The sequence below is a fragment of the Rhinatrema bivittatum genome, chromosome 12 (genome assembly GCF_901001135.1).
Source record: "Rhinatrema bivittatum chromosome 12, aRhiBiv1.1, whole genome shotgun sequence".
NCBI lineage: Eukaryota > Metazoa > Chordata > Amphibia > Gymnophiona > Rhinatrematidae > Rhinatrema > Rhinatrema bivittatum.
Genome location: NC_042626.1, coordinates 15980659 through 16047472, shown reverse-complemented (window position 1 = coordinate 16047472; position 66814 = coordinate 15980659). Strand labels below are relative to the sequence as shown.

Genomic DNA, 66814 nt, shown 5'->3' with positions numbered 1-66814 from the left:
AAGCACCGGAAATTAAAACTGCTGGTTTCTCCAAAAATCGGTAGCCGAAGCAGGCCCGGAGGGCTGGTTTATTGTCTCTGGGGATGCATGGAGGTGAGCGGGGTTGGTGGGGACAGAACCCTGAAACTCCAGAGGCAATAGCTTCCAGTTTTCAAGTTCTTTCTATGGTTTCTTTGTGACTGCCATGTTACTGAGAGACCCCCCTCACCAACCCAACCCTGAAGGAACAGATCCTGCGAGAAGGGAATGGGGATTGCATCGTATTCCCTCCCAGTCCTTGATGGTCGACAGTGGCCTTTTTGAGTTGCTGAAATTCCTGTTTGACATCTGGAACCATTGGAATGTCTTCCAGCTCAATAGAGTGGTGTTGCCTTGTAGATTGTCAATAGCTCTGTTGGATCAGGACAAATCTCGGCTCCATGTACGGTTGTAGCTTCCATTGGATTTATACAAGTCACTTCCAGACTCTGGTCCTTTCGTTCAGTCCTCTCTCTGGCACATTGTGCCACCATCATCTGCACTTTATACTTTTTTTGTACTTAGGATTTCAGAAAGCAAATGTGGATGTAGGTTTTTAACTCACTTCTGTTAACTCTTAGATGCCCAGGGTTGGACTGGCAAAATCCATTTGACCTGATTGTTTGGTAAGAGATGAGAACCTGCAGTCTCCAGTGGCTTAATATGTTCTCATAGTCAGGGACGGTGTCTCTATGGGACTCTCTGCTGTTTACCCTTACTTTTCAGCTGACTCGCTTTGAGCCCTAGGGACTGCCTCATTGTCATCCCCCCCCCCCCCCCTCTCCCCTTTTAATCTGTCACTGCTCGTGATGTTACCCTGGTCAGGTAATTTTGGTTGCTTCATCCTGCCTCTTCTGTCTGGTACCAGCACTTTGCCTGCCATGACTGAAAAGGGATGGGTAGCTGGGTGATCACAGGGCAAAGCCGTTTTGTGAGGAGGCCAGACAGCAGAGCCACTTTGACAGCTCGACCTTTTTTACATTTTTTTTAATCGGTGCCTGTAGAGCCTTTTCCCCATCTCTCCCATGAGTCTCTCAGCTTCGCTGTAGGATACTGTATCAATCACTTTCGATTGTGGTATACCACAGGCTGCTGGAGGTAGAGCGTGAGTGGCATAGAGCAGTCACATTGACCAGATGATGCCATGAACACTGAGATGGCCCTAATAGGATTTTATCTGGGAGTTTCCTTAAGTTTACAAAAACCGCACAGGGCTACAGAACCTGTCACCTCTAGGACGGGATGGGGAGCAGGGTGTACAGAGTCTGTTACCCATTAATCATGGGTTCAAACTTTGCCCCAACTCTTAGGGAATGGATCATCACCATCAGTAACCCTAAAATTAGCAGCCCCTTTAATGATGTTGACACTGAGAATGCTCCGTCTTCCTCTTGCACCCACCCTGATGCCAACTCTATGCATGTGACTCGAAATTCCTGTCCTATAAAGACGTCTTCTGGGGCTGATCTCCAAGGGTCCGGTCCGTTTTTTAAGATGTGGGACTCCAAAGCTTCCATGTATTGAAACTTGGAAATCTGCTCACGTTTCCGAAAGAGCGGGCAAGGCAAGGCTGCTGAGGATGCAGCCAGTTGGGCACGCAGAGGGCTTCCCATAGCCACAATGAATATGCAGGTAATTAATTTGCCTACAGTGGGTCTCCCGTGTATGCCAGCCTATCTCATGCATATTCACTGTGGCTATTCCGCACTGGCTGTGCCATCACCAGGACAGGCACCACTTTTAATGTACTCTTTACTCTGCTGTTCTCCCCAGTCCCTGCTCTAATTATTAATCCCTTAAATATCATGCACTCTAGCTCATTTAAGCTCTATTTTATTTCTATTATATAATTTTCAGGGTGTGGGTTTTTTGTTTTGATTTAAGAAGGTGCCAACTCAGCTCGCCCCTGCTAATTATTGGCTCGCTGAAATCCAGTTTAGACAGGCTGTGGCAAGCAGCTTGGCTGCTAGAACTCCTGTTTCCTATGTTTGCAGCTCCAACAGGAGACTGAAAAACAAGAAATTCCCTGTAGTGCTCAAGGAGTCTGTTTTGCAGGGCAGGCACATGTAGATCCCCGTCAGGATCCTCTTGGACCCCTGGTGTGGATAGGGCATCAAACAACAACCACCCAGGCAGGGGAATCCCAGAAGCCGCCTACCCATCCTGTCTCTCTGACTGAGCCTCCTTTATGGCAGAGGTGTGAACCCACTTTCTGACCTTTGTAAATTAAGAGCATCGGGGGTGGGACTCTGCATGTGAAAACCTGACAAACTGAGCAGCAGCGGCAGAGAAGGAGCTCCTTAAAGTGAAGGGTGTGGGTGCAATTATTAGAGGGGCACACCTTTTATTGCAAAGATGAAGAAGGGAAAGCAGGTACGAAATAAAATCCATTAGAACCTAGAAAGAAGATGCAGAAGCTTAGTCAAAGAGGTTTGACGCCTTGTAGGCCTCAGCTTGCTCTGAGCCTCTACCCAAGCCGGCACGCCGTAATATCTGTCGTGCACAGCATCTGAATTTTCATGAAGGCTCCTCACCCAGTTAAAAATGTTGTTAGCAGTCATTATTTTTAATGGTTTTGATTGTAAATATTTCTAACCTTATCATAATAAGGCACGGAGCGGCAGTTGCCACCCTTAAGAGAAATATGGATGCAACCCGCACGGCATGGCAGGTACTACCATAAGAAGCTTGCTGGGCAGACTGTGGATGGACCGTTTGGTCCTTTTCTGCCATCATTATTATGGCACTGTGTACGTTGCACAAGTTGTGAGTGTAGCTAGGTACCAGGTGCGAACTGACAGTGACCTGGCCCCAGCAATAAGGGTCATTGGCACCTAATCACCCATCCAAGGCTAGCGAGAGTTCTGTGGGTCCTTGGGCACTGCCCTATTGCGTGGATGGTCAGTCCGCCCCTGCTAGGTACTGTTGATATGAGTGTGCATCAGATAAAGTTGCGTACATTGCATATCTAGTACATGCAACTTTATCTCCTGCGTATGCATGGTGGATATTCTGAAAACCTGAGCAGCTGTGGGGGAGACCGGGACAGCCTGGGGAAGCCCTGGTAAAAGGACATCTGCAGAAGCCCGAAAGAGCCCCATTGCCAGTAAATCAAATCTTTTGCCGAGGGCAAGTGCTTCTGGGATTTCTCACGCTACTCTCGCATCCTTTCAGCTACCTGACTAAAGCTTAAATTGCTGGTTGTGTTACATTTATTTTTCTTTTTTTTTTTGGTTATTATGAAAGAAATTGTCTTTGTAAGCCCCAGGCAAAATCCTCAGGCCCTACCCTCTTCCGCTGTGATTGGTTTCCAGTGTTTGAAAGCTCCGTCTACTTAACCACACCCATCACTATAAATTCAAAGTTTAACTGGTGCAGTGCCCAACTCTCTGGCAGGAATCCGTACACTCAGCCTAGGAGTTTGCACTTCACCAAATCATTTACTCCAAAAATTATAAATAGGAGATGGAAGAGGGACATAAGAGCCAGCAGTATAAGGCAAGGAAGAGGGGAAGCTTGTCCTGCGCTGTGGTGGGACTGTGTGTCTGTCATTAACAAAGGCCTTTTTAGCTAACTTCTTGTTTTGAATCCCCAGATGTCTCTTTTGTGCATCAGCACTTTATTTTCTGGTGAGTGCAATTGCCTAAACCGGAAGTGTGTGTATCTCTGAGTAGGGGAGGCCTCTGCTGTGGGCTGCATGAACCACACCCAGGGTTGGTAGCCCTGTGCTGCTGCTGCCGAGTGACAGAAAGCTGTGCGCCACCACGCCCGGGCCCCAGAGGTGCTGGGACGGGGTGGGTGGAGGCACGACTCACCACCAGTAATTATAGAGGGACTAGCCACTCCGACAGTGTCCTGTGCACTCCTTGTCATGCCTCATCCTCCCACTGCCCCTTTCACCTCAGCTGCAGGGGCCTGGCTCCCTGTGGAGCTGAGTCAGTGGCAGAGCTGAGAGCTCCCTGGGGACATGGCGAGGTGTTTTTATGGGACTCACAAATCTGTTCCCAGGCTGGGTGTATAGAGTAACTAACCGCCTGCTGCAGAGGCAAGCTGGGAACCTGGATAAGACGCAAACTTTAATCTCCCAGCTTCCTTGTCATCAGTTCTGCCCTGTGGGATGTGACTAATCAGCCTGCTTTCAAGAACCTGTCTTCTATCAAAAGAGAATGTTTTCCTTTCTGACTCCTTGTGTTTTAGGTGCTTCAGCAGCCTGAGATTATGCAGATTGGCTAGTTTAGACTTGCAACAGACATGCTACAATCTCACCCTCCCAACATACACACACACAGCTCTGCCAGTGCACCTGAATCCTGCTCTGCAGCATCCCCTGTTATTCTCATACTGAAACTCCCATGCACAGCTCTGCCAATGCTCTGCAGCACTGCACCCTGTTCCTATACCCAGGAGTCCCCCAGTACACACACACACACACACCTTTACCAGTGCACCTGAATCCTGCTCTGCAGCATCCCCTGCTATTCTCATACTGAAACTCCCATGCACAGCTCTGCCAATGCTCTGCAGCACTGCACCCTGTTCCTATACCCAGGAGTCCCCCAGTACACACACACACACACACCTTTACCAGTGCACCTGAATCCTGCTCTGCAGCATCCCCTGCTATTCTCATACTGAAACTCCCATGCACAGCTCTGCCAATGCTCTGCAGCACTGCACCCTGTTCCTATACCCAGGATTCCCCCAGTACACACACACACACACACCTTTACCAGTGCACCTGAATCCTGCTCTGCAGCATCCCCTGCTATTCTCATACTGAAACTCCCATGCACAGCTCTGCCAATGCTCTGCAGCACTGCACCCTGTTCCTATACCCAGGAGTCCCCCAGTACACACACACACACACACACACACACACACACCTTTACCAGTGCACCTGAATCCTGCTCTGCAGCATCCCCTGCTATTCTCATACTGAAACTCCCATGCACAGCTCTGCCAATGCTCTGCAGCACTGCACCCTGTTCCTATACCCAGGAGTCCCCCAGTACACACACACACACATATACCAGTGCACCTGAATCCTGCTCTGCAGCTGTCCATGCTATTCTAATACCAAGGCCCCCCCCCCAACACACTCACAGACACAGCTCTGTCGGTGCACCTCAGTCCTGCTCTGCAGTACCCTCTGCTATTCCAGTACTGAAACTCTGCCAAACTATGGTTATCTTTGTGTTACTACACAGGCTTGCTGCTCTTGTGCACCCTTTTTAATTATGCCTTCTGATTACTTTTATGACTGCTGATAAAAGGGCTTTAAGAACACTTTGCAGAAGATGAGTGAGAAGTCACATGGGCTATTGTGAAAAAACCTCCCCCACCAGGTTCCTGTGGCTCTTCTAGGAAAGAATCCAGCAGGTGGCAACCCCATAATGCAACTTCAGAGGAAGGGGGTGAAGGTCTAGGTAAGGGTGCAATCATCATGCCCTGTATTCTATCGAGTTCTTCTTCTGCCACCTAGTGATGAGTTACAGCACTGCAGCAACAGGTAAGACCTGAAAAGTTACACAAACAGGCCGAGACAGTAAAGCGCGCTCAGCTGCTCGCACTGTTTAACACACGGCTGGAAATGCATTTTGGACACGCGTCCCAACCCCTTATACCTTAAGGGGTTTAGCACGTCCAAACCCACACCCCCCGAAACTAATAGCGCTCATCGTATGCAAATGCATGTTGATGAAGCTTTTAGCTATTCGCCCCAAATACAAATAAAAATACATGTGTGCCCGATCCGCACATTTGTGCGCTCAGAAATTAACGCCGTCCCAGAGCAGGCGTTAATTTCTGTACGGAACAGCAGAAAATACTGATTTTTTTTCTGTACATCCTCCAGCTTACTATCATGGAGATAGTATGTCAGAGGAACCAAAAGGTTAAAAAAAAAAAAAGTCAGATTAGGAAAAGGGACGCTCGTAGAACTGAGCGTCCGTTTTCCTAACCCACTGACCACCACCTCTCCTGCTGAGGGAGGAGGGGGGCACGTAGTTGTCCCTAGCGCCCGTGACCCCTCATTTAAATATTGTATCGCGTACCCAGGAGAGGTGGCTGGGCGCGCATTAGGCAAGCGGGCGCTCAACACCGAGCGCCCGTTTCCTAGCGAGACTCTCTCGGCCTGATACTTAGGCACCTTTCATTTCTTTCCACTGATTTCCTCCCATTTTTGTTTGTTGTAATAGAAACTGATACATTCTCAGGAAAAATAAGATAAAAACTGAAAACGCAGGTCCGTACTCATGCTAAAGGTCCCCATTTAGCGAGCTTTTGTTCGAAATGCAAGGTTCCTGCCTGCAGTTCTGTGTCGTCTGCATGCTCCATGAATGCAGGGAAATCGCAGCGGCTGCAGGCCGCTTTTTCAGTGCTTGGCAGTGACAAGCAGTCTCCGAGCGGCCAGGACTCTCGGGCTTTCCGAAAACAGGTTAAGGCTTGTTTGTGTGGGGGAAGCTTTTAACTTGCTTTAATTTTCACTTTTGATTGTTTTAAAAATGTTTTGTTTTTTTTAATGTCGTTTTTAAATTATGGCTGTTTGTTGTGAGCCGCCCAGGACAAGTGTCTGGTAATGGTCAGGTCAAATAAATAAATAAATAAATAAAGAAAGAAAGAAAGAAAGTGTGGGAGGCGAGGCCCTATAAAGTGATTGTGGCACTTAAGTCCCCGCTTGCTGGGGCCACTGTAATAAGCTGAGCGTTAAAACTGCGCACTCAAATCCGGCCCACAATTTCTTCATGCACAAGCTGAATTTTTTTTGTAACTCCTGTCGCAATAAGCTAATGGTATGCTAGCATTTCAGCAGTTAAAAAACCCTCACAGATCAGAAAATGTGTGAAGAAATGCTTAGCGCACTTGAAAGCATGGTTTATGCACAGAAAATGCGGTTTATGTGCCCAAATCATGTTTCCTGTGCATAAAACATGATTTCTGTGAACAAAATTTGTTTTCAGTGTAAAAGACATTTTTTGTGCAATAAATCATATTTTACATGTGGAAAACCTGCTCTGTATACAAAAAACCCCCTGACTAGAGGTCCCTGCACCAGAACTCCAGCTTACACTATCAGCCCCGGAACCCTTACTCCACCTCAAACTAAGAGTTAAGTTTCCAGCACTAAGAAAACATGAGGTACGCAGGAGGGGGGAGGGGGAGGGCCAATAGTTAATGCCTTGAATGAATGAATTTATCAATCGCCTCACACTAAAAAGACCGAACCGATGTGTGGGATAAAACATACATAAAATAATAATTTACATAAAAAATTAAATGACAAACATAAAAACATTGTTCTAACAAATACAATACAGGAGTATTGAAACAGTTAAATTATTATGGAATCATCCATATCAAATGCCTGGTCATCTAGCGAGGCTGTGGCGGGTTAGGAAAACCGACAAGTTTCCCTAACCTGACTGCCGTCAAGATTTTGGTTTTCCCATGCTGCTTCCTGTGGTTCCTTCTCCTTAGTATCGTGACTTCCAAAACGCGCATCCAATCACGGGCCAACCTGTGCTCTGGCTGAGCGCACGATATTGCATCGGCCCCGTTGTTGTACACACAGGGCTCCTTGCCGCGCTGGTAGTAAGGTTTGTGCACAAAACTTCTGCGCACAGCTATGGATAAAACTATGCATTTTGCAGAGCCCCCCCCCCCTTATTACGTGGGCCCCTCTGCATGCCGCTGCTAATGAAGGGGCAGAGAGTGGGTATGGGCTGGGGGGAGGAGGGGTGTGCACTCCCATGGATTGATGGCATGTGACTGCACAGTGAGTTCCAGCTCACACCTCATTAGTGAAATCTAACTGTGCTCACTCAGCATGGAGAACATGGAATGGTAGGCGAAAGGTGGGGTTTTTTTTTTTTTCCCTGTAGCTGTTGTCATCAGATGGTGGAGCTAACTTCAACCGACAATGACTGGGATCAGATAGAAACAGAACACACCCTGAGCTTCAGCTTTCATTCCCACTCTGCAGTATCAATAAACGGTCAGTTTTGCTCAGTAAATTGGGACGATATGAGCTGGCAGAGCAGAGAAGTAGCCCAGAGCAGCAGATTGCAAACCGGGGAAGCCACGGTTCAAATCCTATTGACGCACCTGCGTCCTTAGGTACAAGCTTAGGGGCTTATTCTCTAAGCAAATTTTCTCGTAGAAAGAGAATGGGAAAAAGCCTTAGTAGATCTGGTCCTTCAATAGTAAACAGTCTAAGGATAGGGAAGCACCTGAATGTGATCTGCTTTGGGTTACAAAAGGCAAAATATAAATTTGAATTAAAAAAAAAAAGCCACATAGGCCTGCCACGGTCTCAATATGGCACAGTGGCTTTTCTCACTAGAGGGGGGGTCACCTTATGCTAAATTCTTGTGGAGTCTTGTGGCTGATGTATTAGGAAACCGGAGACCATGTTTACCCTCCCATTTTCAGCCCCTTCCTCGCCCTCCCATAATGGATACCCGGGCTGGCTGGGAAGAGAGATGCGTGGTCTGGGATTATTTAACCTTCCAACCCCGTTCTAACTCTCTCCCTGAGGGCTGGGCGCATCCCTCACTGCCCCCCTCCCCTCGCCCGAGCCCTGCCGGCGCCACCGGACAGGAGACCTGAAAAATAACTCTGCCGTGCCGCGGCCTGCAGCCCATCACAGCGGCGCGGCGGCAAACCGCTCGGCAGCACCCGAAAATAAGAGGCCCCCGCCAGCATCGAATGCTAACACCAGAGGCTCCGCGCAGAGCCAATGGAGGCTGCATGTAAATCCCCCCCCCCCCGACAGGCCCCCAAGCCCCTACAGTTATCGAGGGGACACCCCCCATTCCCCCAATCCACATACTTTGGACAAATAGGTTACAAATCACTAATCTCATTTCCCAGGAATTTAGCAGCAAAATCAAGCCCGGGAAAAATCCTCAGATTCAGACCCTGTGGGCTACGACTACAACCAGCGCTATATTCATTTATTACTACAACACTGCTCCCTTACTTCTGTGCAGATGGAACACTTTGGTGGCAGATAAATAAAAAGGTAAAAATTGCAAACTCTTTTATTTGAATTTTTTTTTTCTGCCTGCTTTCAGGAGATGTACATGGAAGAGAAGAAGATTCAAAGTAATTCTGTGCGCGCTGACTACAGAGCCAGCTCTTGGGATCCGGGGGCCTGTACTGGTCCGCTTGATCCGTTTCCGTGCCTGCACTAGAGAAGTTTAGTCATAGGTGAGTGAGGCTGGGCACCCCTGAGCTTGCTTTACGAGTGGCACAGGAATATGGGGGGACTCTCGTGTGAGCCCTGGGAGCCCCAGGAGCCTGATGGGGACGGTCTCCGGCCTTCTTTCTTCGCCGTGGGCCGCGCTCAGTGATGATTTACTTCCACCGACCTCCGACCTTGCCCTTCCCACTATGGGCAGCCTTGGCACTGAAAGAAAGGACAGACAGGTAGGTATTCAAAGGGATTTCTGGACTTGCACTCAGGGCTGCAGGGGGTATCAAGGTCACTTGTACCAGAGACAGACTCATAGAGAGAGGACCCCTGGCCCGTGTACTTGTTGTCTAGGGGAATCTCTGCCATGGTTTCTAGCCATGCTTGCTGCTGATAAGGGGTCACAGGAGGCTTCAGGATTTGCAAATTGCTCAGATCAGCAGGAACTGGCTGAGCTGGTCCTGATTTTGCACTCCCATTGCTTGGAAAAATTGGAAATCCATAGATGCAAAGTCTGCAGGATCCCTGGGCTTCTGCATTTCACTGAAATACCTCTCAGTCTCTCCCTCCTACCAAGAGCATCGCCCTCCTAACCGCATCATTCGTCTCCACGGCCTTCAGTGGCATCGCCCTTATAAGCGTCAGAAACTTCCTGGCACGGCTCTTCAAAGTTACCAAGCTCACTCACCGGTGACTCAGTAGGCGGCGAAGTACAGACTGGGGAGATTCACCAGGAAACTCTCTGACTTCCATTTACCCTCTCCTGAGGACACCTCATCCACCAAGCTGGGAGCACTGCTCCCGTCCATGCCTCTAAAGTCATGCAAGAAGTGGTGCAGTGTCCATGAAAAGCCGAAGCTGCAGGCATCCTGCTGGCTGGTCAGGATGGGGTGGTGACCCTGCCTGTGGCTGGTGATGGAGGCACTCCTCCATACAGAGAAGACCGGAGTCAGATATACACTTATCGGCCACAGCCAGTGAATGTGTCACAGCAAAGACCACATCTAGGAAAACAGGTTAAACCCCTCAGACATGCCCCTCACCGAGCCACTGAAACAGGCAGGCCTAATGGCAGCAGCGACCTAGAGTTTTCTAACTGAGGTGCTCTGTGCGATCACCACAGGTCTCTTGAACTGGCAGAATGCCATCCTAAATTTTCAGGAGCTCCTGAGCTCTGCCTTACCATTGTTCCTCTTATTACAAAATGAAGCAACGACTTAGGACAAGAGATTCTCACCTTTTGCTGGAACCATGGGAGAGATGGGAGGAAAAAAACAGACACAGGGGAAACAAATTAATTTTCATCAATATCACAAGATGCCCACAAGCAGTTCACTGCTGTTTTGCATTTTGCAGCTTTGGGTGCCTTTGCGACTGTGATTTTAGGATTAGAATACAAATATTCTGTGCACCGTCTGAGAAAAGTGCGGCTGAACCTGGCAAGCAGATTAGACCCAACAGGACCGAGTGGAGTTAGATCAGTGATGGTTCTGGGGCCTGCGGGGGAGGTTCTGATCTGGCCAGCGGCGGCGGGGATGGCTCTCAATCCACGGCACTCAGAGCACGGCCTTCCACCTGGAAGCTACATCCGCAGGCCAGAAGCAAGGTTGCCCTCAGGGCAGTTGTCCAGATCCCCAGCACCAGGAAGGGCACCCTTGGTGTCGCCGAGTGGTCACAGAGCCAGAGCTTCAGGGCACCTGGCACTGGTTGGGCCCATTCCTTCCTTTCAGCTCTGGGCCCCAGGGTGTCTATCTCTGGCCCTGCTTGGCCTCTCACACCTCAGCTCCTCAGGCTGGAAGTCCAGCGTGCTCTTCCCCTCCCCTCCCCTAGAGTCCAACGATCTGCTCACCCCTGAGCTACACAATCAGCTTTGAGATTTTGGGGGTCACAGCAAATTGATTACTTGTCTTTCTACCTGTATTTCTTTTTATCTTTTTCTGAAGTTAGAGTTTTATAAAGGAAGCTGTGACCCACCCCTTAGGGGCAGCTGATAGATTTGGCAATGATTCTTCATGGACTGGTACTTCTGGATTTGGTGAAGCAGAGACAATATGGAAAATATTTACTGAGGAAAGGACCGAGGGAATTGGAAGAAACAGATCTGAATTCCACAATAAAATGCTGTTACCGTGCTGTATTTTATAACACAGAGGAATTTCAATGGAAAAGTGCAAGGCTGGACTGAGCTGGGGACTCTGTGCCCGGCTACGTAGGGGACCTGGGTTCCAGCCACGGCCAGGGCTTTGCTCCCCGGGACAGCCGCTCTGGAAAGGGCGTCTCAGCCCTCGCTCAATACTGACACCTAGTGGCCAGACTTAGGGTCCACAGCGGATGCGACCCCTGGCCGTGACGGAGCCCTCCCCACCGGGTCACTGCGAATGAAGGCTCACGGCGCCCAAAAAAGAAGCCAGGCTCGGAGGAAACTGCAGGGCCACAAAAAAAAAACCACAAGTGCAATAAATGCAAATTTTATGAAACTATCTGAAGGTGACAGGGGGACATTTCAATATCATGAAATGAACAGCGGGCTAATGGCAAGAAATTTGCATTTCTGCGTGAGGGCTCGTTTCCAGTAAAGCTGTGCAAATTATCCAACAACACTTTAGTGCGGCGGGAAGGGTGCAAACATGGCAGTGCCCTCTGCCCAGCTCCTTTCCCTCCCTCTCAGATGCCCTTCATGACATGTTTTGTGTTTCAGTGCAGTAAATAACAAAGGGACTTGATCTAACTGAGTAATGCGACATTGCCTGCTGGGTGAGGCCTGGATGCGCGGGTGCCGACTTTCACAGCGGGGCGTGCGCAGAGCCACAAGAAGGCCACAGCAAAGGGCGACTCCATGCTCCATGCCAACAGGGACAGGCAGATCCGGGCTTGGTTTTACTCCACTGCACGCAAGGAGATGTAATTCTGATTTCCCTAACAAAACCCAGAGACTACGTTTCCCTACATGCAGTGGAATAAAACCAGGACCGGATGAGACTGTCCCTTTTTTGGCCTGGAGCTGTGTGGTCCCGTGTTCAAAGGAGGTTGATGAGTCAAAAAATGTAGTATTAGGAAGTAAGGGAGGGGTTCAAGCCCCAAAACTGAGAGCTCTGGAATCCCCTCTCCCCCCCCCAACACCAAGAATTAAGGGTGGGGGTTAGTAGGTGAGATGTTAGGAGCTTCAGGAGAGCAGGAAGGAGGCAGGAGCAGGACCCCTCAGACACTTGGGCTTCCATTCTGCCAAATTCAGGGAGGCGCACGATATTATGTACAGGTTTCTCTCTCCACAGGAGAGGAGAAATTCACGCTGGCCTGAATTTTTTGTTTTCCTCCCACAGACTGACTGTCCTCAGTTTGGCCTTTTGCATACGTCAAGAATTGTGCAGAATGGAGGTCAAGGAGCATACAGAACCCTAACCGTGCGCACCTCCAAAAGGGAAGGAAGTGAAGGTCTCAGATCAGGAGTTCTCAGCTCTAGTCCACAGCCAGTTTGGGTTTCAGGACAGAGCCAGGTTGCTGTATGCAAATATATCATGCATATTTATTATGGCTACCCTGAAAACCAGATTGGGTGGAGCATGAGGACTGGGCTGACCAGGAAAAAGGGCCGTGACCAAAGGCAGCCTGAATACTTACAGCTTCTGGTGATCACTGACTCGGTTTCGGAGAACATTGATCTGGAAGGAAAGCACAAAGCAATATAAATAAGGTTGAGTAGTACCACATTATTATGGCCTAAACAGTGACCCGGCGCACTGGTGGTGCTGCAGGTTTTCGTGATCCCATGCGGCTTGTGTTCGTACAACATAGTGCACCGTTTTGTAACGTGTGCATGTGACATGCATAGGACACGCTTCTAAAGACCTTTTGCCACTGGCTGAAGCAAACGAAGTCGGCCAGGGAAACAGGAGCTCCCCAGTGTACGGTTAGGCTCCGGTGACACCATGGGACTGGAGTTTCCTTGACTTGTCCGGATACAGAATATTCCAAGGTTTCTTTTATAGTTCTTAAGCATGGAAATCAGATTATTTCAGCTCACATTTCCAAATCTGTTTTTCAGGGAGAATAAGTCCATGCCCAGAGAGCTTACAATGGAAGTGGGTGTGTGAGGCAACAGAGATAAAGTGACTTATGTACCTGTTTTTTCCAGGTTGGAAACCTATTGCTGTAGCCATTAGGCCACCCCTACAGCAAGATCATAGGCCCTGCTCAGTCTCAATTCTATGGCTCTTTTGTTCGTGTCCCCGTTTTCTTGAATTCTTAATACCAATTTTTTTTTCCCTTCACCTCCACCGAGAGGGTGGATCATGCGCCCAGCGCCCCTTATAGGAAGGAAAGTTTCCTTACGTTGCGCCCTTCACCCTTGTATCGTGAACCTTTGCTCTAGAACTCCTCCCAGTGAATTTGGACTGCAGAGAATGTGCTGCGTGCACCATGGCATTAACGACATCATACCTGTATATTGTTTAATCGTTACTAATTTATCTCTCTCTTCCTCCTCATCCCAGTTTTACTACCCTTGTTAAATGTAACTGCACCTTCGGGCACCACTGTTCCAGTTTGATGTATTTACTGCACTCCTGTTCTATGTAAACCAGCAAGATATGTTCTCATGATTGCCGGTATATAAAAACCTTAAATAAAATAAATAAATAAATAAATACCGGGGAATGGACATTTAAAACAAGGCTAGCAGTGCTGGCAGGCAGGGATGTGCTTTTCTTGGAAACTAGAGTTCCTGTTTCATTTCTTTTCATTTTGAAAACAACAAAAAAACAAAATTCGGTTTCCTTTTTGTTGTTTGTTTCAATAATAGCTCCTTGCTCGAGTTGCTGGTGCCATTTTGAAAAATAGCGGTAGTGGGATAGCGGTTACTGGGGATCATTCCTACTCCAAATGGGAAGGTGTGTGTGTGTGTGTGTGTGTGGGGGGGGGGGGGGGGGGTCAGAGGGCTAGGGGAGAGGTGGAGACAGGGCCAGTGCATGGGTATTAGACGCCCTAGGCAAACCTTCTGCCTTGTTCCTGTCCCCTTCCCCCCACCCCACCCCAGCTCCGTCCCCAACCTTGTTCACGCAGACAGTGCCCCTCTCTTACACACTCTTAGGTTCCTTGTCTCATTCACACACGCACCCTTCCACAGGCTCCCTCTCTCTCACTAACACACATTGCTCTTTCGTTCACGCACAATCCCTCTCACTCACACACACAGGCCCTGCTCGTGGCCCGCCAAGACTCTGCTTCTCTTGGCCGCGAGCAGGATGGGTGATGCTCATGGCCCGCGGAGACTCTACTCCTCTCAGCTGTGAGATGGGCTCTCTGCTGCCCCCTAATGGTTGGCGCCCTAGGCGACCGCCTAGTTTGCCTATTGGGAAGCACCAGCCCTGGCTGGAGAGGGACCTGGGAATTAAAAAAATAATAATTTAATTGGCAGGAGGAGGGCGTGGAACTCCCAACCCAATGAAACCAGCAACCTCCCCCCCCCCCCCAAAAAAAACAAACAAACCCCAACAAACGTGCATTACCTGCCCCTAATGACAAGTGTGGGATTGAAGGACCCTGGACTCCAAATATTTCAGCTATCAGGACAAAACCTGGGTCACAAGCCGGCTGTGCCCAGTCTCACGTTAGGAAAGTCCAGACTTTGCTGATGGAAGACGTTCCTTTTACCCTCCGGCTTTCAGATGCCACTGAGCTTCTGGGACTGCAGAAATTTGGAAGTTTGCTCGCTTGGCTGCCCTTGAAATCTGAGGAGGTGAATGATGGGCTCTGAGGGCGACTGCAGTCCTGTGATGGTTGTCCTATGAGACCAGGACCCCACTCCCCCCCCCCCCCCCCCTCCCGGACTATATATTACCCTATTTGCCCTTACTTTCAGCCAGCTTTGGCTCTACCGGGTATTACGTTGAAATTGGTCAAAAGAATATTAGGAAACAGGGTATGACTCTTTGTGTCCTGGGGTGGTTGAACTCCATTGCTTTCCGGGATTTATATTCCAGTCTAGCCCTACCGAAATGACTAATCCGTCTCTTGCACAGGCGAGGTACTTTCAGCCATCCACTCTTTGCCAAGCTCACGGATTCACTGAAGCACGAAACCTCACACACACACGCAATGCAGCAAATCATCTCATCTAGTACTGAGGGTCAGAATTTGGTGGGAGTTAGAAACATCGAGCGAGAAGATGCATTAATGGATCAACACAATGTAGAACGCAGAAAGGCGTGTGATGGCATGCACGTGGACTGCACACCGGATGCCACGCTGTGTGGTAAGACCGGGCCGCCAGACCCCTGCTCTCTTTCCCCCATCCCACCTGATGCAACAATCCTGGACATCGCGGTGAACCTCATTTGGTTTCTGTAAACTCGACCCCGTGAACTGAACCCTAACAGGCCACAGTGATGCTCGATAGTCTGACTGACAACAAACAAACTGCTGCTGAGAAGAGCCTGCTGGCAGAGGGAGCAGCAGTCAAACCCACGACAGAGGTGAAAAGTGCCTGGCAGAGACATACAGCACAGGGGTAAAGGCTTGCAAACCAGTTGTGGAGGGCAGTAACTGGAGCAGGGAGGGAAGGAAGCAGTGGGATTTGTTTGCTCATCCACTCAAAGCGCCAGAAAACCAGAGAGAAGGAAGAGTGAATCTGGGCAGCCAGGATGGGCGAGTTGCTCTTTATCTGCCGCCATTTACCGTGTCACTGTGTGGTACTTCCTGGGGCCAGTGGCTGTAAGGCTGCATCATGGAGCTCTTTTCCCCTCATCAGTCACAAAAAGGGAGGAATGTTACCTGTGCTATATAAGCTCCTGCTTGTATCTTTCAAGAGAGCAGTCAGTGCTCCGGCTTTGAGGAGCAGGAGAGTCCCTGTGGCCTCAGGGGAGACAGCACGGGGCAGAAGATTCAGAAGCTGCAGAGACAGAGAGCTGAAGACACGTACCTCATATTTTTGTTGTTTGAATTTATCTTGAAGGTCAAACTTCTCGGCTTCCAGCTCATATATCCACTGCCAGAGCTCTTTTGCTTTATCCCTGCAGGGTCGCATCAAGGAAGAATGAGCATCATTAGATCATCACCCATCAGCCTTCGCACTGCAAGCCCGACTCCAGATCCCTGCGAGGTAGAAGTCCAGTCCTGGGCTCCAACTCCCAGCCCCGTGCAGTCCTGCTTTAAAAGGACCTACCCGCAGGCTGATGAGAGCTGGAAAACCAGAAGTCAACGATCATCTCGCAATGACATGGACTCGGGTTGGCTCATCCCTGCTGTTAGACCTAGGAAGAGAAGTTCTCAAAAACATTTCTGAGGGTAGGACAGTGTTGTCCCCCTGGAAATATTTATTTTCAGTTTGCCTGCAGGCATGTCCTGTTTGTGTGCAAGCTTACTGCACTGAGCGGAGATGTTTCTGGAGCTGGGGATGAGGTCGATACGCACATCATTTTGGATTTGTAAAAAAAAATATGCGTATGCATTGCCCCCAAAACATGTCTGTGTTCATCTTATCAGGTATAACGTGTGCGGGCTGATTTGGTGGAATAATTTGGAAAGCAGACTAATGCACATAAGTTCGCTTAGACAAGCTGGGTAACCTAGGCAGCTATTCACCAGCTACCTTATGTACGGTGTTACTAAATTACCTCCACGATGGGCCTCCAACCCTTAATGTGGCAGAAGAGGTGGGGAGAAGGGGTATGGAAGTCATTCCTTGACCGCCTCTACGGGTTCCTCCTAATTAATGTTCATATATTGGCACATATGTAAATGAGGAGAACAGGCAGTGTGGGAAACATTACCCTATAAATGACTAAATGGAGCAATGTCACCACCTTGTTAGTCCACTTATCACCGTCAAACTCAAAGGTCAACCACTAAGCTGTGGGTGAATCCTCTCTCTTGGACTCGCCTCATGCACTTCTGAAGAGCGTTCAGATGTCTTCGTCCATCCATTTAGTGCCGATTGCACCCAAAACGCTGTTGTCCAGGCCTAGCAGTGAATTGTAGCTTGCATTAGCCCAGGACCATCCCTTCCCTAAATCATTTTACAGCTTTGCTCCTACCCTTCACGTGTCCTGAGGAACCTGCCCCATCCTAACTGGAATCTGAAAGCACTGAGTTCAGTTGCATTGCAGCTTCAGGCCCGCTTCTTCCATTAGGAGGAGTAGGCAGTCACCTAGGGTGTCAACATTTTTTCTTTATTGGGGGGGGGGGGGGGGGCAGCAAAAACCATGAGAACTTCCAGATGGTCTCTACTCACTTTTAATACAAGAGAGAAGGGAATGGATGCTGGGTAGATGTGTGGGTCTGGGGGGGACGTGGATACAGAAGAAGCTAAGCGGATGGGAGAGTTGTGGAGAGAGCGAAGAGTTCTGGGCAGGTAGTGGGTGAAGACAGAGCAGAAGCTGGGCACTGCGAAAGGGGGGGCAAAGAGACTGGTGTGACGCAGGGAGAGAAGGGAAGAAAGAGGCTGGTGGGAGGAAGAGAGATGCTGAACAGAAGGAAGGGACAGAGGGCAAAGAGAGGGGGATGAGAAGAGAGTAAGGGCTGGATGCTGAGCAGGACGAGAGGGGGATGCTGTGCCAGAGGTTCTGCTGATAGGCAGGTATGGAAGGAGGAGGGGGCAAGATTGAAGGTTCACCTAGAACGCTTAGTACTCTTGCACCAGCCCTGTGCAACGCTGTCACTGGTTTCCTGCAGTGCCTCATCCAGTTCTCTTGCTTTATTGAATTTTGCATGCCTCAGTTTTTCTTTACGTGAAACAATACTTCCCTTCTCAGTAACTGATATTTTTCTGCAGATCTTCTCAAGTCCCTTCTTGTGCCTGTCTCCGTATAGCCCAAGGTCTGGGATGCCCTGTAAGTGTCTGCATTCCCTGCCTGCCATGTCTGTCTGTTTGTCTAAAATGAATATCAATTGTAGTCGTTGGTCACCAGCGACCCTCAGAAGCTCTCAGTTTCCAAACTCACTTGCTTCAGCTATAGAAGCTTACTGTCTGCCTTCCCCTTGTTCTGTCACTGCCAACTTCTGATCCAGAGCTGGCCATCAATATGAGTGGTGGTGCCATCTTTCAATGCACCCTCATCTGTCCATAGCCTCCTCATCTTAAGGTCATCACCCTCTTTCTTGAACATTGGTCACCTTCAAAATCTTCAACTTTGCTGTGAAATTCTGTATTTCAAAGTCCTCATTCACGATGCAGTGCGTTGGGCAGCTGGATAATAAACCACTTTCATTTCAATGTCCTGGATGCATCCTTCACAAACTGGTTACAATTGGTTTGTGAGGAAACTCACAATTCCTTCTTTTAAATTCAGCATAGAAGGAATACTGAGACGGTAGAGGGAAGGGGTGAAGAGGATTAAGATCATAAGAAATTCCCATGCTGGGTTAGACAAGGGTCCATCAAGCCCAGCATCCTGTTTCCAACAGAGGCCAAACCAGGTCACAAGAACCTGGCAAGTACCCAAACACTAAGAAGATCCCATGCTACTGATGCAATTAATAGCAATGGCTATTAGCTAAGAAAACTTAATTAAAAGCTGTTAATGGACTTCTCCTGCAAGAACTTATCCAAACCTTTTTTGAACCCAGCTACACTAACTGCACTAACCACATCCTCTAGCAACAAATTCCAGAGCTTTATTGTGCGTTGGGTGAAAAAGAATTTTCTCCGATTAGTCTTAAATGTGCTACTTGCTAACTTCATGGAATGCCCCCTGGTCCTTCTATTATCTGAAAGAGTAAATAACCGATTCACATCTACCCGTTCTAGACCTCTCATGATTTTAAACACCTCTACCATATCCCCCCTCAGCCGTCTCTTCTCCAAGCTGAAAAGTCCTAACCGCTTTAGCCTTTCCTCATAGGGGAGCTGTTCCATCCCCTTTATCATTTTGGTTGCCCTTCTCTGTACCTTCTCCATCACAACTATATCTTTTTTGAGATGCGGCGACCAGAATTGTACACAGTATTCAAGGTGCGGTCTCACCATGGAGCGATACAGAGATATTATGACATTTTCCGTTTTATTCACCATTCCCTTCCTAATAATTCCTAACATTCTGTTTGCTTTTTTGACCGTTAAGTACACTGAACTGACGATTTCATAGTGATGCCGAGCTGGAAAGCTGTAGACGTGTTTGTGTGTGTGTGCCTGTTTCTACCTCTCCATGTTAAATGTACAGCGTCGGGCACTGTATGCTAAAGCTCCCTCACCTAAGTTTGTCTTCATTCAGATGGTCGATGTTCAGGGGCTTCCGCCTCTCTGCCAAGATCTTCTTTTTCTTTTCTCGTTCCGTCTGCTTCTTCCCGCTCTTCCTCTCCGTCTGTTGTAGACAAAACATTTCATGTCAGGGCTAAAACAGAGCTGCTGATCCCCAGTTTTGTACATTTCTGGCTCATTAGCTCACCTTCTGTAAATAGCCGCCAAAATGTAGGGACATATTAGAGATGGCTTTCTTCTTCTTAGCATCCTCCTCCGCACGCTTTCTGTCCTCCTCTTCCTCTTTTCGGGCTCTCTCTTCCTGTCATGAACAGAAAATGGCCACCTCCCATGAGGAAAGACTGCTGGGCCGAGGGCGAGCAAATTGTTTGATGGATTCCCTAGACAACAGGGGAGCTCTAGGCTTTCAGGGGAATGAGGTTCAACCCAACGCATTTCCACAAAGAAGCACAGACGCTGAAACGCGTTGGGTTCCATTTTGTTCCCCTCTGTCTTGGTTGTCTTGTCTCAGGAATCACTTGGGTTATTCTAGTGGTATCGGCTACTACTGCACTTGAGTGCTGGCTCCTATTGTAGCAAAGGGCCTCTTGTTGCAGTCGTCACCAGTGATGGTGGATGCAAAATCTGTTCCAGTGAGAAATGGGGGTTTTGGACTGGGAAGCCTAGGGTAGCCAATAGTCCCACACTTGCTGGGATATTCCCTTTATTTTAGTTAAGGACAAGGTCTACTTTTTTCTCATCTCTTTTGCGAAACAGATTCATAGAGTTTAATGCATTTCAACTGCAGAGTTGCTAAGTGACCCAGTTCTGGTTCTTGAACATGCATCCTAATGCATTATGACATTTGTACTCCCACTTGTATCCATATGGCAACAGGACTACAAGTACCAGAATGCATTAGAAGCAAAATTTCAAAAAGCCAGAACTGCCCTAATGTCCCCTGCAGGACTGGCCCTTCCATTAGACAGACTTAAGTGATTGCCTAGAACACAGCAATTTTGGGGTCAGAAACTGGGACCTCACTACAAATGAGCACACAGGGCTCTGATGACTTTGCATCCCTCTGCTTTCTGCTCCAGCCCCTCTCCTCTCAGGCTGTATGCATGGATCAGGAGGGGAGAGGGGTGAGGCTAGAGAGAACAGAATAGAGCAAAGCAAAGAGGAGCCATTCTGCTCCATAATCCAGCCCTCCCCCCATTTCCCCCTTGCCTCCTGGCTTGCAGGATACAGGATTGTTCCGGGAGGGGTGGTGGAGGGGTTATTATGATTGTTGAATTGAATTGGCTTGGCGGCCCGAGGGGTAGCTTATGAACCTGAAAGTTAATTATGTGGGGATAAGGGGAGCGGGTGTAAGGCTGAAGGTTCGCCTAGGGTGCCTAATACCCATGCACCAGCCCTGGGTCACTTGGCAGCTGAGATGGACTTTAAGACATCATACAACGATCCCTAGAAGAGTATTTGAAAGTTGATCACTCTTGGCAGCCCAGTTGTCTGACCAGAGCTGAGATGAGTCAAAGTCCAGTTTTGAATAGAATTGACCATAGTTTTTGGCCTGTTTCTAATATCCAGTGGGAGGTAGAGATAAACACCAGGTAATTTAACATGGAAGCCTGGTCTATTTAAGCAATATTGGTTGACCTACCAGATAATTGCCTACAACTGCAGTTGGGCACCTCAAGCTGAAGGTGAGGTCAAGTGAACAGAAGGGGTAAGGGTAATTATCACCCAGCCGCACCCCCTGGCTTAGTTATGAGGTTGATGCCTACCAAGTTGTGCACAAAACAGACCCAAATGGAGACCCAAGTATCGCCAAGGGGATATTCACTCAGAGAGAACAAAACTAAAGAGACATGGATCATGTCTGACAGCTGGGATATATCCTTGGCTTGCTCAGTGTAGGCAGGGGCAATTGGGCCAACTGGTCCCTATCTGAATTCCTCTAATACACTGCATGCCCAGTCTATAGCCAGGTCATAGGAGGGCACTCACAGCTACTCGGGCTTGACGTTCCTTCTCCCTCTCGGTGCGAATCCTCAGCTGTTCTGCCCTCTCCGACCGCCGTGCCTCCTGTGGGGGGGGGGGGGGGGGGTAGAAACAAAAACAGCGCACAGAGCTATTTAGTCACATGGGGAGAGGAATACACCTGGAGCATGGCACACAGGAAGACTCTCGGCCTTACAATCCTGTCTTTGAGCGCGATCAGCTCCTCCTCCTCTTTCTTGCGATTCTCAAAGTGGGCTTCGATCAGCGTCTGCAGCTCGTTCAGGTCCTTGCGCATGCGTTTCTGATGAATGTCCTGCGGGGCACCAGACACACACAGCCTCGGTCAGATGCTAGAGCAGGGGTTGGCAAACCACTGGCATGTGTGTCGCCACATTCCTGCCTGCACGCCGCACCTCCCACCCGCACGGTGTCTGTGCCACAAACATTTTCAAAATCCATAGGCCAGCAGGGTTGCTCTCGTGATGCGCGAGATCAGTGCAGACGGACTGCGAGGCTGTTTTTCTTTTTTTTAATACTCAAGGTGTTTGCATTGTATAGGTGGGAGAAGTTAGATTTATTGTTTACCGAGACCAATATGAAACCAGCAAAGCTGGGCTGTATTCGTGCTTCACATGTAATCATGCAGTATGTTTTTCATGTGATTGTAATCTGCACCAAACTGATTGTTAACCTTCAGAAACTGCAGACTATAAGAATTAAATTCATTTAAATTAACTTATGTGTACCATTGCAACCCCTGCTTGGGGCACTGATGCAGATCTGCTCTTCAGCTGTCCGTGCTGTATTCTTGCTTTACATGCATCAGTGTGTTGCCTGCATGGGGCACTGAGGAGCATTCCCCATCCCTGATTTTACTTAGATATATTTAATGTTGAAAGTAATTATTTATGAGGAGGTCTTAAACACTGTAAACATGAAAATCTCCTTAGAAATAAAATTAAAATTAGAAAAAAAAACAGGGGACCTTAATCATCTGTGCTGATCTACCACTGAACTAAGTGGAAAGATGCTTTCCTTTAAGCAAATGCTCTCTGTAAGGAGGCTCTGTGAGCAAAAAAGAAAAACCTTAGACTCACATCAAAGTCGACTTTCTCTCCATCGGGGATCTTGGGAGGTACCAAGTTTGGCATGAACGGCCTGCAAAGAACAGCACCAGTGGTCATTTCTAGACAAAAGACTCCAAGAAGGAACAGCAAGACTTAGCGTGCCAAAAGGACGCATTGGTGGGATTGTGGGCAGCCCACGTGGGATTGTGTGGCAGTGCAGCCACCTGGGAGGGGGGGGGGTAAAAAAGACCCTGCCCCCTCCAGTCCCACCTCCACGTGACCCTGTTCATCTCTCACAGCTAAGAACGTGTGAATACATCCTGCCACGGAAGGAATCCCAGGCAAATTGCACTTCTGCTGAAATCCCTCCCATGTAACACAGTTTGCAGCGGGGAAAACAACAACCCAAAATATTTTCTTTCAAACTGGTGCAAAACATCCCAGGGATAGACTGACCGAAATCTCCCAGGGGTTTTCACCACAAGGTACACACACACACATACACACGCGCGCGCGCGCACACACACACACACACACACGCACAAATCCACTCTCCCTGCTTTCCTGTAGAAATCATAAAACGCATTCAGGTTTATCACGTGAAACTGAAGCCTCGCTCTACTCACTTTGGTCTCCGTTTTGATTCTTCTGTAGCCCACATAAGTCAAGTGAAAAGAGAGCAAATCAGTAAAAATGAAACCGACTGATTATTCTTCCTAATGCTTAGTAAACATGGAAACGTATTTTACATTTTGTGTTAGATTACAAATACTATAATAATCAAAATGAGAGGGCAGATAGTGAAGCCAAAGAAGCACATTTCACTCTAATTATTTACATTGCAGTGACTGAATTCCCAGCTACCAGGTGCAAATAGTTGATTTGGTGGATGAGCTCTCCGGAGGTACATAGTGCTACACTACATCACTGTACAACCTGCCAGAGGAGGAAGTCATTCTGTAAAGGATTTTGTCAAAAAGTATTAGGGGGAGGGAGAGATCATGCCGATGTGGTGTTCTCGACTGCCCTCTCACCCCTTACTACGCTTGCCAAGGGCTTCCCAGTCATAAGGAGCAGGCCAGGCCAAGCCGGCCCGGGTTTTCCCTCCATTACCTTTGTGAACGTTTATGCCAAGGTTTTTCTATAGAAAGCAGGACCCCCAAGCCCGAAGACTCAATGGTGGTAAAACCAGGACCGGCGCTGCATGCCCGTTCATTGGCGACCCCCCCCCCCCCCCCGCCTCCTTCTAGGAAAAGCTGCAGGAGACCCCCTGTGTCGCCAATGAGACTCCGTCAAGGGTTGGAGCACTTCCCCAGCAGAGATCCGACCTTTCTACCAAATCCCAAATTTCCGAGAAAATAATGTTTTGGTTGCTGTCTCCTAAGGCCATGCGATACTGTGTTTCAGCACTAAGCACTCCTGGAGAAGTGTCCAGCTTGCTGAGGTTTTGAGAAATCTGGGTTGGTCAGATTGGAAAACCTTCCCAAATATCATTGGTCACTATTATAGCAGATGTATGAACTCGGCATTTTCTGCTTTCGGATCATATTGGGCCAGCAGCGAGCATGCTGTGCTTTTCTCTACTGAAACAGTAAAGACATCAGTAGCCAGAGTGCCTCGGCCCGGCCTGAGGACGCCGGGCTGGTGATGTTTCTTGGTGGCCCTTAACCTTCGCTCTCCTCCTCCTCCTCCTCTCCGCCCGATACTCATTCAGCTTTCAACAGCAAATTGGTACAAACCCGAGACTCTGCACCTACAGAGCTACTTGCCCTGCCACCAGAAATTAGGAAACCATTTGGATTCCTTGAAAACTTGGCTAAATCAGAATAAATTGGTTCTAAATACCAGGAGAACATTTTGTTTTTAGGGTGAAAGCTGAGGGGTGTGGAGATTCTGCCAAAGGCCGAGGTGAGATCGTTAGGAGTACAGTTGGATTCAGCATTGAGTATGGAGAAAGGTGTTACGTGTTGGGTGAGAAATAACTGCATGAGGATTAAGATGCTTGGGCAAACTAAATACGAAAACTGCCACTGGTTCAGAACCGGAAGTACCAGGAGAACTCCGGCTATCCTGGCGCTACAAAAACCTCCATTGGCTTCCAGTGAATGCCAGCTGTAAATGTAAAAATCCTTCTCTGGCATTCAAATCATTAAGAGGAATAGGCTCAAAGCTGCTGGAAAACTGGTACAGACCCGGCAGGAATTTGAGATCAGTGAAGGGACAACTATTAAAAGGGAGAAGGGGTGAACGCGTTTTGCCATTCTCGCTTGAAAGCTAGGCCCATTTCGGGGATGGTCTCACAGTTGTGGAATAGTCTTCCATTAAGAGAGGAGGGGGATTTATTCCGGAAAGCTGTAAATACCTGCCTCCTGACTGAGATTATACAGGAAGGTTAAACTGATATGTATTTTCTTAAGGAACGATTATTGCTGAGATGTATGTAAATTATATTTGAATTATGTTCTACATCGCCTACGAAGATTTTATCTGTTGGGCAATTGAAGGATTATTTTAAATAAACAAATGCAAGTCTAAGGTATTTGGGAAGATGGCTCAAATGAAGTCTGTGGACTTGCCCCATGAGGGTATCAGCAGTGCAGGGGGAGATGGAAGGAATGATGCATTGTAACTTGGAATAAAATGATTCTAGGGAATAACAGACAGAGCTGTTTAATTTTTTTTTTTTTTTTTTTTTTAATACTACACAAGCTGGCAGCCTGCTTTGCAGATTCCACAGCCCCAAGTTCTGTGCGGCCGATAGTCTTCTGCGCTAGACTTGGGAAATGGGAGAGTCCACGGTGCTTCTTAACCTTACCTCTCGCTAGGCAGACTTGTAGGAAAGCAACCAAGATGAACACGATAAACCAAAAATATTGGGTTATGAGCAAACAAACAAATAGAAAGCTAAAGAACCTTCAGCAAAAAGAGTAAACCAAAAATCTCCTCCTAGGAATCGTTCATAACATAACAAAGCAAATTCATGAAAATGTAAAGCTGCCTGGAGGCCACAGAGCGAGTGCTCCTACACTATGGACCCTGCAGGGCTTGGGTACGGTTTCTCATAGACATGGAACGGTAGCGCTTGATAAATCCAGGAATCAATTTGCTTGCTCCGAGCGGCTTCCAGGTGCTCTGTGGTAACACGTCCCTGCCCCCAGCTTTAACATCACGTAATCTCATGACCACCCAAGGTGGCAATGATAGAGAGAATAATTAACTAGAGTCCTCCCTCCAGCCCTGAAATAAATCGCATATTAAAATAGATTCCCAGGAACTGTGTCTCCTTACCTTCTTCAGGTTCCTTCTCCTCATCGACATTTCCTGTAACTTCAGATGAAAACACAAAAGTCTATAAGTTACATTGTATGGAAGAGTTTGGGGTACCACCCTGATTTTGTGGGTTCCTATTCTTATGTATAAGTAAGCACCTTGCCTCCCTCAGGGTGGCCAAGGAAATGCACTAGGGCAGAGCTTTCCAAAGTGTGTGTCGGGACACATTAGTGTGTCGCCTGTAGTGTGGAGGTGTGTCGCCCGGTCCACAGGGCCGGCAGAAGCAGGGAACTATAGCAGGAAGATCGGCGGGCAGTGGTGGAGCTTACATCACCACGGCCCGAAGAAAAGGGTCACGTTCACTCCTCCTCCTTCCTGCCTGTGCAGCCCTGGAAGAAAAACATTGCCGGAGCCGCGTGGGCAGGAAGGAGGAGGAGCATCTGCTGCGTACAGAAGAAGAGCAGCATTAATGGGCCGTTGCGGATCCCACGTCGCGACGGCCCGAGAAGAGGAGGAAACCCGATAGCAGGGCCGCTGCGGATCCCACGTCGCGGCAGCCCGAGAAGAGGAGGAAACCCGCTGCAGATCCCATGTCACGGCCAGGGAAGATCAGGGCCTCTGAAGAGCCCATCCTTCGGCAACCCGTGCAGAGAGACAGCATGTGCCAGTGAGAGCCTGTGCTTGAGCAAGAGAGCATGTAGGAGTGAGAGAGCCTGTGTGTGTGAGAGTGAGACAGCATGTGCACGAGAGAGACAGTATGTATGTATGTATGAGAGAGAGGCATGTGAGAGTAAGAGCTGTTGGATGTGTGAGATTGCATGTGAGTGAGAGCCTGTGTGTGTGAGAATGTGTGAGATAGCGTGTGAGAATGAGAACCTGATTGTGTGTTTGAGGGAAGACAGATGGAGAGAAAAGAAATAGAAAAAAAGACCCTGTAAAAGGAATTGGCAAAAAAACAAGAAAGGAAAGGTGGAAAAAAAGCCTGTGACCAACCGATTAGAAAACTAAGATCAGACAGCAAAGGTAAAAAAAAAATAAATTACTTTTTATTGATTGGCACATGTAATCTTTGGTAATGTGCAAGAGTAGCACTTTCTCTATGCCGATCTCACAATGTACGAGATCAGCCTGGAGGAAGTGGAAGCCTGCAAATATTATTATGAGATAGGTTGTGTTGTGAAACATTTTATTTATGTATATATTTAAGGAAACATACATAAATTGTTGAAATACATTTTGTTCGATTAACCTTTAACTTCTGGTTTGCTGGTAGACTGAATTACTGTGTCACGAAATTATGTTTGTCTAAAAAGTGTGTCACCAACATGAAAAGTTTGGAAAGCTTTGCACTAGGGATATAGACATGAGTTTTCTTCCCTTCTGATCCTAATGGGACAACCCCCCTAATGAATCAGCCCCGGCAGTCTGTCACACACCTGGCAATAAAAAAACCCAAAAAACTCAAACTCCATTCTGTATAAATACACTGGTACAGAATCAGAAGATAGTAGGCTGAAATAGGTAAAACTGGAAATACATTCAGATATTTGGGTGCTTAATAATGCTTTTTAAAAAGTGGTCCAGGTGTGTTATGTGTTTCCCATAGCTGAGAGGATTTGTGTGTTTGACAAAAAGGGTTTGCGTTTTTTTTAGGGATGGTGTGGGAGTTTGCAGTTTGCATGTGTTTGGGAATAGGGAGTAGGCTCATGGTTTGGGGTTGGGATGCATGTCTGAGTGACTGAGGACCCTTCAGCCTATTGGGCTGTAGTGATTTTGCTTTCCCCAGGTAACAGCTCTCAGGCATAGAATTTGATGGTAGATAAGGACCATTTGGTCCACCCAGTCTACCTAGTGGTACCAGTCCACTGCACTGCCATGGCTCTTCCTTGATCCGTGGTCTTCTCTCTCTCTCTCTGTCACCGAGATCCCTTTGTGTCAGTTCCCACAGATGCTTGAATTCTGCAACTCTTTTGGCTTTCATCACCTCAGCTGGGAGTCTATTCCAAGTGTCCACCACTCTCTCAGTGAAAAAGCAGTTCTCACAGTCCCTTTCAGCTTCCCTTGCACCAGGCTCTTCACCTCTTGTCCTTGAACTTCTCAATCTATGAAAGCACTTTCTGGTACTTAGACTGAAGCCCCGAAGAGTAAAACCCAGTAAATATTGCTTGAGGTGATTCCTATCTATAATGTATGTGGAGAATGATTTATAGCAGTTTTTTCCAATAGAAAAAAAAAAGAGGAAAAAACCCTTTAGCACCGTGGTGCTTTGTGAGGAGTTTGGATTTAACAAATAGGTTGACAAATAAAAACTTCAATTTGATTGATTAAGAACATAAGACTTGCCATACTGGGTCAGACCAAAGGTCCATCAAGCCCAGCATCCTGTTTCCAGCAGAGGCCAATCCAGGTCACAAGTACCTGGCAGGATCCAAGGGGTAGATAAATTCCAAGCTGCTTATCCTAAGACTAAGCAGTGAATTTCTGCAACTCTACCTTAATAATGGCTAATGGACTTTTCCTCCAGGAACGTGTCCAAACCTTTTTTAAAACACAGCTACACTAATAGCTTTCACCATATCCTCTGGCAATGAATTCCAGAGCTTAATTATGCGTTGAATACAAAAATATTTTCCCTTATTAGTTTTAAATATACTACCTAGTAACTTCATTGTGTGACCCCTGGTCTTTGTTCTTTTTGAAAAACAACTGATTAACATTTACTCATTCTATTCCACTCATTATTTTATAGACCTAGGCTGAAGAGTCCTAACCATTTTAGCCTTTCTCCATAGGGGAATTATTCTATCCTCTTTATCATCTTGGTCACCTTTCTCTGTACCTCTTCTAATTCTGCTGTATCTTTCTTGAGATGTGGTGACCAGAACTGCACACAATACTCAAGATGAGGTCACACCACGGAGCGATACAGAGGCATTATGATATTCTGTTTTATTTTCCATTCCTTTCTTAATAATCCCTAGCATCCTATTTGCTTTCTTGGCTGCTGCTTCTGCACAGTGAGCAGAAGATTTCAATGTATTATCAATAATGTCACCTAGATCCTTTTCCTGAGTGGTGACTCCTAATGTGGAACCTTGCATTGTGTAGCTATAATTTGGGTTTCTCTTCCCTAAATGTATCACTTTGTACTTGTCCATATTAAATTTCATTTGCCATTTGCATGCCCAGTCTTCCAGTTATGTAAGGTCCTCTTGAAATTTCTCACAATCTTCTTGTGTTTTAACAACTTTGAATAATTTTGTGTCATCGGTAAATTTCATCACCTAACTTGTTGCTTCCATTTCCAGGTCATTTATAAATATATTAAAAAGCATTGGATCCAGAACAGATCCCGGAGGCACTCAACTAGTCACCTTTCTCCATTGGGAAAACTTACCATTTAGCCCTACTCTCTGTTTTCTATCTTTTAACCAGTTGGCAATCCAGAATAAGACACTGTCCCCTATCCCATGACTTTTTAATTTCCTGAGAAATCTCTCATGAGGGACTTTGTCAAATGCTGTTTGCTGGATATTATGATTATAGAGTATCACATGTTGCACATGCACTAAACATGCTCACTGAAATATTTGAACAAAGGGTTTCTTGGCATACCATGTGTATCTTTGAGCTCCTCTTCCTCTTCTGCTTGCTCCTCTTCCTGCTCTTCTGTAAGAAAAATCAAAAGGAATATAACAATTCAAGAAGTGATTAAGAAAAGGCTTGGTGCAGTGTACAGTAATGTAAAGGCAATAGTGGGTATCAGCGACTATTAATTTATTGCTTTGACACATATTTCAGTGGTCATCAATGTATGGAGAATCCAAGGATCAGAATGGAAAATGATATTAGTGGGAAAATATTGTAGAGAGAGATTGTAGAATGCATAGATAATATAAGATAATAAGACTGAAGAGAGGATTTACAGTGGAGGATGGGTACCATAGGATATTGGTGGTCGCTGTAAGATAGATACATATTCATAAAATTGGAGTTAGATATTGTAGGATACATTATGTAGGATGGCTTAATCAATGTTATAAGATGGATCCCGTAAGGTTGCTGAATGATTGAGGATGGAGAGATTGTTAGGGAGATATTGTAATGTGGGATATAGGTAGATATTGTAGGATACATTATGTAAGATGGCTTAATCAATGTTATAAGATGGATCCCGTAAGGTTGCTGAATGATTGAGGATGGAGAGATTGTTAGGGAGAGATTGTAATGTGGGATATAGGTAGATATTGTAGGATACATTATGTAAGATGGCTTAATCAATGTTATAAGATGGATCCCGTAAGGTTGCTGAATGATTGAGGATGGAGAGATTGTTAGGGAGAGATTGTAATGTGGGATATAGGTAGATATTGTAGGATACATTATGTAGGGTAAGTTGATCGACATTCTAAGATGGATCTTGAAAGGTAGATGAGTGATGGATGGTACAGAGATTAGTAAGTCGATGCTGTAAAATGGAGATTTGACAAATATAGATACCATATCTCTAATCCAATTTCAAATCCTAGTAATAAAAAGTCAAAAACCCTTATGGGGTTTTGCCAATATCAAATGATTTCTATAAACGTGCAGACAGAGCAGACAGTAACATTTCACTACCTTGGTCTTCTTCTTCTATCCATTCTTCCTCATCTTAGAGGTTGGGAGTGAAAGGAATAAGTGAGAGGTTAGTGAGACCGGCACAAAGTGAGCAGTGATTACTGGTCGGTGTAACCAGTGAGAGAAAGCCATGCTGCCCCATCATTATTCAAATACAGTCAGCACCTCCTGTACTGGCACTGGTTATTTTTCCTGCGTTGCTGTCGTAGCCAATGCAATAGTAAGCAAAACTTTTCTGTTGGTGATCAAAATGCTTAGCTCATACCTATAAAGGGTTTTTTGAAGTGATGAACAGGCCCAGTCAGTTTTTGGATGGGTGGGTGGAGGGGGGAGGAGGTGGTGGTGGTGATGGTTAGTAATTCTTTTCACCATTCTGCTACTTGCAGTCTTATTCCATAGGAAAAGTAGCAATGCAAATACTGGATTACCTTGGCATGGCAGATTTATTTTTCAGAATGAAACAGAGGAACATTAGCCAGTGTCCTATACCATGCTCCTCAGCACTGATTGAGCTAATCCAATTGCTGGATTTCTTAGGACTAGGGTTTTTGTTTTTTTTTTAATATTTCACTTCAATGCTTTATTGACATTCTTTGCGGCATTGAAATGAGATGAACAGATTTGCCACTATCGAGGCACAAATCAAACTACCAGCAGGGAGTGCAAGGCAGAGGCAGGCTGAACATCTGCCTACATTTTCCATGCTGCTTTAAGATGTTCGGCTGAGCTGGGCACGCTCCCTCCACCCTTTTAGGAAAGGCGACCTTCATTACGTCATGATAATTGTCCTTTACATAATACGATGGTACCTTGGGAGCAGTTTATGGTTCGGTGCACAGTCGTGAAAAGACGCATGCAGTAGATGGAGGTTCATGCTCCAAGTGACGGCTTGTGGATGTAAAAGATTTGTTCTTCTCTCCACTGTGCGCCCCCCCCCCTCCCAACCCCCATCATTTAGAATCTATGGGCTAGCAAGTGGAAGAATGACATCCACACCCATGTGACTGGCTCCCGGCCAATGGCAGGCTTCGGGTCATCGTGTCACTTAAAAGAGCTGTTTTTTGCGTTAAGCCCTTTTAGCATCATTTTTTGATGCTAAGTCGGAGCAGTGTCCCGGCACATTCCATAAAAGAGGAATAAAAACAAAACATACCTTCAATGTATTCTTCTGGATAAAAGACAGAGGAAGAGAGAGAAGAGGCAAGGTGTCAGTGAAGATCTTTGAATCAGTAAAGCACTGAATGGAGGAGAGAGGTGGTTCTTACCTTCCTGTTCCCTACAAAGCACAGAGAGAGAGAGAGAGGGGGGGTGTGTGTGATTATTTATTATTGTATTAGGGGCTAGAATGCCTGCTGGCTAGGGTTTCCCAAGCTCGCGACATCAGGGACCAGTCCGGGTTTTGTCATAATCAGTGCAGGAACCTGCACTTTGATTGCTCGCTAAATTTAACCCAGAACTACAAGTGCATTTATGCAATGGAAATGTAATAGGCTACAAAGAGCAGGCACAAACAGAAGACTCCAGGCACTTGGTCCAAACACTCCACTGATTGATTCTGAAATCTGATTGGCTGCTGATGCTAATTTGCAAAGTCACACCTGTTGGGATGGCCAAGCGAAAGCGCTGGTTTGACATCTAATAATTTGAACATAAAATCTTGAAAGCTACCGAAATTATTATAATGTAATCTTGCTTCACACAGGTCCTCCCAGTGTGGGCTATGGGACCTGAATGTTTATCTGGTCACTGTTTTAAGGGAATGTTGTGCACACTGCATCATTAGCTGTGCAGAAAATATCAAGAAACCATAAGTGATGTGTGAGAATGAGACACAGTAATTTAATAGCTGTTAGCAGATGAGGGCCTTCAGGCCCATTCAGTTTGCTCAGGTGCCTCCTGCCTATTTGCGTACTCTCTCCCCTGCCATCCCTCTCCTTCTCCCTTACCACTCCCCGTGTATCTGCCCCAAGTCGGCTCAAATTCTGTCCCTGCTTTGGTTGCTACCATCTCTGCAGGTGGCAATTCCAGGTTGTTGTCACCCTCTTGGTAACATCCTATTTCCTCTAAGCTTCCCTACTTCCACCTCCATATCATGACGGAGCTGCTTCTGTCATAGAAGATGCCACCGCCTTCTTCTTGTACTTGAATGAAGCCTGCTATATATCGGGGGTTCTCAACTCTGGCCCTGTAGGGCCACACACAAATCTGGTTCTCAATTTTTAATCAACCTATGCAAATTAGACATTATATCATATGTATGCAAATACATCTGATGAATATTCATTATGGCTATCCAGAAAACCAGATCTGGCTGAGAACCTCTGTGGTAGGTATTTGAATATTTCTCTTATCCCATTCCCCCCCTTTTCATGTCTTTCCTCTAGAGAGTAAATGTTTAGGTCCTTGAGGCTTTCTGTGTAGGATTTGTGATATAAGGGCCTGTCCAATTTTTTGGTAGCCCCCCTCTGAACTGCTTGCATTATTCAATGTCCTTACAGCATTACATTTAGAGAAGACAACTAAAGAACGGCTAGATTTAGGTGAGTTTTCAACCCAAAAATTAGCCAGTTAGGTTTGGCTGAAAATTCGGCAAAAGATAAGCAGGTAAAATAACCGGTTTATTTTAGCCATTCAACGACTTATTGAAAATTATACTTACTCGTACTCTTCTGTGATGTCTTCTGTGTCAGACATTTTCAGCTGTGGACCTTAAAAAGAAACAGATATTTTTTTCTATTAATCTAGCTACCAGTATTATAAAAGGCTACAGAAGAGAAGGAGGCTGCTCAGCCGCTCAATTCTGGGAGGGAGTCTCTGCCATTGGACAATGGCGACACCTTGTGGTCAGACTCGGGGTGCACGGGAAGGGGGCTCCTGAAGGAGATTTGGTCTGTGTCCCCTGGCCAAGGACTGGCGTTGCCAGGGATGGTGCTTCCGTTAGACAAACTAGGCAGTTGCCTAGAGCGCCAAAATTTTGGGGGCGGCTAAATCCCATTAGCAGGGGTGCTGTGCCAAAGAAAGGAGCGATGTGCTGGAGCTTTTTCTGCTGGTAGGAGGGAGCGCTGTGCTAAGGGTACATTGGGAGAGGGGTGCACGATCAAAGATTCCCCTAAGGCACCAAATCCGCTTGCACTGGCCCTGGTCACCGCGATGGTGGGGGGCATAGAGAAGACAAAAAAAGAATATCTTTTAAATATACTACTCCAGTAATAATATACATACTAATACACTACTACATTTTATTCTGTCTGAAACACTTTACGGGCGAGGACAATGTTTATTATTACCTAATGTTTACTGGCACACACTTTCTGTATGTCGAAGAGATGAAAGGCTGACTTGACTGTGCGGGGATTTGAACCCCGGCTCCTGTTCTCTCTCCTGCTATTTCTCCCCCCCCCCCTCCCCCCTCCCCCCTGGGTTTCCAGCTCAGTTGGAGGCAGCCCAGTGGCTACAATTCCATGAACTTGCATTCGCAGCTTCCTGGGTTTAACTCTCCCCTGCCACCCCCCATATTCCAGCCCAGCCATCGCAGAGACCGTCCCGCAGCCGAGAGGCACCGACTGGGCCCTGCTTTCCCTCTGCAGAGTAAAGAAAAGGATGGAAAAACGAACGTAAAATGAAAGACCCAAGATTGCCCCTCTTATTTGTGGGAACTATAGCCACGGGTTCTTGTGTAAAATAAAATATTTCCACATTCAAAAGAGCCAAAATCACACGTGATAAAATGCAGCTGATGAGTCAAATCATTTTAAGAAAAAAATACAGAAAAAAATCCCTAAAATTAACTGAACCTTTTGTGGGCTCCATCTTTAAAATTCAGTCCAAGCCAGGAGCTGCTCTATTAGCTGGCTGTAATTTGCAGCCCTCCTCTCCAGTTCCCTCTCTCTCCCCCCCTTGTCCTTCCCAGAGAAATGCTAAAAACGCTGCCTTCCCTCTGATAACGCGCAGGGAGGGCCTGCCTGGTCCTTCGCAGCTGGCACGCACTGAATATTTCTCCATAAATGGAAGGCAGGAGCAGGGCAGGCCCAGCCCTAGGCTGATAACCCCACCAGCGCACAGACTTCGAGCGACCTAGGAGGTGAGATATCCTCGGATGGAAGAAAGGCCAAGAATGTGACCGGAGGCCTTTTATGTAGGAAACTATAATTAGGTGCCTGATGGCTCACACAAAGCAGCTTCTGCTATCTCCCTTGTGGATTACAGGCATTCCAGCATGGGAGATGTCACCCTTTTTTGAACACTGCTAGTCAACACAAAGCAAGTCAATAATATAAAGCAATCCTTATTTTATAAACCTCAAATAGTGTGTGTGTGTGTGTGTGGGGGGGATCACCTTATGGTACAGAGGCCTCCCACAATCAGGATAGAATAACTCTACCTTTCTCCGCATCAATTCCTTGGTTGTGTTTAAAACAACTGGAACTCTCCAATAATGAGAGCATTTCACACCAAGAATCCTCTTGCGGACATCCTTACGCTCGCTCCGCTTGCAAGCTCAGTCATATGGCTCGTGGCCTGGGCTCAGTTCGGAGTTTGGGGACGGGGGAAAGAGGTGTGCACCTCTGTCGACAGTCAAAAGTCGGCCCTCGCTTGTTGGCGTTCTAATTATTAACACAATTTTAATAATTTAATTTAACCAAGCATACTCCATCCGAAAAGGATCCATCCCAGCATACAGACTTTTAATATCAGACCGCGTATCAAATTGAATAAATAAACAAATAATATTCCAGTGCATATACAGCCGCCTCTGGGGTGCAAAATTACCCAGCTGAGTACATTTTAAAGACGTCTAGAAAGAGGTGCTGGGAGGTCCCTCCCTTTTCTGTCTGGCAGCTAAATTCTGCGTGATAATCTAGGAGAAGACAAAGGTAAACAAAGAACATTAACACATGAAATATTAAATAGACAGCAGCCAACTCTGAGGCACGGTGGGGAAAACACTATGGTGATCCCGAAGGGGCCGAGCGCACTGTTAACCCGCAGTTGGACGGTAGAGGCGCTAACTAATCCCCTTATGCAATAAAGGGATTAGCGCCTCTACAATGCGCATCCAACGCGGAGTGAATATATAATAGCGCTCATCACGTGAAAAAAAAAAGTGCGTCTAGGACGCACATTTAGTGATCAGAAATGAACGCCTGCCTGGAGCAGCCATTAATAGCTGAGCGCTACTTAAACCAGTACAGAAAAGCAGAAAAAAAATTGCTTTTCTGTACTGCCTCCTACTTACTATCGTTGCCATATTAAATAGGAGGAAAAACTAAAGTAAATTGACCCCAAAAAAAAAAAAAAGCACCGGCAGTCGGATGCAGGAAACAGAGGCTCAATTGACAAGCGTCCATTTCCTGAACCCCCTGGCTGTGCGGCGGACACACTCGGGCTCTCCTTGCTAACACGACCCCCTAATTTAAATATTGCATGGCACCCCCCCGGGGGCGCGTCACGAAAGCAGGCGCTGACTGTTCAACGCCCCTAAGTATGGTGAACATGCCCAGTATTTAGTCTTGTAGCCAAGATGGTCTTTCCCATGGCAGGACCACCTGTAACCTTCGAGGTGGAGCCCCTTGCATGTGCGTGACCTAGGTCGAGGGCAGGGCTGAGGAGGAGGTAGGGGAGCACCTATGGAAAGTCCTCGTTCCTGCCAAGTGCGACCCACCCAGTCTGTCTCCCGGGCGAAGGGAGGGCATGCAGGGATGTTGGTCCAAAAAGAAACCTCTGCTATAAATAATTCTTGCAGTAAAAATGTGCAAGTTTTACTTCACTAGGAAAAAAAATGTAAACAGTCTGGCAATAAACAATATATCACAACAAATATTTTCCCTTTAAAACAATGCATCCAGAAAAAACAAGCCTTTTGTACACTCTTACACATACGTAAACAACCATTAGAAAGTTCAATCAATTTCAAAGGTTTTTCATAAATGCAAATAGCTTGAACCGCTATTGATACTGATGCACCTTTTCTTATGGAACCTTATTCAGATAAGTACTGGCTTTGAATATTTCTTGCTTTCCTATAACCATGTGTATACTCTCAAAACTGCTATTTTTAAGAAAACGATTCCTTGTATTGTTTTGTTTTTTTCTTTACAGATTCTCCTGGAGGTGAGGATCTTTATTAGCTTGTAATATATTTCTGAGTACTAGACTGGCCAGACCTGGTGTGTGTGTCCTGGGGGGGTGCACACTTAACTCTGGTCCCAGGGAGATGCTCCGGTGGGGTGATCTCTGGGCAACTGGTCCTATGCAGTGGGTGTTGGTCTCTCCATCAGGATTGCCTACTCCCTGACAATACCAAATCAATAAGAGAGACAGGCTCCCTGGCACAGCAAATCATCTGCAAGCTAATTAAACTGATTTGCTAGTTAAGCAAAAAAAAAAGAATAAGCAAAAATTCCCCATCTTAAAAATTATTTAAAGGGATACAGCACATATTAACTTAACTTTCTCCACCTGTCCCTCTAATAAAAGGCAGGTAAAATATCACCATGGTCCTATCCAAGACTTTACCATTAACTGTCCTGTCTCCTTACCTTGGCACAAGGAACCAGGATTAAATTCTAGTAAAAAAAAACCCAACAAACTCATGTGCCTCTCTCAATTTCCTAAGGCACACACTAGTAGTGCTTTTATACTAATCTCTTTAAATGGTGGCTGGATTCTTTAAATTGTTTTTGCCTTGTGGCCAGGCAGAACCAGTACGGCACTTCTACCCTAGTTCAGCCACACCCATCTTCTCTTTCTTTTTTCAAAAAACTCCTTGTTCCCAGAGAGCAGATCCTGCAAACTTTGTTCCTGCATTCATCAGCCTTCCCCATTTCATGACAGGTGCCATCTACTTCTAGTAAATGTTTACTTTAGCTGTGGTGTTTCAAAAATGCCTGGGGGCAAGTCACCTTACTCCCCTAATATTCCTATGCCAGGCATTTCACACCAATGAGCTCAGGAGGCTGTCCCACTGGGCTACTGTGATTGCTGGGATTACCTCTCACTCCCAGCAGAGGGGTAGAGTAATGGGCTGCAGAGTAATGGCACCCTGCCTTTAAGATGGCTGATGCGCACAAAAGCTGCCGGTGCTTAGTAAATATTTCCTGCCAATATCAGTACTGCCCCACTTGTGATAAAATGCAGCTAAATTTTCCATTTTAATTTTTCAGAGAAACCTTATATTGCTGCAAATGTGAAATTCTGGAATTTACACTTTATGGGAAATACTGCTCCTGTTATTTAAAGCAGGAATTAAAGCCCCTGAAGCAGACATCCGAAACGTGATATCATGTTGGGCGTTTGAGCACTTACTTGGGGAAGTATTTTCTTTTCTTTCTTTTTAAAAGCATTTTAAAAAATACATATAAAAATTGTCTGTGCTCCAAAGAATTTGTCTTTTCTGGACCGATGATTATTTATAAACCTCAGCGGTGAAAACACCGCATATAAGACGATATTCAGCATCCGCGGGGTGTTATGATGGCCCAATTTTATTAAACTTCAAGGTTTCTCAGTTTAAAGGTTCAGTGGATCGTGAACGTAACCGAGGATAATCTGATCCCGCTCCGTGCTGGGATTAATGAGCCCATTAGTGAGCCTCAGGAGTGCCATTCATTCCCCGAGATCCTGAGGTCTTCGCACACCCAACTCGCCCTGCCTGCTGGCACGCGCGCAGATTATCAGCAAGTGGGATTCTTTTTGGAAGGGCAATGTGCGCATTCCTGAATTTCCCAGTTCTGGAACATGCTGGGTTTAACAGTACGGGGTCTGAATCTGCAGGCTGCAAGGGGTTAAGCCCAAATCACCCTTATAAGGATGTAAATATTAACCCTTTGATTATCTTCTTTTTTTTTTTTATGCTCCTCTACATAGAAATCCAGACGATATTGATTACCCATTTTGCCTATTTGTACCTGCGCGCTGAGCTGCCACAGGTCTCCCCCCCCCCTCTGTCACTTATGGTCCCCTTTGTGTCTATCTCATGAACTCTGGCACGGCTTTGGCTCCTGTCACCTCCACTGGACGTCTGTTCCAAGCATCCACCGACCCTTTCAGTGAAACAGGTCTTCTCTCTCATTCCTTTTGAGCTGCACACGCTCGCCCCCTTGTCCTTCAGCTTTTCATTCTATGAAACAAGCTGCCTTCTGGGACGCTGAGGCCACATCTCCCCTTTCCCTGCTGGAGCATGCATCCTCAGCTCCCTCTTCCTCTCTGTCTATGACCCTCCTGTGAATTCCCTCCAGTCCTTTTGCAGATGTGGTCTCCAGCAGCGAATGCAGTTCTGAAGGTGGGCTCTGGAGGGAGAGAATATAAAATTTCCCTCTTTCTACTCACGATTCAGTGGGATAATTGGGAGACCGTGATCTTTATGGGAAAGGAACATACTGCTGTCTCAGAGGGGACTGCCAACTGTAGGGATGTGCATTCGTCACATATGCGCGTACCTGGCCGACTTTCTAGCACCCGCGGGAGACAGAGAGCATGTGTGTAATTTTAATAACGAGACACAGGCATGCTGTCCGCCCAAAGAGATGTAACGAATGCACATCCCTACTGCTAAGGCCTCACAGCTCATGTACTGAAGAACCCAGACATTATCACGACTCTCCCAAATACTCAGGCCTGGCTGAGACTGCTAAAGATGTGTGAAAAATAAATTGTTTTATTATATTCAACAATTGGCATATTGGAAAACAAAACATTTGCCATTGACTTAAGAGAGAGCATCCGTACAAAACATGGAAGGCGGTGAAATTCACCAGTTCTGCAGCTTTTCGGCAATTTGCAATGTAAAGTTTGCAAACATAGTGAAAACTCCCCCCTCACCACCTCTTTTGTCAAAAAAAATGTTAATTAAATTCTAGGGCAAAAATATGACCAAAAGGAAGATGAATGTTCACACTTGCTCCTTCAGTCTGACACACAAATATTGTCCTTTGGTCTCTAAAATGGAAAACAATAAAACACATAGCCACAAAATAACTAGTCACATAAGCTAGGGTGGCAACCAAAGTCCCATCTTTTGCATTGATCCACTTAAATAAATATACAGAAATGAACATTTGTGACTAGCATTCGAGAATCATTCTTCCATCATTAGGTCAATGCAAAATGACCTCCACACGCCTTGTTTATATCACAATAAAAGAGCACATGCTCCAAAATATATTTTTGGATAAGCTTAAAAAAAAAAACAACCCACCACACCAGCCACCGGAACTATTAACCATTCGAGTGTCTGCATAATTTCAAACGGCTTAAACATTTTGCACTGACCTTGTACCGGGGAGCATCATTCTGGAAAGCAGCCACAGGGGCAGTGGATTAGTTCAATCGAAAGGCGTCACTTAACCTGCCTTTCCTGCGTTATTTCTACAGCTTTTGCCCCCCTCTCCCCCGCCCCACAATCCCCTTCAGATACACAGATTTGGTACCTGCACACGTAGGAGATGCCCTGGATTTCTCAGTCGGGCGGCAGCTGGACAATGTGCCCTCAAAGTCTGGGATTTCCACAGGAATTTAAACCCTTTCCCCGACGGCGCAATGATTGGTGGAATCAGAACAGGGGCTGGGAGGGGAGAGGGCCTAGGAGTAAGTCATAAGGGTCTGAATTATTCATTTCTATTTTGGCAAGTGATCCATGCACAGGCTCCGCAGCCCTTCCCCTCCCCCTCCCCCACTCCCTTTTTTTTTTGTTCCTTGCAGAAAGCCTTAAATGTTCATGGCCTTGCTATTTCAGACCCGGGAGGGGTGTGTGAGTGAGCACTGACCAAATCCAGCCAGCTGTTCCTGTGCAAGTGGCCTAGAAGTGAGTCAGATAACTGAATCCCTGCATGATGGGGGTCTGCCTGGGACGGAGAACTTAGGATGGCACAGTTTAGTTAACCCTTCTTCTCCTCACCCTGCATGGCCCAGGTCCAACTTTTCTGTAAGTCCCCTTCTGAAAAGCTTTTGTACTGATGTCACTAAGGATCGATGTGCGGGGGTGGTTCGGTGGTCTGTGATCAGATGTTATCACTAATTTTTGTACTTTGGTACTGCAATGCAAAACTGGTTTGTGAAGCTCCACCTGCGATAACGTCAAGGCTTACAGATCAGAGGGATTAAATAATTCCAACATATGTGCGTGAGACTTCCCTACCATGTACAGACAACGTGTAATGCAATACCAGCCAGTAACGTACTTCACCACATTAGTGCAAGATAAATCACAGGGAAAAGAGTTGACATTTCAACAAGTCTGTTCAACATCTAATAAGCCTTTCATTTAAATAAAATAATGACAAATTCCTTAATGGAAAAGGCAGAGTGCATATCCTCTGAAGGAGAGTGCATTTGTACACATTTTGACAGCATATGCTACGATTCCTGCATTGTCAGGGAGTCACTGTTACACTGACGTTTTATTTTAAAAAGATTATAAAAGAAAACAATTCCCTCTGTCCAATACTTAATCCCGTATGAATTAATAAACATATAAATTATTCTTGAGACTCTTAAGTTTACTGTGATCCTTTCATGCCTGGAAGCGGCCATTCTTCCCTGAGCCTTGTATACGACCTCGTGCCAGCTGGCGTCAGATTGGTTCATGCAGTGCACGCCTGAGATGTCATGTGTGAGCTCATAACCAAGACGGGCCAATCCATCCAGCTGGCACGAGGTCTTCCGTGATGGGTTTTCCCATCCACAAAACTAAGTGCTTCTGGGGTTTAAGAGAATTTACAGAGGAAAAGCTATTAAAAAAAAACAAAACCCTCCAAAATTAAAATGTCTAACTTTAAAATTGCTATCTATACTCTGAGTAGTGCATGGTACTTTTGGTATGGTTTTACTTGAAAAGAAAACAAAAATCAGAAAAATCAGTCAATGGAAATTAAAAAAGGTGTACGCCTGTATCTAAAATCTAGATGGCATACTGAATTTGGCTGGACAAATGATGGAGGCGGTGAGTGGACCTATTGGGTTCATAGCAGGCCTGCTAAGCAGAACAGTCGCACAGGGACTTCTAGTAATTGGCTAAAAGACACATTTAAGTTGTGATCAAACGGTATCAGACCAAGGCACTATTGCTTGCTCACTTGTCTCCCAATGGCCCCCTCTGCAGCCACCATACCCAGATCAGAAAATCCAGAATCAGAAACGTGCTGGGTTTTTGTCATCTTTACAAAAGTCTTCCCCACTTCTACCTGGTTGAGTGAACGCTCATTAGAAAGGTTGGCACTTTACGGTGGGTGCCTTCTCCTCCCCTCCCCCCACTAATTCCAACCACTTTCTACAGAATGGGCAGTAGCAATTGCAGCCCATAGGGGGCAGCCAAGGCTCCTGGGTATCAGGAAAGGACAAACTTTTGCAACTGAAGCCCTTCCCCATCTGTATACAGGGATTTTCCACAGGGTGAGCTTTGGGGAGCAGAGGATGGGTTAAAGGTTCTATAATGAAATCCTGGCAGCGGGGATGTTGGATTGGTGCGAAGGCAACAATGTGGAGGCCTTCATGGGAGTCAGTTTGCAGTCTTCACAGGAAGCTGGGCTTCTGAAGTGTCTCATGGCTGGAAAAAGACAAAACAAAATCAGAGCGTGCACATTTCTGTGGGTGTCATGGAGATCGCCCCTACAGCATTTGAGGGGTACAGGGTGGTCAGTGGACTCCAGATTTTCAGGACTAGCAGATCTGGTCCTGGTTTTATCCCCACTGCATGGACTCGCAGTCTTGCTTTTCATAAGTAATATAATAGGGAACTTGAACTACAAGTCCCTGCATGCAATGGGGTAAAAGCAGGACTGGATCAGCTTGTCCTGAAAATCTGGAGACAGTTTACAAGCCTAGAAGTATATATAACACACTACAATGGACAAATTCATAGTGCTGCCAAAGAAATACTGTACTATAGCTTACCAAATCTACAAGATTACCGCAGGAATGCAAAATCTATACTACAGTCCTTCCCGAAAGGAATTCAGCATTAAAATAATCCATCATGGAGCAAATGGATTGATCTTTAATTCTTTTCTTTATCACTGTCTGCATTTGCTGTACTCTGACAGCATAATGAGTTGCTGTATAGGTTTTATGGGTCTGCACAAATAAAGAATTTAATAATAAAAGAATGAAGCTATTCCCAGTCAGTCTGCATATTATGGACTCAGAGCCATTGTGACTGGTAAAAGGGTTTGTCAGCTCCCTGATCTGCACGCTTCTTATCCGACTTATGTTATGGGCCAGGCAATGGTAGATGTGCCTGTGCTTAGGCTTGCGGTGCAGGTGCAAATAACAAAAAGCAATGGGACACCCCTTGCCATCACATTAAGTGAAAGCGACTTTTTTTTTTTTTGGGCATGATGGCAAAAGCAACTCCATTCATACTAGGACACATCAGGTACCCACTCAGATTGTGAGCTCTTTGGGGCAGGAACTTATTGCACCTGAATTTGAATAATGGGGTAATATGCCCGGAACGGCATTTGGAAAGGTGGAATTATTCCATCGCCCTTCCGACCTGGTAACCGTGGACTGGCATGCCTCTGTGGGCAGGCCACACCTGACCTCTTGCCGGCCGCCCCAGCCTCGGTGGTTGTGTCTCCCTGTCTGCGCCCCCTCCACTGCTCGCACATCGTGCCACTTTCTGGCAATCAGGAGCTGCAATTACCCACCTTCCCATCCACGGAAGAGGCGGATCTCTCCCAGAGGCTGCACTTGGCTGACAGATTCCCTTTCCTTTCATCCTAGAACATGGGAGAAAGAAATCGCGATGTCCCTTACTGGTGACAGAGTCTGTAACATGACTTTCTTTTTTTTAAAGAAATTATTTTGTTAGTGTATTCTGAAGCACATCACAAACATTTAGAAACAAAAGAATAGGACACGGAAACCTTAGTGATGCAGGAAACTTATTTCTCTGATAAAGGTATCATCTCTGACCAACTACAATGTTGCTTTTTTAAAAAATGTTTTAAACAATTATTAAGAGTTTTCTGGGACTTTTACAGAAAATCTAGAACAAACTAGTAACGGCAACCTCCACTATACTTAAAATTCTTCATGGTGGGTTGTGAAAGAATCCATGTATTAATTTGCAATTACCCAAGAGTTCTTCCTCCTCATTTTTCTAACTACCTGACAGCCCAGGGCAGCCCATAGTCCTCCTCCAGGGGTCAAAAACCACATCTTGCGCTGAAATCCTAAGTCTGGCCATTAGGTGTCACTGTTGAGCAAAGAGTGACATCTCCCTCCCACCCCCTCCCCCAGGGGGTGAAATGCTGTCTTTGCACATCCCTAGCCCCTGCTGGTCTGGGGAGCAGAAGACCCCAACCAGAAATCAAGCCCAGGTCCTTCTGCATGGCAGTGCCCATTGAACCACCGGGCTGGCCCTAGTAAGTATATCATTTTTTTTCAAAATCTGAAAGTTTGCAAATCAATGCCTATAACCACCTCCTGAATCAGAAAACGGTCTGTAAGGCTGCCTGCAATAGGAATGACTGCTTTCTGCCTGCCCTGAAACAATACCCTGTGTAGCCTAATTTCTTCATCAGTGTCCTAGAGGTGGAGGGGAGAGGGGGGTATGACAGGTGCACCACCTGAAACGGAGGCGAGCAGAATTTAGGAGATGATCACACAGAGCAGCCACGTAATAGGAATGCTTGGAAAACTAGAGAGAAACATAGATGCTAAGGTATAAATAGAAAAACAAATTTTGTGAGGCCTCCCCTTTTAAAAGCAGAATTGAAATCAGGGTATATGTGATTTAATGCTTTTGCAGCATCGGTTATAACCTTTGTTTCTGTGTTTCTGCTGGATTCCTCTTGGGTTTTGCCAATCCACTGATTGATACGTGATGCCACACTGCCAGACGTGTTCAAATTCTCCTAGAGAGGAAGCAGAGTGCATTTATTCAAAATCAAAGCCAGCTTAGATGGGTGTGAAGGCCTTGGCTTGCACCCTAGATGGGCAGATTCAGGACCCATCAATACTCCATGGAACTTGGGGCTGTACAAGCATAACGTTTAGCTAAAATACCTTTGTAACACATTCTGGTGCATTACGGCAGTCTGGTGCATTCCTCTGCTAAACAGAAGTCACCATTTCTACTGAGTGGGTGATCAACTGGCAAACACTACAGTCTCAACACAACGCCCAAAGTCTAGAGGAGCCATGCGTTGCGAACACCATTTTATTCATGGAAGTGATTCTGCTAGAGGAAGATGCGAGATTAGAAAGGCAGAATGACGTGAGGGATGTTTGCATGACTCTAGCCCATAAACTACTCTAATGATGCTCAAATTGGTCTTCAGACCTCCCCCCTGGCCTCCCTGCTTTCACAGCCAGTTTGCGGTTTCAGGCTATTCCTAATGAATATGCATGAGATATCTTTGCATGCATTGGAAGTAGGCCTGTCAGACCGGCTACGAAGCACCCCAGGGTTTCACAGCGCACCGACCTTTAGTGGCACTGAAAAGTGGGCATTGCTCTGGGTGTGTTTAGGTCATGGGAGCAAACAGGCCTGCCTATGTGACATTTTCAAAAGTACACGCGTTATTTTATTCCTTCCCTCCCCCGCTTTCGCTACCCATGCAAAGAGCAGGGGCAGAATGCACGGGTGCTTTTAGTGCGTGGACTCTACACGGCAAGCAATTGCGTAATTTCCCTTTCAAAATCAGCAACGAAGCCTGTGATACTAAAGCCCTCTAAACTACCCTCATTGTGCCTCAGAGGAGCTGAGAGAAACCGCTATAGGCGAGAAGGGGATCTCACTGCTGCCCGGGACAGGAGCATTCCATAGGTCCATAAGCGGCTAACGTTACTGTCCTGCCATGGCAGAGCAACTTCAGATTGTGCACCTGCCTTCAGAAGAGCAGTGCTCCTTCCATCCCATGGGACACGCCCGGCATTTGTGGGCAGGGGGGCGGGATTTAGTTCACGGTATCGGACTCCTTCACTCTATGACCGGCGCTAAGCACTTACAAAGGACGCAGGCCAGTAACGGACCATGCTCGGGTGCTCCGTGTCCCCTACCTTTCTGCCAGTTGGCGAGATGGCTCCAGAGCTGTTGGCTTCCTTTTCAAAGATGCTCCGTGTGCTGGTTATGCCTGCTGGCAACGGAATGAAATCTTTCTTCGTGCTCAAGGGAGGTTTTATCATCTCTGATTTCTAACAAAGAAGAAGAAGAAGAAAAAAGATCCTTGATGGGTTTTATGCAGGTCCAGGTGGGGGAGCTCTTAAATGTCCTCCATTAACCAGATCTAGACCTGGGTTTGAATAAGTGGTCTTAGGATTCTGTTGGAAAGGCATTCATTAGGCAGCAGATTCTGGATCCATGGATGGCAATGGGAGAACAGGCCCATGATTAGCTCTGATGATGAGGGCCATGTCCATAGGTTGACTACATGTCTGCGGCATCACACCACATCCATGCAGTTAGCTTGCGCTGCTGTAAGGTCGTGGCCTTATGGGATGTTAGTAGCCTTGGCCTTCCTTCTCTGCCCCCTCATTAGTATGTTGACCACCAAACTTGAACATGAATTAACCCGAGCTTCCCGACATACTAAACAAACAGCCACTGAACACCCCCCCAAGTGTCAGAAAGACTCTGCAGACTCAAACCAAAATCGACGTCCAAGCGTGTGGTTACAAGTTTATTTGGCAAGGACTCTTTCCCATATGATTCTGAGTGGATTTCTACATTCTTTTGAGGCTCAGTTCTTTCTCATCAGTCCAAATGTATAGACCATAAAAAGTACTTAAATAGACCAAATCAGCCAATTTGATCAGCCTTCCTTGGAAACGAGTCTTACGCATGCGAGTAACAGGGCTAGATTCATCCCTCACAGCTTTGGGCATTTTGAGTGCCTAGAGATTGCCGCTAGCCACTGGCCAGTAGTATTGTGCTGCGGCCAGCAATGTGCTACCCGTTTCTTATCAAGGGGTCCCCCCCAACCCCCATTCCTGGGGAGGCACTATTTTAATAACCTAATTTAACATCCCTGGCTCTGATTCCTACCTGCACTGCTGAGGTGTATCTCTCCAACCTCTCATCGAGTTTTGAATTCTTGGACGAGATCCTCAAGCTGGCGCTAGTGAGGTGCAAGAAACAAAAAACCCATGGGGTTAAAACACCAGGTCACCATTTTCGATGGCACCAGAGACATTGGCTGTGCTTCCCGAGTACCATCCCAATGCATGCCAGTCTGGGTAGGTGCTCCATTACGTGCCGCGAAGGCGGTGCTCGTAAGTTACAGAATGCGTTGAGCAATGAGGAATAACAGAACAGAGCTTTAAAATGAGAAGGCCAGCAAAGAAACCAAGGACCTGAGGGAAGGTGCGGTCCTGCTTGTTGCAGGAAGCAGGGGTGATGCTGGGACGTGGAGTTCTTTTTCTTTTGTGACCTGACAGTTTTCTCCTGCTCCATTTGGTTTTTCAGCTCATTTAGAGCCAGGGCTGGGATTGTGGTGCAGTGAGCAGGGGGGTGGGGGGGGGGATTCCATGCCCCCTCCTCATTTTCTATCCCTAACCCCCAGTGTACCCAGTCTGCTTATTCCAGTGATGGTCCCGGGCCATGCAGCAGGGCTCCTGCCAGGACGTTATAATCATGGACCTTAAACACAGCCACTAGGCGTCACCCTTGAGTGCTGGCCAGGACTCTCTTTCCCCTCCACAACAAAACAGCAGCTTATCTGGTTTTAGTTTGGTTTACTTTTACTTCCTCTCTAAGACTTGCATGGAAGAGCCTCCCAGCGGAGGCGGTGGAGCCTCTCACAGAAAAGTCTTCCTGACCCTTCCCTGCTGTAATGCACTTTTTAAAAATACAGATTTTACTTAACACAGTTTTGATGAGGTTTATAGGAACAAAAACCCAACCTTCTTGTAAAAGTAGCCTCTGGTTGCTCTTTTTGAACCATTATCTGGAAGAAAAAAAAAAGAAACAGAACGGGGATTTTAATGCACAGGCTCCTGAAAGAAGAGCTGGATAAAAAGCCACGTCATCACGTCTTTTCTAAATCTCAGAGTCATTCTCCTGTCTGAGCTCTAGAGGAGGGCATTGCAAAGGACGAGTGCTGGCAGACATCTAAACCCAGTATGAAGGGTCATCTCCTTCCAATATGGAAGAAAAGGAACTGAGAAGACCGCTATGCCCATAAAGAGGAGGTCGGACGGGCATTTGCTATTCCACCTCAGACCTCCATCACTTGGCTTCATTTGGGAAGTGGATGCAGTTGAAGCAATAAGGGAGCCTCATTGCCTTGCTTCTTTGCTCTGAAGATAAGTTTAGCTGCTGAGTTTAGAAGGTGCTGAGTACGTTTATAAGTGACCTAACTGGCAAACCTTGATAGGGTGCATAACAGTAATCTAAAAGCTTTAGGATAAGGCTTCACGATCTTGGGCTGCATAGCTAAGAGAGAAAAACGAGGCGTGGATGGGCGTCTCTGTTCTTAGTCCGATTTCATCCCCAGGATGAATTATCCACCCCTGAAACTTGGGGAAAAATGTTTAGGGGACGATTGCCGACCCACTCCTAGAATAGGGGGGGGGGGGTTGTCAGTGGGGTGTTACAGAGATCACTCTCCAGTCCAGTTCTCTTCAACGTTTGTGTCAGTGATGTTGTGAAAGAGCCATTGGACAAGATTTGTCATTTCGCAGTTGACACCAAAATCTGCAACAGAGCAGATACTCTGGAAGGTGTGGAAAACATGAGGAAGGATCTAGCAAAGTTTGAGTAACTGTCTAGAGTTTGATAGCTAAAATGTAATGCTAAAAAAAAAAATATGCAGGGTTGCAAAAAACCCAAGGGAAAGAGCAGAGAAAGAGCAGAATCTGGGGGTGATTGTATCTGATGATCTGGTGGCCAGACAGGTAGATAAGGCCATGATGAGAGCCAGAATGATGCTTGGGTGCATAGGGAGAGGAGTAGCCGGCAGGAAAGAGGCGGTGATACTGCCTCTGTGGAAGTCTCTGCTAGGATCTCACTTGGAACACTGGACAGTTCTGGAGACCGTAACTTCAAAAGGGTAGAAAAAGGATAAAGTTGGTCCAGGCTAAACTGGTCAGTGGTCTTCATCATAAAGGACAAGGGGACAAACTTAAAGATCTAAACGTAAACTCTGGAGGAAAAGGAGAAAAAGGGGGATATATGATGGAAACGTTTAAAAGCCTCAAAAAATAAATATCCAAGAGGCTCAGGAACAAGGAGCTATGGGGTGAAGGTGAAAGGTGATCAGACAGGGGTAACCCAAGGAAATATTTCTTTACAGAAAAGGGTGGTGGATGCATGGAGCAGCCGCCCTCAGGACCAGCTTAATCATTAGGCAAACTAGGCAGATGCCTAGGGGAGGGGCTGCCAAAGAATAAGACTGATTCGATAAGCAGGTTTATTATATAAGTTGGGTTTGTGTTACTTCCCAAAGGGTCTGATAATGGGGGAAGTTTGTGTCACTGTTACTGAAGTGACGTAAGAAGTTGACTTTTTTTTGTATGGTGAGTAGTAAGGGGGACATTCTAGTTCAGCTCAACCAGCCGATTACCTTCAGCCAATGAGCTATGGATTTGTTTTACGTGTGTAAATGTATGGATGCATTGATTTTATGTGCAGACACTGACATCATTTCTGAAACATATGTAATATTTAAAGACTGATGTTCAATTATGTTGTTTTACAGGTTTACTCTAGAAGGGGGAGAGTGGGGCAATCGTGATTCTTGAATCTAATTATCAAAATCTTAGGGGAGCGGGGGGGGGGGGGGGGGGGAGAAGCACATGCCAGGCTGAAGGTGCACCTAGGCTTCCAGCCCTGGCAGCCTAGGTGCACCTTCAGCCTGGCATGTGGCAGTCGGATACAGTCCTCATCTTCACCAACGAGTTGGTGAAGATGAGGACTGTATCAGAATTCAAGAAAAATGGATGTCGTAGGGATAGGAGGAGAATGGAAAGCTGAACAGAAGTTATGGATGCGCAAACGATGCTCTTTATCTGCCCTTGGGTTCTGTGTTTCTACAAAAACAATTATAAGAAAACTCCACAAATCGCGAAGCAGATGCCCCATGCCAGCAGCCATTCTCACAGCCTTCTGCAACAGAAACTTAAAACAAATTCAGTACAGGCGTAATCCATAGCACGCGGTGCTTAAATATGTCAGGAACCCATACTGAAGTGGAAAAACATCACCCTACCCCGGCTCACGCTTCCCTCTCTGCTCCCTCGGGGGCCGGAGGTTACTTCGTTATCCATCGTCCCTGGTGCTTACCCGGAAAGAGCTCGTTCTGGGACTGAAGCGCCTGAAGGGGCTGGTGCCGGTGGCGGTGCTGGGAGAGGTGACTCCTGCGTCCGTAGGCTCGTCCTTGGCGGATGTTGGTGGTGTCTGACGATCTGCTCCCATCTCCTTAGGACACAATGGAGGGAGAATGTTCTCAAGACCTGCACTGCAGTATCTAAGATCCAGCATTTGGCTTACAGAAGCATTTTCATCTGCTTTGTGGGATAACTTGTTTTTTTAAATAAATCATATACTCTAAGCCCTTTCATCTACTGAGAAGCACTACCATATAAACGATACTAAAATATGCCAGGTCTATGGAGGACAACCTTCAACGTGATTTCAGCCGGCACATGTACAGCACTGAAAAATATCCCGGCTATGAACCGACCCTCGTTTCTGTGCAGGAATACACCTTAGAGGTTTCTCACTCAGTGCTACGTTGTGCATAAGAGATATTAGGCAACACCGGATACTTTCTACTTTCAGTCTAGTAAGCTATTAGAGGTCTATATTCAAAGGCATTTAGCAGACAATTCAGAAGTTGTCCAGCTAAATGAAAATTTTGGGATAAATTCCAGCCGTTAAGAAGTTAGCTGGATAAGTTAGGGGAGTTCCAGAGGTGTAACTGGGAGGAGATGAGTTAGCCAGATACCCTATCGGGTCAGGCCACCAGCTCCCCTAAAGTTAGCCGGCTATATTCAGTGGTGCGGCTGCACTATTGAATATACCTCAAATGTTAGCTGGATACGTTTATCTGGCTAACTTTGCTATCCAGAAAGTGACGGAATATGAACCTCTTAATGTTCAAAGCATTTGAAAAATTCTCTCGCTTGGCCACCCTCTCCATCAGGGGCGCTGCTGTGCTGACTGCCATTAAAGCGCCAGGCGGGGGTTATAATAATACAGTTAAGGTCTGAACACTGCGCAGAGAGCGGAAGAGCAGCTGCTAATTTTGGGATGGGGGTTCCCCTCTGTGTTAGTAAGTGTTTGCACACATATGGCAGCCTCTGTGCGCGCAGTTACACGAGACCCATCAGATAAAAATGTCTCTTTATCCAACGTGCCCGTGAGAGACGGCTAAGGCTTCTATAACTCTTGGTTTAATGAAGTTGCAAATTACTTACGGGACCCCACCACCCACCACCCCACGCTCTATTTGTGGCCCCCTCTCTTAGAGGACCTAATCTTGCCTTCTGTGGCCCCCTTATTTACAGGACACCCTCTCTCCATTTGTGCTCCCTTATTTAAAGGACCTCCTCTCCACATCTGTGGCCCTCACTTTTAGGACCCCTTCTCTCCATCAATGGGCCCCCTTAATTACAGGGCCCCCCTCTCCATCGGTGCCCCCCTTACTTACAGGAACCAGCTCTCCCATTCAGTGACCCCCTTTGCTTACCAGGACCCCCCTTCTCTCAATCTGTGACCCCCTTACTTATAGGACTCAGATCTCTACCTGTGAGCTGCTTATTTACAGGACCCCCCTTCTCTCTATCTGCAACCCCCTTAAAGGACCCCTCTCTCTATTTGTGGTCCCTGTAACTTACAGGTCCTCCCCCAACACACACACACACACTTTTTTTTTTTTTTTTACCTTTTTTTCCTCCCCAACTGGAGACAGCTGAAGTTTCAGGCCTTGCTGAGGTAAAGGAGTCCTCTGCACACTGCTTCCCTTGGTTCCCCAGGTCGAGGGCTTCTGTCCATCCCCCTCTGTCACCCCTGGGGGCTTCCCGGCCCCAGACTGCTCTGACGAATCCAGGCTCTTCCAGGCTCTCCCCACCTCTGTGGCACCTTTAGATCTTGAGATCTTCACTGAGCTGCCAATGGACCGTGGAAACAAAGAAACGTGATTCAAGGCATGCATTATAGTTTTAACATCTCTGGATCTCTGCCACTCACTGATAACATGATGGGCAGAGATCCAGAAAAATAAATTGTAGCTATAGTGGCAAAGGATAGCTAAATAAACTAAACTCAACACTCGCATATGCAGGTCCAATATAAGGTACCTCAGCCTGCAGAGGTTCCAGTTATTAAGAGAGGTACCAAGACTAGCAATGGTACCCCTTCAACACTAGCCAGATGGCGACAAAGGTTCAAACCATGAGAACATTAAATAAATAATGTAAAATGTCCGAGGGACTCTTCTCATGGATTCTTTATTTTAAAAGTTTTCCAAATGCATGGACTCTCCCATTAGGATTTGAACAAATCAGTGCATGGATTGATAGCTTTAGGAATGATTCAGTATGTTTAGAAAGCTTGGGTCCAAAGCTTAGGTGATGTTCTCATGAATTATACTCCCGGCACTATTGGAGACTCCTTGGCTTATACACTGGACATAGAGGGGGTCATTTTCAGAGACTTTTGTCAGTATAACAGTGTTTTATGCACAGAAATCACTTTTTACAAAATTGCCTGCCTGACTTGCAGGTAAAGTTGCCGACTCGGTTGGTGAGTTGGTTCCTGGTTGGTGAGCTCGGGGAGGGGTTTGGATTTAAGAGCATACTTTTGGAATTTAAAACAGATCTGTGTAAATTTTCAAGAAAAGATTCAGTCCCCACTTAGGGAATCTTGGGGTCTATGAATACTTCATGCTGTTTGGGGTGGGATGTCGGGGTCAGTAAGAGGGCAGTGGGAGAATATTAGAGAGGAAAAGAGTGCCTACATTCTAATGTGGGTTCTCCAATGATGCTTCCAGAACCTTCTTGACTACCTGCCTGGTGCAAATCAGGTGCAGGACCTAGAAAAATGCAAAACTGTAGCCTAGTCAAGGGTGGAGTTGGGAGGGGAAGGCTGTTCCTTTATAGAAAAGTTTGCACTGAATCAGCATCTTTATTTAGAGTCACAGATGCTTGCCCACAGTAAATACTGTGCCACAAATGCTTATTAATTAATAATTTGCATTTATATAAATCTTCTTATGCATCAGGAACAAAAATGCAATTAAAATACTTCAGAAAGATGGAATGGAATGTCAGACTCCCAATGCTGCATTCCAAGCAAATGGGTGAAGGTGTAAGTTAATATTTTCCATTAGAGTTCGTTAAATGAAGGCACAGGTAGATGGAGTGACTTTGCCAAGGCCACACAAAGAATCAGAGGCAGAGCTGGGATTAGAACGAGGGCAGAAGGAAATAACGTGACATGGCCAAGGTAACAGCTCTAACTGTTATCGCAGCCTTTCCAAAAACATTGGTGTTTCTTCTACAGCGCAGAATGAGAAAAATCAGATTCAGATTCCTTGTGCAATCTGGGGCAATTTGTGGAAGTCTATGGGCAACCTCATTACTTTGCCTAGGGCGTGCCTGTGAATTCTCATGGGCACCTGTCACTTTCAGTGCTTTGCACAATTACCTGCATTTCATGGCCCTCAGAGAGGCTGTTGCATCCCAGAAATTCAATCCCAGAGCAATGCTTCATTTTGAAAGTAAAAGAAAACAATTGTCTCTGTTTTTGAATGTTTATTGGAAAATTGTTTGATGAGAGAGAGACTTTGATAAAATGAGGACAATAATTAGAAAACAAATTAAAATATGCAGCTACAAAGATAAAAAATGTACATCAGGCGAGGACATTGTTTAAAAATACCACTTGGGTGCCCAGACCAGATGTATTCCATGCATTAGAAAAGGTGGAATGAAGGCCAAATGACTGCCGACATGGTTAAAAGGGGAGGTGAAAGAGGCTATTTTAGCCAAACAAGCTTTTTCCAATTTTTGAAAGGAGGATCCAATTGAAGAAAACAGAAAAGAGTGTAAGCATTAGCAGTTTAGATGTAAAACATTGATAAGACAGGCAAAAAGAGAATTTGAAAAGAAGCTGGGCATAGAGGCAAAAACTCATAATAAAACCTTTTTAAAATATATCCAAAGCAGGAAGCCTGTGAGGATTGAATCATTAAATGATAAAGGGATTAAAGGGCCAAGGCAGAAAGGATAAATTAATTATTTGCTTTGATGTATACTGAAGAGGATGTTGGGGAGATACCAATGTAGGAAAAGGTATTTAATAGGGATGTGCATTCGTTGCTCCATTTGTTTCATTCGTTACAGGGGTACGCGCGTATCTGAAGAATGGATAGGAGGCACGCCAGAATGAATGGTGTGTGCATGTGTAGATGGTGCGTACATACATGCGCACCATTCATTTTGGCACACCCACTATCCTTTTGTCAGAGATGCATATGCTGCTAAAACGAATGGAGCAACAAATGCACATCCCTAGTATTTAATGGTGATGATTTGGAAGAACCGAAACAAATCACGGTGAATGTGAATGATGTAAAAGGGCAGAATGACAAACAAAGAGTAGCAAATCACCTGGACCAGATGGTTTACACCCCAGAGTTCTGAAAAAGCCCAAAAATGAAATTGTAGATCTATCACTATTACTGGTAATTTGTAACCTATCATTTAAAATTGTCTGTTGTACCTGAAGATTAGAGGGTGACCAATGTGATGCCGATCTTTAAAAAGGGCTCCAGGATGATCCAGGAAACTATAGGCTGATTTCAGTGCCAGGAAAAATTGTAGAAACTATTCTAAAGAATAAAATCACAAAACATATACAAAGGCAGGGTTTATTGGGACCCAGCCAGCATGGATTTACACAAGGGAAGTCTTGCCTTACCACTCTGCTACATTTATTTCAAGGAGTTAATAAGCATGTGGATAATGGTGATCCAGTGAATATAGTATATTTGGATTTTCAGAAGGCATTTGACAAAGTATCCCATGAGAAACTCCTGAGAAAAATAAAAAAAGTCATGGGATAAGAGGCAATGTTTTATTGCAGATAGCAAATTGGATAAAATAAAAGAAACAGAGAGTAAGATTAAATGATCACTTTTCTCATTGGAGAAGGGTAAACAGTGGAGTGCCTCAGGGATCTGTACTAGGACCAGTGCTTTTTTATATATTTTTAAATGATCTGGAAAAGGGTACGATGAATGAGGTAATCAAATTTGCAGATGACACAAAATTATTCCAAGTATTAAAATCACAAGGGGATTGTAAGAAATTGCAGGAATATCTTACAAGACTGGGAGATTGGTCATCCAAATGGCATATGAAATGATCTAATGTGGACAAATGATAGTGATGCACAGAGTGAAAAGTAACTCATATTGTAGTTACATAATGTTAGGTTTCATTTTAGGAGTTACTACACAGGAAAAGGATATGGGCATTATCATGGACAATACTTTGAAAACCTTGGCTCAGTGTGTGGCAGTGGTCAAAAAATCAAACAGAATGTTAAGAATTATTAGGAAAGGAATGCCAAATAAAATGAAGAATGTCATAATACCTCTGTATCACTCCATGGTGAGATTGCACCTAGAGTACCATTTACAATTCTGTTTGCTGCATCTTAAAACATACTGTATGTAACTGAACTGGAAAAAGTACAGAGAAGGGTGACCAAACTGATAAAGAGGATGGAATGGCTTCCTTTGAGGAAAGGCTAAAGAAGTTAGGGCTGTTCAGCTTTGAGAAGAGATGGCTGAGGGGGATATGATAAAGGTTTATAAAATCATGAGTGGAATAGATTGGGCAAATGTGAATCAGTTATTTACTCTTTCAAAAAATACAAAAATTAGGGGACATTCCATGAAGTTAAAGCAAATCTGAGAAACTTCTTTTTCACTCAAAACACAATTAAGCTCTGCAATTCATTGCCAGAGAATGTGATAGAGGCAACTAGTATAACTGGGTTTAAAAAAGCTTGTACAAGTTCTCAGAAAGAAGTCCATAAACTTATTAATGAAATAAGACTTGGGGAAAGCCACTACTTATCCCTGGGTTTTAGCATTATGGGATCTATCTACTGTTTGGGATCCCTGTCAGGTACGTGTCTTGGATTAGCCACAGCTGGAAACAAGATACTGAGCAATGCGTATGACTGCTCAATGTTCTTTTCTTTTTTAATACTGGTTATTGAATATAAGATGGTTGGAATGTTTATTTGATAGAACATGAAGCTCTGCTCTGAAACCGGAACTCATTGGTCAGTCTCTTTCTGACCAATCAGATATAGCTGAGGTCAATGGTTTTCACAGGAGTGGGTGAGATCACAAGGACACAAGTCGCAAGAGTAACGTTGAGCATTGTGCAATAGCATGTCCATCATATGTCATGGCGCAGATGGAAGACTCCACAGTTGCCCAAGCTTTGTTGTCATTGTGCACTCAAGAGGAAGTTTTCAATGGGCAAATAACAAGCTTTGCCACTTGAACATTAGGACAATCCCTCCCTCGTTGGCAGTGGCAGCTCTATGTATACGAGACAGACAACCTCAGCTCATGGAACCTGTCAGAAAATCCAATCGGCCATTCCTTGATATTCTTATCCCTAAAAGTTATAAAACAATATTTGTTTCATCAGTCCTGCTGTGGACTGGAGAATTCTAGGAACCATATTGGGATCTGGAGAAAACGGGCTCTTTCTCAACTTTGTTGCTTTTTATTGGACCAACACAACCTGCAAAAAATCCACCCCGCTATTACATGATCAAGGTCTTTCAGAAAATATAGAACTGCTTGTCTTGCGCTTCAACGTCTGTGTAGCTAACAAAGACCATGTCAACATCACTCAGAATTTAACATCACTAGGGTTTTCCTTTATGGCTTGCCAGGATAGACTTTAAGATTGTCTGATTTAGCTGATCTACCTGGCATATTTTTGCTTGGACCAAGAAACCATGAATGGGCGAGATCTGCACTTCAGGCAATTTCGCAAAGTACAAATAATGCAGATAAATGTTCAATCCTAACAGAATACTCCAAACAGCGTATTACGGTTAAGAAGTTTTAATATTTCCATTTGGCAACTCCACAGTTTTAAACGAACACCAGCTTAATGGCGTCCCCCGACACGGTCCCGTGTTTCGCCGCGGGCTGCATCGGGGGGGATCGCCATACAGGAATTCACAAAAGAACTGGCAACGCTGTTGCCAGTTCTTTTGTGAATTCCTGTATGGCGATCCCCCCCGATGCAGCCCGCGGCGAAACACGGGACCGTGTCGGGGGACGCCATTAAGCTGGTGTTCGTTTAAAACTGTGGAGTTGCCAAATGGAAATATTAAAACTTCTTAACCGTAATACGCTGTTTGGAGTATTCTGTTAGGATTGAACATTTATCTGCATTATTTATATTTTTGCTTGGCCAACAAATAGTCTTTTTTTACCTGACAAAGACCTGCGACCTGTATTTCTGGGTTGGACTCATAGGACTATTGGGCCCTTCAAGAGATGTCTGTTTATTTAGATGCTTTGTACTGTGGTCTCTCTCATATGCCTGTAAAAAAAAAAAGAAAAGACAAGAAAACAGTGTGCTAGCCAAAGCAGTCATATATGAGCAAAATATCCCCAAACAGGGTATGTGGGATAGCTGCTCTGTTGAACTAACTTAACACACTCCTAGTTTTGGCTTCCAGAACTAAATAATGTTCTGCTTCTACTGGTCTCATAAAACTAGTCCAAAGTAGGGATAGGATGCTTAGAACTCATTAGGGTACTGTAACTGGAGGACCTTAAATGTTTTCCGGTTGATGTGTTGGTGCTGGAGATGCAGAAAGATGGAGACAAAAACAGGACAGAAGGAAAGGAGAAAAGAAGAAAAAGTGATAGAGAAGTATAATAGCAGTGGCAGAATTAACCAGAATGACTGCATTTCTATAAGCTTAATTGTAAACAGAGATTACACTGGCAATCCCTATTGAATGTATTTCTGCAAACCATAGAGTGAGATCACAGGTATTGCATTCAATGAAAACAAGAGTGTGTGATGTCATCTGCAGCCTCTTGTCTGTCCCCAAGGGTTCAGGGGGAGGTGGGTAAAGACTTTAAAAAGTGACTTAAAATGTATAATTGATTGGGCCTGTGTTTAGATAATTACGGTCAAACCAGAACATGTCTTGGATCAGTTTGGATCACAGCATCTTAGAAATATTGCAGTTTGCATTGGCAAAGTGAGACCCCAGAGAGAAATAACTGTAGAAATATTCTGCCTGTACCAGGCTGGCTCCCCTTTATCTGGCTATGACCATGCAGTGGAGGAGCAGAGAGGCCGAGGGTAAAAGGACGATACTAGGTGGGTATGGGTCCAACAGGCATATTTGGGCAGCCTCCTCAGCCCATTAACCTAAAAGGCCTGGCGCAACAGCATGACAGAGCTTTCTAGAAACTGAGAGCCTATGGTGGCGACTCAGCTGAAACTGGTATCTTTTGTGAAAGAAAGGGAAGAATTGGGATCTTTTTAAAAAAATAGATAATGAAAATTAGGAGCGTTACAGTAGTTTTGTCACTGTAATAATGGTCTCACCCTTTAGAATCAGCTGTTAACTGGAAATAGGTGGGGTTGCCTCCTCACCCTAGAAAACCCAAAGAAGCTGATCCGGCCCTGGTTTTGCCCCCATTGCATGCAGGGAGATGTAGTTCCTTTTTTTCTTAGGGGAAATTAGGAATACAGCTCCCTGCATGCAGTAGGGCAAAACCAAGACACTTTCAGATTGACCTGGGTGAGGTGGCAATCCTAGACATGGGATCTGCTGTCATAGGTTCCTGAGTAAACCTTACCCAGCCTTCCTGGTGCATTGCGCTGATGGGAATTATTTGGTGGAGGAAGACAGGGTCCAACTGGATGCAGCCAATTCTCTTTATGGAAATGCATCCTGCTGGTGCCATAGTGTTGTGAGAGGAACATCATCTTATAGGTTCTAGTTGTCTCAGGACTCTCCTACAGAATGGTTGCAGTATAGAAGATTTGGACAGTACCTGAGCCCTTGGTTAGGGTCATGCACTAGCATCAACCTCCATGTGCCTTCTTCGTAGCACAAGAATCTCCTACTTTGGTGGGGATGGGGGTGAGTTAGGGGAAGGCAATGAAGACATGAAGAGGAGAATGGAAGATGTGCACACTTTCCACCCTTCCTCCCTCCCATCCAAACCCAAAGAACGTTTATGAATGAAGACTTACTGGTGAGGCTAAAACTGCAGCATCTTCTCTGTTCCTTGTGTTTGATGGAAGAGTTTCCTCCTTCAATCTGTTATCTTGAGGCAGTGCCTTCTGATGCTCATGTGCTTTTGACTCTTCATCTCTCTTTGGTTCTTCCGCTTGCTGCTGCTTGCCTGTTCTCTGCAGTCTTCCTCCACTCTTCAGTCCTCCCACATCCCCCTGCACTTTTAGTCTCTCCTCTTTTCCTATGCCCTTTGGTTCTCCCACATGCGGCTGCTCTCCTGGTTTCTGTTCTCTCCCTCCAGTCTTCACTGTTCCTGCATGCTCCTGCTCACCTGGACTCTGCTCTCTTCTTCCACTCTTCACTTCTCCTGCATGCTCCTGCTCACCTGGACTCTGCTCTCTTCTTCCATTCTTCACTTCTCCTGCATGCTCCTGCTCAATTGGTCTCTGCTCTCTTCTTCCACTCTTCACTTCTCCTGCATGCTCCTGCTCACTTGGTCTCTGCTCTCTTCTTCCACTCTTCACTTCTCCTGCATGCTCCTGCTCACTTGGTCTCTGCTCTCTTCTTCCACTCTTCACTTCTCCTGCATGCTCCTGCTCACCTGGACTCTGCTCTCTTCTTCCACTCTTCACTGTTCCTGTTTGCTCCTGCTCACTTGGTCTCTGCTCTCTTCTTCCACTCTTCACTGTTCCTGTTTGCTCCTGCTCACTTGGTCTCTGCTCTCTTCTTCCACTCTTCACTTCTCCTGCATGCTCCTGCTCACCTGGACTCTGCTCTCTTCTTCCATTCTTCACTTCTCCTGCATGCTCCTGCTCAATTGGTCTCTGCTCTCTTCTTCCACTCTTCACTTCTCCTGCATGCTCCTGCTCACTTGGTCTCTGCTCTCTTCTTCCACTCTTCACTTCTCCTGCATGCTCCTGCTCACTTGGTCTCTGTTCTCTTCTTCCACTCTTCACTGTTCCTGTTTGCTCCTGCTCACCTGGACTCTGCTGTCTTCTTCCACTCTTCACTTCTCCTGCATGCTCCTGCTCACCTGGACTCTGCTGTCTTCTTCCACTCTTCACTGTTCCTGCATGCTCCTGCTCACCTGGTCTCTGCTCTCTCTCGCAGGTCTTCAGCTCTCTTGGGCTCTGCTTTCCCACTCCAGTTTCTGATTCCTCATTATGCTGTGCAGTTTTCAAGCTTTCGAGTATCTCCACCTGCCGTCTTTGCCTCCTGTCCTCCCTCTTTTGCAGCATCTCCTGGAATTCTTGGTCATCATCCTGTGCGTCCTTTGTGTGTTGAGGCTCAGGTTCTCCCAGGACTTGTACCCTAAAGCAACAAAGACAGGAGCCTGTGGCTAGAGTCATACCAAAGGTCATGCCTTCAAGAGACATGGAAACCCTTTCCTTGACATGCCAGAACAGCAAATATCAAAGGAACAGACAGGCTTGAATTTAATAAAAAATGGGGGAATTTAGATCATTACAATCGAACTGGAACAAATTTTGGATCAGTTTGGATAAATCCCAGCTGTTTACTGAGCCATCTGGATAAATGCAAACCTGCCACAGTCTCCATGTTTGCCCAGTTTGGATCTTGTTGATCCAGTTCTGATGCAAATATTCACAGTTTTGGATTTACAATCAAAGGATCTGATGCTTTTCTCCATCTTAGAATGAATGAAATCTGCAAACATTTTCAGAAATTCAAACCAATCTACATAAATCTGGATTTAAAAAAAAAATCTGCTTTGAACTGGATCAAAGGGGACTCTGAGTGGTTATCCAGGCAAATCTGAATCAAGGATGTCCAGACACAAACCTGAACTCAGGCAGGGATGAAGCAGACTTGTCCCTGTCTATAAAGAAATTCCTTCTCTAATGCACTGTCTCCCATCCCAGTACTGGAGGCACCCCCCAACCAGTCTGGTTTTCAGGAGATTATCCACAATGATCATTTATGAAATAGCTTTGCATACGTTGGGTCTACTCTCCAATCCATGCAAACATAATATTCATTACAGCTATGGTGAAAACCAGAACAGTTAGGGCCAGCGTGCCTCCACTCATCTATTCTAGAGGGAAACCAGAAGTTGAGACATGATTGGGGCTGAAATTGACAAGCCCCCTGGATACTGCCCTTTAAAAGAGATTTTCAGTGGATACACCAAGTTATTGATGGTTACAGCAAAGAGGTCTAAGCTCCGTGCCAATGCACCAGTAGAATAGTTCAATCAACTTCGTGGCCTACCTTCCCCCTGCTGGTGGCGGCTCGGTGACTGGAAGGCTCAAAGAGACACCGCTGTCGGCATCTGCGGTTGAGCTTAGGTTGCGGTTCCTCCTGCGCTGTTCTCTCTCCTGTTCCTCCTCATCCTCCAGGGTCCTTTGCTTGGCAAGGCTGTTAGGGGACAATGAATGAGTTTCATCCTCTCCTCCCTAGCATCGTTTCTCTCTTTCCCCATCATCCGGCAGCAAGCCATCAGCACAGCTGGAAACAGCCCAGCTCAGCAGCTTACGCCATGCAGGCCTCTTGCGGCTGGCGGTTAAACAATACTTTGCATTTACTGCATTTATTATCTATTTATTTTTTTTCTGACCTTCCTGACTGTTTTTCCAGTGCACTGGTTAACATTTCTCCAACGTGACTTTGTGTATCCCCTATGACTTGAAGCTAATATCTGCTCCATCCGTTGGTTAATATCATTTTTGGAGCTGGTTTCAGAACACATTAAGCAATGACATGACATTGGCTCCAGAGGGAACACAGACAGAGTTTCCTGGTCCATTTTCACCATGTAGCAACCAAATGAGACAGCAAGACATTTTTAACTAGTAAATGAGCTGAGCTGAGGACCACGACGGACGTTATGGAGCACCCTCATACCACGACCAGTGTCTTGTTTTAAAGCGTGACTTGTATCAGTGGTGGGACACCTGAATTGCAGCACTACGTGGCCGTGCACTTATTATTGTGCGTGCCTGACCCGGTCGTACCTGAGCTGCATCACTGCATTATGTGCCTGTGCTGTCCCTGCTCCCTGTACTGTCACCGTGCACTCTCTCTTCCGCTCCCTGTGCCCATCTCTGCACACTCCCTGCACCATGTGCTGCTGACCCTCTGTGGGAGCGTGCTGTCTTTCTGCCCATATTCCCAGAGGCCCGTGTTAGACACTGCCAGGCACAGGACAGAGATTAAGGATGCCACTGGACTGGCCACTGTTGGAAGGAGGATGCTGGGTTTGATGGATCCTCGGTCTGACCCATTATGGCAACTTCTTATGTTCTTTTGCCGGGTACCTTGAAACTGCCTCAGTGATCCCTTTCTGGCTCCGGGATCCCAGGCAATTGCCCTGCTTGCCTCCCTGCCCTGTGGATGCCAACCTTGTATGTGTCTTTTGTATCACCACTAACAGCACCCTCCCCTCCCCCCCCCCCACCTCCCCAAGACCATTCTCCTGGGTTTAAAGCTGAGTAACCCTGTTTGGGGTGATCAATGGAAGAACTAAGGAAAGGTAAGAAATTACAGGGAGCAGAGAAGGGTCGGGATGAATTTAAGCCGCATCTCTCATCCAGACAGAATCCCAGATCACATTCCCTGACCAACAGAGTAAAAGCTCGATGCCAGAAAAGCAGATCTAGAGGAAAAGGAGAAAAATACTAGGAAAGGTTTTATTTGGCAGTTACCCCCCTCTCACTAACACCCTGCCACTGCTTTACCTAGCCAGCAAAATGGCTCTTCTGATCCTCCCCCCAGCCTGGATAACAAGGCAGGGGAATCCGAGGTCATGAATGTACAGCGTGGGAAGTGAATGAGTGAGGAGGAAGGACAGTAAGACACTGGTGTTGTGGCTGGGGGTGTGGTGCTACCTTCCTTTCCATTCTGCTACAGCCAGCTAGCCAAGTGCAAAAGCAAGCCCGGGAAATCAGTGCAGCACAAGCCTGCCACGGCCGCCCAGGGGCCTTATCCCGAGGCCCTGCTTGAGTGTCGTCGTCCCCCCCCCCCCCCGGCTCACTTGCTGGGCTCTGAGACACGGGAGCAAAAGTTTTCGGAATGACTGGGGGATGCTAAACCGCCCCAGACGTGGTGAAGGAGTTTGCTCAAGCACCCGGAAAGCTGGCACCGGTGTTCTGGGAAGTTCTGTAACAATCCAGGACACGGACGATTGGACCCACAGAGCCTGCGGGTCAGACCCAGGAGTTCAGGTGTATGGGGCATGGGACCGTGTGCTGTCTTAAGCAGCTGGAAGGTGCAACAGGGCAGGGATTTAAACAATTACAGTAAGGAATCTCCTGCTAGGCTTGGTGGGGGGTGGGAGGTGGGGGTGAGACTGGGTGGTTGCTGTTTAGCTTGGTGACAGTCCCTGGTGTGCAATCAGGAGGAGGCAGATTCAAAATTCCCGGGCTCTGCTGAGTGAGGGGGAACTGGCAGGTTCCTTCTGTATCTTCCGGTTTCCAGTTCAATCAGGACCAATCTCCAACCTTTAAGGATATTCGCTCCATATCGTATTTGCTACAGGGTATGGCTAAAACTCGCAACAAGATTTCCTACTGCTACAAACTGAGGTGAGAAAAAATGTCACACAGTGCACTGCTGAAATTAGCAAATCAATGGTCCCTTGAATTTGGTACGACAGTTACTAAAGATCAGTTACAGCGTAGCTTTTTCAGCTGCATAACAATTAATACTAAACTTCAAGAGATGCAATTTCGTATTATCTACAGAAGTTATTATACCATGGTGAGACCATCTCAGATGGGGTTAATGACATCAGATCAATGTATATGCTGTAAAGTTACTAAAAGATAATATGACTCCTAGTTTTCTCTTGTGCACCCCCCTGTATGGTTATTGGGGGTCTGGGCTGGACGCACCACCTTTTCTGGGAGAAGGGTTAATTTTAGCTGATTCTACACAGGGAATCATGTTAAATTTATACAAATTGCCCTTCTTCTAGTGAGATTGGTTATTCTGCAAATTTGGAAAAATGTGAATCCCCCCATCTGTGCAGATTTGGATTAATCAAATGCGGGACTGGAGGGCCATAGAAGATTTGGATGCTAAAATGGTTTGCAAACCATTGAATATTGGTTATAACTCAGTATGGGGAAGTTTTTGGATGCTAATAAGACTTTATAATGGGCAGAGGTCTACTGGGGGGGCGTGAATGATGGGTTGTGTGGCTGACTGCGTGGTACTGTGGTGAGTCTGCTGCTGTGGCAGTATTCTTGTTATAAGGGAAAATTGGTTAATGTACCAGTTCTATGTCTTTTTGTTGCTGTCTGCTGTACATTGCACAATAAAGATATGTTATAAAAAAAAAAAAAAGAACCAATCTTCTTAGGGCTATGGTGCCATGAGACTTCACTTGCAGTTACCCAACCGGGGGGGGGGGGGGTCTTCTTTTTTATAGCACCCCCCCACACACACACACACACACTCCTAGCCCAGCCATTGCAGAGGCTGTGGCTCTTTCCGGAGCCTGGCTGCAGGCATCCTGAATCTAGCCAGTGTGTGTCACTGTTGAGTAATGCTTGATCCTCCCTTGTCCCAGAAGCTCTGACATCTGCCTCCTCAGTGCTGCCTGGCCAGAGGAGCAGAGGCTGGGCCCAGGAACTGAATCTGAGTCTTCCACACTGCCGTGTGCCACATGTACCACTGAGAGCCACCAAGGTAGCTAAACCTACAGAAGTTCCCAGGAGCTGCAACCCTAATGATAAAATAGGAGCCCCATATAGGAATCGGGTCCTTTGCAGTTCCTTTAGGAGCCAACTCGTCTATATTTATCATAAACCTATAGGAGCTGGATCCTTACTCCGTTATAGTAGGTACCGGGTCCCTGCACTAAATTCTTACAATCTTGCTTTTTAATTAAGGAAAGCACATCGCACATTGTAAGATTTCTTAGGGATACCCAAGAGGGAATGAATCTGCCCGCTTCTCTTAAGGAACACAAAAATCAGGGAGCTGAACATAAGGAAACAGAGCAGGTCTCTTCCTTACTTTTCCCCAGGAAAAACAATTCTGAAAATCCTGCAGCACCTGCTATCGGAGAGCCGAGACCCCAGGGGGTTAAAAACTCTTTAGACGCCGGTGAGTGGTGGGCAGTGGTGGTTTGCTGCTCCCATCTCCTCTCCCTCCCTTCCAAGGCTAGGAAGCCCTACCTGGACAGGTCGCTCCAATTCCTCCTGCTGCGAGACATTGTTGGCAGGAACCGAGACTGCTCCTCAGCTGAAGAAACTTCCCCCCAGCCACTGCTGGCAAAATCCCGGAAGGCGAGACCTGAGCAGATGAAACTTTGAAGGTTACAATAATAATAATAATAATAAAAAAAAAACCCCGAACCCAACCAAAAGTGCCTTTCCCGTCGGCAGCCGCCCGGTGCACCTTTACCCTGCCGCGCCGCAGGGCGAGGTCACGTGGTCTCCCAGCGCTCGCCGGCCCTGTCGCCGTAATCCCAGCGCTCAGGCACAGGTAGGAAGGGTGGGACCGCCTCGCTGCTACAATGCGCGCCTTTGTGTGGCGTGCGCGGCTGCGGAGGCCGCCGGGCGCCCTCCCTTGCCAGGGCTGCTGCTGCTGCTGCTCTCGGGACCGGCCCACCTGGTCCTCCAGCCCCCCGGAGGCTCGCTGCTGCCAGGAAGCCCTGGCCCCTGCGGGTAGCACTTGCTGAGCTGAGGTGGTAAATTGGTGCTCGGTGCCGTCCCTGCTCCTTTGGTGAGTGGCCACCACCTTTCGGTGCTCCCCGTGGGTCACTCAGCCTGATCTTGGGCGGTGTCTCAGGCTTCCTCTTCCCAGTACCTGGGCAGTATCGTTTCAGGGCACTGCCTGTCACTCAGCAGCAATGATTCAGTGCACAGCCAAGAGAGACCTCCCTGCATGCAGCACGGGGTTCGGGTCACTGGGGGTCTCTTTCTGCTGAGACATCCTCTGCCCACCACGATAGCCACGCGCAGTGTCTCAGACCACCAGGAATGCAACAGGCCAAGAGACTGGGCACTAAGCCAGGAGCAGTCTAGGGAGCTTTCCCCATTCCATAGGCAGCGGCTTGGGGTGGGCCACCGGGGCCATGAGCAAGCAACCTTTGCAGCCAAGGCATCAGCAACTAGGGAGCTTGGGAGTGCAGGGGCAGAAGATGTTTGTTTGCCCCTCCCCCCCCCAACCAAAAAGGTGTTCTGCTGCCTCTGAATTCATCTTTCATTTTTTTTTAATGTGGTCTTTGAGACCTTTTATTGCCTCAACATAGGAATTATCCAGGCCTCCTGTCGCTATTTATTTTTCAACGTTCCTGAAGCTGGCTAAAGTGTGAGGATATGCCTATAATTCTCCCTTAAATCCACTGGTGGTGGAAATCTGAGGGAGAAATGCCCATCCAGTCCTTCCTCAATCTGATCATAGAGTAACTCCAGTCTTGCTAGCTATGACCCTCTCTCTGCACCGCACTACCGGCAATTCCATATACCGGGAAGGCATCTAGCTCCATGATTTGATCTTACATTGCCACCTCAAAACTATCCTGTAATCCATCCCATTGGTGGCCTGTCCCAGGAGGATGAAACATCAAATATCCACTGAAAATATAAATAAAAGGTTTTGGAACTTAGGTGTCCTCCTTCTCGGTCACAGTCACCCTCCTCTGGTCGCTACTTCATGACTGCTTTGATTGTGTCATGTGTATGTTCCTGGTTCTAACTTTTGTTTTTGGTTCTTGTTTTCTGGTTAGGTGTTCGATGTCTGTTTACCATACATCGCTTTGAGAGTTTTGCCTTAATCTGTAAGGCGATTTATAAGTATTCCTAAATAAATAAATGTTTAGGTAGAAGAACACTTGGCTACGTTTTGGACCTAAACAAGGAGAGATGGTTAGTCTGAAATGGAATTTAGAGGAACATATTTGTCTCAGAATAAACCTGGTCTTTGTATAGATGGCCGCAGCGTGGGAGAGGTATTTGTGGGACTGGCTTGGTGGCCTGTCTGGAGTGTTTGTGATGTCATAAAGGTTCACTGATCAGTTGGCATATGCGCTGGACGGAGCTGCCCATGCTGACTGGGGTGGGTCAAGGTTGCTAACTTTTAACACCAGACCCTTTCTCGCTGTCCCTTGTCTCTTGCAAGACGCAAGCACACATACAGCAAAAACAGAAACATTCAGACTCAAAGACACATGCCCATGTGAGGAATGGCTAGCCCTGCTCAGTTTAGATAAGTTTAGGAAATAAAAACGAGCTCATTCAGCATTTTTACTGCATTCCGGACCTTAGAGGATATTATTTCAAGTTTTTGACAGCTCCTCCTGCTCA

The 66814-nt window shown here is 46.3% G+C and overlaps 2 protein-coding genes across 9 annotated transcripts; both read right to left on the bottom strand.

Annotated features, from left to right (window-relative positions):
• Positions 1-9043: 9043 nt before the first annotated feature.
• On the bottom strand, positions 9044-39935 carry TNNT2 (troponin T2, cardiac type). 8 transcript variants are annotated; one of them, XM_029572212.1, is made up of 17 exons: positions 39772-39935; positions 33003-33051; positions 31609-31619; positions 31497-31511; positions 30344-30376; positions 29339-29392; positions 25742-25780; positions 23080-23101; positions 22484-22544; positions 21583-21699; positions 21393-21470; positions 19591-19704; positions 19397-19506; positions 16128-16218; positions 12830-12870; positions 10449-10454; positions 9044-9427 (listed from the first exon to the last, which is right to left on the bottom strand). In XM_029572212.1, exons 2-17 carry the CDS (start codon positions 33035-33037, stop codon positions 9376-9378), a joined length of 879 nt encoding a protein of 292 aa, XP_029428072.1. In that variant the 5' UTR covers positions 33038-33051; positions 39772-39935; the 3' UTR covers positions 9044-9375. The 8 variants fall into 8 exon arrangements, with proteins under 8 accessions (XP_029428072.1, XP_029428074.1, XP_029428070.1 ...); XM_029572214.1 differs by having other exon boundaries at positions 31497-31508; XM_029572210.1 differs by lacking the exon at positions 39772-39935 and adding an exon at positions 34138-34241.
• A 786-nt stretch (positions 39936-40721) lies between these two features.
• On the bottom strand, positions 40722-65326 carry LAD1 (ladinin 1). Its single transcript, XM_029572209.1, has 13 exons — positions 65118-65326; positions 64682-64799; positions 60771-60917; positions 58556-59849; positions 56766-56875; positions 51172-51394; positions 49569-49703; positions 47189-47232; positions 46332-46404; positions 45347-45481; positions 44107-44199; positions 42988-43059; positions 40722-41885 (listed from the first exon to the last, which is right to left on the bottom strand). The coding sequence occupies exons 2-13, from the start codon at positions 64717-64719 to the stop codon at positions 41880-41882; spliced, it is 2370 nt and encodes a 789-aa protein (XP_029428069.1). The 5' UTR covers positions 64720-64799; positions 65118-65326; the 3' UTR covers positions 40722-41879.
• Between the last annotated feature and the right edge of the window lie 1488 nt (positions 65327-66814).

Excerpts from the sequence above, each read along its gene's own strand:
- LAD1 (XM_029572209.1), bottom strand. The coding sequence starts at position 64,719 with ATGTCTCGCAGCAGGAGGAATTGGAGCGACCTGTCCAG. Across the intron at positions 47,233-49,568 it reads CCAGAACGAGCTCTTTCCGG|ATAATGGTTCAAAAAGAGCA; the intron begins GTAAGCACCAGG and ends TTTTTCTTCCAG. Across the intron at positions 46,405-47,188 it reads GAGGCTACTTTTACAAGAAG|CGCCAGCTTGAGGATCTCGT; the intron begins GTTGGGTTTTTG and ends GCACCTCACTAG.
- TNNT2 (XM_029572210.1), bottom strand. Across the intron at positions 22,545-23,079 it reads GAATCAAAACGGAGACCAAA|GCCGTTCATGCCAAACTTGG; the intron begins GTGAGTAGAGCG and ends TGTTCTTTGCAG. Across the intron at positions 12,871-16,127 it reads TCAAACAACAAAAATATGAG|ATCAATGTTCTCCGAAACCG; the intron begins GTACGTGTCTTC and ends CTTTCCTTCCAG.